Here is a 72,089-nt window from a genome sequence, read left to right on the forward strand (position 1 = left end):
TTAAGAGAGAGAGTTCTAAAGGAACTGCATGAAGGTCATCTTGGGGGAGTCAAGATGAAAAGCCTTGCTAGGGCTTCTGTGTGGTGGCCGGGTATCGACCAACAGATAGAGGATCTGACGAAAAGCTGCTCAGGGTGCCAAAAAGTTCAAAATGCACCTCCGATTGCACCGCTGCATCCATGGGAATGGCCTTCAACCCCATGGCAACGTGTACATATTGACTTTGCTGGTCCATTCATGGACTCCATGTTTTTAATTGCGGTGGACGCACATTCTAAATGGCCAGAAGTGATTAAGATGACTACCACTACCTCGGAAAAGACGATCGCGGTGCTAAGAACGATATTTGCAAGAAATGGATTGCCAGAACAAATATGTTCAGACAACGGACCGCAGTTCGTGTCAGAAGAATTCCAGAAATTCATGAAGAAGAATGGGGTGAAACATTATACCTCTGCCCCATATCATCCGGCTACAAACGGGTTGGCCGAGAGATTTGTACAAATGTTCAAAAAAGCAATAAAGGCCATGAGCGAAGATCAGATTCCACTACAACACAAGGTGGACAAATTCCTACTGGCATATCGAAACGCCACTCATGCAGTGACAAACCAAAGTCCTGCCATGATGTTCTATAACAGGAGGTTGCGGTCCAGGTTGGACTTGTTAAAACCAAATGTGCGGAGGGAAGTTGAAAACAAACAGTTCCAGCATATAAATAACAAGACCACTCGAAGTTTCGAAATAGGACAACCAGTGTTAGCCCGGGACGATAAAAACGAGAAATGGCAATCTGGAACAATTCGGGCCAGACAAGGACCCCTGATGTACACGGTAGATATTGGTGAAAATGTAATACGGCGTCATGCTGACCAACTGGTAGAATCGAGAACAAGGGTCGAACCCATGGTTACGGCAGAGACAACCGTGGAAGAAGTTAGTGAACCTGAAGCATCTACCTCAGAAGTGAATGTACCTGAGGATGATGTCCAATCCATAAGAGACCAACTAGATGAGTCACCCCAGCAACGAGAATCAGAGACCCCTGAAAGGCGTTATCCAACTCGAATCAGGAGGCCTCCTCAGAGACTGAATCTTTGAACTGTTTTGCATGAAGTTGTATATATATATATCTATATGTTATTATGTTATGTTAAATGGGGAGGATTGTGGTGTATGTAACCTGTTCCACCTTAAGAGAACTACCTTAAGAGATGTACTACTTTCTCTTGGCTGCTGTATACTGTAATACCGGTGGTGACCACACCGGTATATAAACGTTGTGTAGGGATTTGCTGGGCAGTTCAGCCCTGGCCTCCGAATAGTAAAGACCTGTTAAAGTTATTCTTGTGGTCTGTGTCCAGTGATTTATAATAAGCATAACTGGGACACACAGACTTAACACCACCCAGATGCTCCTGGATGGGAAGATCAAGGATGGGACAGTGAGCAGTGCCCGCATTGCTCACTGGACCCTGCTCCTCTCACAGATGGACCTAAAGGTGAAGGGTCTCTGCGAGCCAAAGCTCGCAGCCAACCTGGTATATTCTGGAACAGCCCACCAGTGTTCCATTGAAGGGGTTTGGGAAGTGGACATAGGTTTACGGGTCGGGATACACCCCACAGGCCGCGAGATCTATGTGGACGGCTCCAGCACGGTATCTGCTGGCGAGCGACTCACGCGGTGTGGAGTTTACGACCCCAGCGGCAAACATTGCCCTGGCAATTAAGCTCCCCAGCACCATGAGCGCCCAGCAGGCTGAACTGTCCGCGGTAGTGTCAGTCGTTACACACCCCGAAATCTTCCCCACCCCATACACGATTTGCTCGGACAGTATGTTTACGTGCAATTCGTGTATGGAGTACTTGGCCATCTGGTCCCGCCGCGGATACACCTCTGGCGACGGGAGACCCCTCACAGTGAAACCCCTGCTGGAAAAGATCCTAGCGGCAGTGGGGGAGGAAGGGAAGGTTTTCATCCACAAGGTGAAGGCCCATTCCTCCACAGAACCCCGCAGTCAAGGCAACCAGCAGGCTGACATGCTCGCCAAGGAGGGTGCTCGCATAGGCACTTTCTGGGGCCCATATGGGTCCAGACCCATGGCAGCAGTCAGAGGTAGGGGCGGGACACAAGGGAGTGCAGGGATAGCTTTAGCCCCGGACCTTAAGGTCCAAGCCCAAGACCCCGTCCTCAACGCAGTCCTCAGCGCAGTGACTGAGGGAAAAAGGGTAGAAGGTCCTTACGGCACAGCAACACTCTCCATGAAAGATGGCATGCTGTTCCGGGGGGAACAGTGGGTTGTGCCGCAGCAGCACCGGAGGGAATTCCTTCAACTGGCCCATGAGGGTCCAGGAGTGGGGCATCCCGGGCCTGAGACCACCTGGCAGCGGATGGAACAGGCGGGATGGTGGCCTGGACTCAGGGAAGATGTCCGCGAGTTCTGCGCCGGCTGTCTGTTGTGCGCTGCTAACAACCCTGATCCCCACAAAAGGAAGGTACCTATGGGACACATCAGGAGGGTAGAGGGACAATGGCAGTCAATACAGGTCGACTACATCGGACCCCTGCCCACCACCCAGGGAGGCTATAAGTACTGCCTAGTCCTAGTAGATGTGTTCACGAAATGGGTAGAAGCCTTCCCCTGCAGAATGGCCACAGCTCTGGGTACTGCCAGGATCCTGGTCCGGGAAGTGTTCTCGCGGTGGGGGCTACCACAGTATGTGGAGTCCGACCAAGGGAGTCATTTTACCGGGCAGGTAATGCAGAATACCCTTATGCTGCTAGGCATTGAGGGGAAGTGGCACGTGGCCCACAACCCACAGTCATCGGGGATTGTGGAGCAGACGAATAGGACCTTAAAGGAAAGGTTGAGGAAGGAGACGGTGGACTCGCCTCGAAAATGGGCCGAGGTCCTACCATTGGTTCTGATGGGGATCCGGGCCAGCCAGTCAAAAACCACGGGGTACTCCCCGTACAAGCTGATGACTGGCAGGGTTACGCGGACCCCCATTCATGTACTAGCCCCGGTGCTCATGGAGGGCCAGCTCAGAGAGGTAAACCGGGACAGGTTTGCCCGAAACCTCTTCGAGCACCTTAAACAGGTCCATGAGCAGGCAGCTGGGAGCATGGGAAAGCAGCATCGGAGTAACCGATTGCTGTTAGAACCCTGAAAACACCACGAGTGGGAGGTAGGGGATCAGGTCATGGTGAGGAACTATGCTCGGGTAGGGAGTCTGGAACCATTATACATAGGGCCCTACAGCATTGTAGACAAGGCCAGCCCCATGGTATACGCCGTTAAGATGCCTCGGCGCACCAAATGGTTCCATATTAATCAGTGTAAACTGTTTAAACCCGAAAAGAGAAAACAGCCAGTTGGGGTAGGGTCTGAGGATAGAAATCCTCAGCCTGCAGCGTGAAAGAGTTCACAGACTGCACATGCAGGCGCTGTAGCTTGCTTAAGGGGAGGGGCCATCCCGCCCACCGATTGGGACACTGCCCCACTCTTCTGGGCTCCAGATGAGGAGGGACCCGAGGGCGAAGACCTCGCCCCTAACCCAGGTTTAGAGGAGGAGGGACCTGAGCTCGAAGACCCCACCCCAGACCCAGTTTTGGGACCTGAGGGCAAGGGGCCCCAGCCAGCGGCAGTGGTGAGCCCACAGACCGCACCGGAGGGGGCAGCGGTTCGGGTTAAAGGCCCACCAGCCAAGAAAACCCCACCCGCCAAAGTCCTCAGAAGGTCACCACGGACGCCCCAGCCAAGGAAACCATGGTCACCAGCTCCCCATTTTAAAGGGACAGCCTCCCGAGTTAGGGGGAAGTCCAAGGACAGAGGTCCCCAGCCGGCAGCCGCAGGCTGTGAGGGACCAAAAGTACAGGACAGTGCGGCCACGCCGAAGGGAGCGGTGTGCCGCAGTCCAAACAGGAATTAGCCTGGCCGCCCGGAGACGGGTGGCGGATGTACATAGTTTTATGTAAGTTTATATTGTTAAGTTTGGGTGTTTAGTTTAAGTATTAAATAAGGTGATGGGTAGTTTTAATACAGTAGTAGTATTTTAAGGATGTTTGCATTTAAGTCGAGGTCGCGAGACTCGACTGTGCTTCACCCAAGCCAGAGAATCTCCTCGGGACCTGGCTATATGCTCTTGTGTCTCTTTGCAGGAAAGGATTTGAGGGTGAAGGGGGGCGTACTCCTACTCGGCCTGCTAGGGATGAGCATTGGAAAGCGAGATGACGTGGAGGACTCCCACATCTATGGGTGCTTGGGAGAGAAGGCTCCAGTGGTGACTGCTGGGAGCAGCGAACAAGGCGCGGAGGAGCCCGCCATCTACGCCCATGAGGGAAGATGGCCCGGGTGGTTGGGTTCCAACGCCACCCGGTACTCCAGCCAGACCAGGTTCATCTACGGGGAGGCCTCCCTTCCCTGCCTCAGCGTACAGGTTGTGGCCTCACGGATCGGGGTCACTGAGGGGAAACGCGTGTGCCTGACTTGTAAAGGACAGATTCCCCTGGGAAGGTGGCGGTGGCTCAGAAAGCTGAGCACAGACATGGGGGACCGTACAGCTGACTGGGAACGAATGGGGAACGACACCTACCGGACAGTCACCGGGACCCAAGAAGGGACTAGCGTATGTTGGGATAAGTGTTGGGGGTCGGAACAGGGAATCTATGTCTGTATGTGGGGGCCAAAAAGGGCCTGCCCCACAGGCATATCCATCATCTTCTCCACACCATGGCAGGATAAGGGGAGGAGGATGGAATGGGATTCCCACCTACACGCCTGCATAGTCCCACGCTACCCAGCCCCAGTCAAAGCCACGGGGAGACAAAGAAGAGGAGTATAGAATGATGTTTTTACAGCGTTTAACACAGGGTCCTCTGTCATCAACAGTCTGGATGACATAGAGTTGCAGACCCAGATAAACGGTTTAAAAACATAGTTAAGGATGATATTAATGGATGAGAACAAGGTAGTAGGCTCAGAGTTACATGAGGACCAGGCCATGACGGTCCATTTAAAAGAAATAATAGCGGAGCTGGAGAAGCATGCAAAGACTGTAAATGCCCTCATAAGAAATGCTTCTGACCAGGCTGCGCAGAATGAGGTGTGCGTGCTGTACGGGGCATGGTTGCTGGGCGAGGGCCGCAGTAATCTGGAGGATTTAAAACAGGGTTTAGACCCCTCCTCGATCAGCAACAAGCACCTCACAGCCCTCCACCCGTTTGAGAATGCATTAAGCCCATGTCAACTCCAGCTAGCTTCTGAGGCCTACCCAGTCCCAGTGGATTGTGGGCGCTCTAACCACACCATCATGGGTATAGTAGTGAGAATGCCGGTCATGGGTAGGACAGCCCGACCCGCGCCGGTATACAGGGTAGAGAACATTGGAGTCGTTCAAGGGGGTGCACACATTAGTTTCACAGCGGTCCCACCTTACGTCATAAAGTGGGAGCACGCTATGACAGATACTGACCTCTCGGGGTGCCGGAGCCGGGGAGCACACATAATACTGTGTCCCCAGCACTTGAATGCCTATTCAAAACCACAGTGTGGGTTTTAAGCTGTTGGCGCAAAACCTATAAATTGTACCATGGAGGCAATGACACAAGGCCATGTTCCCCCACAGGTAGCATATATAGGAGGTGGGACATATTGTGTCACCACAGGTGCACCCCACTACCAGCATGGACAGCATAGCTGGGATCCGGTAAGTGACACCAGTTTCTACTTTAAACCCGAGGCAGAATTTCAAGTGGCCCAGGAACGAATTGTCCCCATCCCTGAACCCCCCACTGTTCACCTCACTGTAAAGGAGAATTTCACCAACCTGCAAAAGTACATAGCGCATTTCAGCTACGAAATTCCCCCTCTCTCAGAATACCTTACCAAAATACTCAAAGCAGTTATAGTCTCGCAGAAACATTTCTACACATTAGAGCAGAAGACGGTAGAGATAGGGGCTAAGATATTGGACATTGTGATCCCACCCTGGTGGGACATTTTCAATAATATAGAGGTCCCTTCGTGGATTAGACTGGCTTCCCACATCCTCGTGGTTTGCCAGCTGGGGATACTATTGTACCTAGTATGCACTCAGTGCAAGGGAAAAGATCAAACACTAGAATTCCGAAACCAAAGGACCTGGAAGGAACATTATGTTAAGGTGGAGGGAGATACACCTGTTTGAATTTTTTTTGTATTTTTGATTAAAGATTGTTTTTTTTTGTGTTTGTTGTTCTTAATAAAGATTTTCAACGTGTTGTTTTAATAAAGATGTATGTGTACCAAGTGGTGCAGGGGTGTTTGACCCCTCCATGCTTGGATGTCTGTAAACGACTGTAATTATTCTATGTATGCTTATGTACACTACATTTTACAGAATGGGAAATGCATGTGTCGTGGGTATCCTAGATAGGTAATTACAGGGGAAGATTGACTATGGAGGGCCGGAAATTCTGCTCACCTTATCAGGATGATACTTAAAGCGAGTTTAGTATCAATGGGCGGAGTGTAGGGTTCTCAAAATTCCCACATTCCCCAAAAGGTTTTGGATAAAGGGACCCTGTATGGACAAGTTATTAAAAAGGGTACCCAAAATGGCTTCTGTAACCTCATGACCAAAAGTACAGGATTTTAAAAGCAAGGCCCTGCAAAAGGGCAGGCACTTTTCAAAACCTGAAACGAAACCTAAAATACATGAATCTGTGAAGAGACTTTGTGGAGCCAGACAGCTAAGCAAACACAGAATATGTATTCATTCGCCTTGGAACAGATCAGGTTAGAATGGGCCTAAATCGAGGCTATTAGGTTTCTGCATATTTAATCGGTAACAGCTCACAGTAGCCATCAAGCCAGGATGAGGACAATTAAGTTTCATAAATGACAAACAGCCAGGACATCAAGGCCATTAAGCACGGAGACAACCACTCCAGAAGCCGTTAAAGTAAATGGCTGTAATCATTTTAAACGAGCCCGCCAAAAGTTAGACAAAGGACTGACCTGATTTGGCGCACAGATAAGGAATGAAGAACGGGTATAATTGTAGGCCCATTAGTGTTGATCGCTCTCTTGCTCTTAGCTCTTGCTCCTGCCTCTCGTTCTCGTGCCCTGGCCTCGTGGCGTGCTCTCTTCTCACTCCCCACGCCGCTCAACACCAAGGACGCCCATTACACCGGGGCCAAATGCAGGAGGAGAACGGAACCCGATTCAAAAACACACAGGACACACAGGCCACAAATGGGCAGACGAGATGAGATGAGATGAAGAATACGGTAAACCAGTAAAGGCAGAGAAGGGCAGTGGAAAGACGCATTGGGGGACAAACGCCTAGTTATAAGCTGGCGTTTGATGAATAAGTTGGCATTACATGCATGGACAGTAAAACCCCAAATCATAGCCCAGTTTAAGAATAAGCTGGCGTTCGAAGGATGGGTAGCAAAATCAAGACAAACGGCCTAGTTATAAGCTGGCGTTTGTTACATGGACAATAATAGCCCAGTTTAAGAATAAGCTGGTGTTCGAAGCTTGGATAGGAAAATCATTAAACGGTAAAGACCACCAACCGACCCCCAACCACAGCAATACCGTCGACGACCGCCCGAGGAAGAAGAAGAAGACCCATCGCGGCTCAACAACGACGTTAGCTGAGGAAAAGGAGAGTGCTTCGCACAAACAACTTTAGCGCCGTGCCCTGTGACCACGTGGCGACAGGATACCCAATGGACAGAAAGAGTGGACCTCAAAACCCCACCAGTTAAAGCAACAGGTTTTGGATTGGTGAGCATGAACTCCTGGCCCATCATAGCTTAATCTAGTTAGGTATAGGGGGTGGGATAAGGATAAGGGGATTTTTAATGTATTTGTTTCCCTCGATGTGCCGTGTGTTCCCCATTCCCATAAGTGTAATTGTTTATGCCTGTATTCATATCAGTAATTCTCAATAAGATTATGTTTTATTCTGCTTTTAATAACATTTTGGTTTTCTGGCACCAAACCACTTGTCTACTCAATTTTCTGTATCGTCGCCTGTACCTAAGTCCGGTGTCTAGAACCCAGGGGTGTGGGAGCGATTCGAACCGCTCAGAGACAGTCAGAGGTGAAACTGATTGGGCACACGCCACCCCCTACAGAAGGCAGATGTTTCTTACTTTTATGTGCTTCTTTACGAAGTGTAAATTAGAACACTTTGTACAGGGTGAACCATTGTTTGATTCCAAAAGGTTCAGACTACTGGAGCCTTTAACCTTCTGTTTCAATAAAGTTATTGATTCAGTGTCAACAACTATCTTATCTCTATAGCCAGAATGCTTTCACAGCTTTTTCATAGTTAGGTTTCTAGATTTCCAGACCCAGTTTGTCATGTTTTAGTAAGGCCAGAATTATTTCATAGAATGGTGTATTTTTCTGAATAGGTTATATGGCTTATTCCTTCACAGGCAAAGTGTTGGAAATAAAGATATCAATGCTTGACAACACATTAACAGACACTTTACACGAACATTGGCTAAAGCACACAATTGCCTACCCTTGTGTGTTGTTAGTTTGAATGATTGGACAAGAATAAGGGTGAGTATGAGGGGTGGCTAGTGAGATGGGGAAGTGATAACGTAGATAGAGAGGGATGGGTGGAGGTGCAAGGTAAGTTGATGTGAGTAAAGATGTGCAGGTGTAGGGTAGGAAAGGTAGAATGATGGGGATGTGATGAATGGCACAGCAAGATGATGCTGAGTGTGTCTTTGCACTAATGTTTTGTGATCTAATGAGATCTTTGAAAGGTTTATGCCACTGCAGCCTGGTCCTCCTGATGACATTCCTGCTTGTGTCCTCCTGTGCAATGTGCAACCAGGCTGCATTGGTCTCCTGGGAGGTCTCTTCCGCCCATTGGAAGGGAAGAGAACCTCCCTGCGTGCAGTGACTCCCTCCACAAGCATATGGAGGGAGTCATGGAGGAGCCTGGGTGCAGCCGTGCACCTTTGTGCAGTGCTTGTCAATGTTTGCAGCTCCTCAATGCTGTAGAACGCTGACAACACAAATGTCAAGCTCAATGTGGACATGGCCCCTTTAAGGAAACCGGCTGATGACGTGTCATCAAATGACGTCATCAGACCCGCTTCCTATTAATTGGCCGGGAACCTTGCAGGGCGGGCTTAACAAGGCCCATCATCGGAATATGTTGTTGGCGGCCGGGATCGACACTGATGCGGGGTCCCTACAGACCACAGAGATCGACCGCCCCAGACCTGCCGAGGCTGGAAAAATCCAGCCCTACCTGTGTTGTTTCCATAGTGGCCTCCACTGGTTGCTTTATGTACTGCAGGTTAGGCTGCTCCACGTCCAGTACCAATGGGCAGAGCGTTGGTGGCACGTATTCTGCCCACTGGTACTTGAAAGTTGCGTCAGGGTTTTACAACTGGCATAGGTCCCCGATTTAAATATCAAAATAAGTATCTGACCAGTTTCAGGCAGGAACACTGGCCGTCCATTTTGAGGCCTTCTCAAAAATTGAGTCGGCTGGGCCTCGGGCGGACCAGTGAGTAGGATTTCTTTTTCCAATTTTCGCCTGCCTACTGCCCCATTTTGTGGCATGAGCAGGGCCGTAGGCAAAGGGAAATTGCCCCTAATACCTTGGATGAACTGTTTTGCTCTGTTAAGAAGACTGCAAACCCACTGAGTGAGGCGAAGAAACGATACAATAGTATCATAAAAATAGCATATGGGTGTTTCAGCACAGAAAGTAGCCCAGGCTTGTTCCAGAATTGATCGATGAGATTAAAATTTGACTGAAGCCTTTGTAATTGGTTTTGACTCTGCTGGCAGCAATTCTGAGCTGTTTGTGGCTATTGTGATGTAAATATATCGATAACTATCTGCATATTTTACTTACATAAGAACATAACATAAGAAGTAGGAGCAGGAGTAGGCCATACGGCCCCTCGGGCCTGCTCCGCCATTCAATAGGATCATGGCTGATCCAATAGGATTGCACAATTAATATCTATGCAAGTAACCATTGCACGAATCCAAATGTGATAAGCAACAGGTTAAAACTATTGTGGGAAGGATTTTAATTCTCCCCCCTCGGCGGGAACAGAACGAGCGAGCAGTTAAACTGGAGCATCACCATTTCCCATTGTGTTCCAACCAATTTCTGATTTTAATGCCAATGGTTTTGGCAGCGGATGAGCTGCCCACCGGACTCGGGGGGAGAGCCTTGTCCATCAATGCCAATCGGGGCCTTATGATGCCAATGGGTTCCTGATGGCATTTTAACCTCACTCGCCACAGCCAGAAGGCAGCGAAGGCCTACCAGAAATGTCCCTCCAGGCCTCACAATGAAAATCTGAGCCTCTGCTGTCCCGGGCTCCCTCCTCATCCATGAGACCATGCCAAAATCCCCACCCTCACCCCAGCCCCCTACCACCCCCCACCCCCGCTATCTGGATTTTCAAAAGGCCTTCGATAAGATACCCCATAATAGACTGATGAACAAGGTCAGAGAATGCGGAGTCAGGGGACAAGTAGCAGAATGGATTGCTGGCTGGCTTCAGGACAGAAAGCAGAGAGTAGGGGTAAAGGGTAGCTATTCACAGTGGCAGAAGGTGGGTAGTGGTGTTCCACAAGGATCAGTGCTGGGACCACTGCTGTTCACAATTTACATTAACGATTTAGACTTTGGAATCAAAAACACAATTTCTAAATTTGTGGACAACACCAATTTGGGGGGGATAGTCACTACTGAGGAGAACTGCAACAAATTACAGGAGGACATTAATAAACCTGCAGTATGGGCATATAATTGGCAAATTAAGTTCGACACAGATTAATGTGATGTATTACATTTTGGTAGGAAGAATAGGGAGGTCACTTATCACTTGGAGGATGCGAGTCTAGGTGGGGTAGAGGAGCAAAGGGATCTCGGAGTACAAATACACAAATCACTAAAAGTTGCGACACAGGTTAGCAAGGCCATAAAAAAAGCAAACCAAGCACTAGGGTTTCTTTCTAGAGGGATAGAATTTAAAAGTAGGGAAGTTATGCTAAACCTGTATTGAACCTTGGTTAGACCACACTTAGAGTGCTGTGTACAGTTCCGGTCGCCATATTATAAAAAGGATATAGAGGCACTGGAGAGGGTGCAGAGAAGATTTACAAGGATGATACCAGAAATGCAAGGGTATACCTATCAGGAAAGGATGAACAGGCTGGGTCACTTTTCTCTTGAAAAAAGAAGGGTGAGGGGTGACTTAATAGAGGTCTTTAAAATTATGAAAGATTTTGATAGAGTGGATACAGAGAGAATGTTTCCACTTGTGGGGAAGAGCATAACTAGAGGCCATCAATATAAGATAGTCACCTAGAAATCCAATAGGGAATTCGGAAGAAACTTCTTTACCCAATGTGAGAATGTGGAACTCGCTACCACAGGGAGTGGTTGAAGCGAATAGTATGGAAGCATTTAAGGTGAGGCTAGACAAGCATATGAGGAAGAAGGGAATAGAGGGTTATGTTGATAGATTTAGATGAGGAAAGACGGGAGGAGGCTCGAGTGCAGCATAAATGCCGGCATGGACTGGTTGGGCCGAATGGCCTGTTTCTGTGCCGTATACTCTATGTAATCCTATGTACTTGCTTGAATGCCAGCAAACCTTCCCGTAGTGCCGGCAGATGGCCTCTGGTAACAGCGGCCCCCTCCCCCGCCAGTCAGCTGCCGCTTCCCGCACATTTTAGGCAGGCATGACCGGTGGCACATAGATGAGGTCGCGAGTTAAAGTTCCCCCAGGCCTGAATGCTGCCAGAGTGTGTGTTTTGCACGCATCCCTCCTCCTGTCTAAAACCCACTCTAGGTTAAAATCCACACCAGTCTTTTTTTCCCCAACAAATGGCAGCTGTGTGATTGACTCCTCACAAGAACAACTGAAGTAACATAACATCCATCTAATAGATTCTAACGAAAACCAATCATTGCAACTTTCTTGGGTACAGTGGAGGGAATCATTAATAAAAACAGGAGAAGTACAACTCAGTTGGTGTGGTAGTGGAATATATCTGCAAAACAGCCTTGGGATATTCCAACAGAAATTCTTAAAGGAATAGATGTATTTTCGCCTGTTTGGAGCCACTGGAACTTGAGCCAAGTGGAGGAGTTCTGAAATATCGCAGAACTGATTTGTTTACTCTAATTAATTTGACTTACAATTTAACAGATGCCATATGCTTTTAACTTTGATGTTGTCTTGCTGGGCATTCAGACGGGGAAACAGTAGATCATTTGAATGTTGTTTACAAAAGGGTTCTGTTTTTGCAGTTAACTCAGTGCTGCCTGACGTCAAAGGAAATCAGTCAGGATGATGGATGGGCTGCTGGGATTCAGCCTACAGTACATCATCTTCAAACTGAAACAATAGCTTTCATCCAGGAAACAGTCACTGGCGTTGAATTGCAAATGATGTGCTTCAGACCACATCCTTTAAAGAGAAGGGGGGAGAAATTTGGTACCTTAGCCCCTCCCGTTAGTGCCTCCGGGGGGGGGGCGACAATGGGGCGCCAACGACTTACCACCCGGGGGCGGCGAAATAAACGACTCCCGCTAAATTCACCTGGAGCTTTGCGGCGGTGGTAACCCCTTAGCACCACGATCTCCTGCGCCCGGAGATCGTGACGTCATCGTGCTGCACATCGCCCCAGTAGCGCCCCGGACCTGAACATCGGTTCCTTCCCCCCTGCAGCATCACCAGCCGAAAACACCGACAGCTGCAGGAGGCATCTTTCGAGAAGCGGGGCGCTTCGGGAGCGCTGTTTAAAGGGGATGATGGCTGCGGGGGAAAAGAAATATTCGTGACGCTTAACGCTAATTTTTAATGATTTTCTGGGGCCGCGATCGATCAGCCCTGCACTCTGCTACAGTGCTTGGGGCTGATCGTGATGGCTCGTGCCTGCCGTCGGTGACAAGCTACCTCTTTTCAGTGCAGAGCCTGCAGCAATGGCCCTTCCCTTTAAGGGAGAGAAGGAGCCTCAGTTCTCAACAGTGCTGCCCTCGACATTAGGCAGCGCTGTACCGCTACCACTGGCTGTTAGTGATCCAAGGGAAGTGGTAGTGCTGATTTAGTGCTCCACTTCCTTCCTGGACTGCTAACACCCAATTCCATGGAACCTGAGTGTTGTGTATGTACCTTTAAGAGAAGAACTGATTCTATATTGCAGTACCGGCAGTGACCACCCCTGTATATAAAGCCATAGCAGGCTTCTGTACTTCAGTCTTGAATTACTCTCTGTTCAGTAAATACCTGTTTTTTGTTCTCCTGCTGTCTGAGTATTATTGATCCTCGGACATTACACTGGCGACAGGCAGGTTTGAACTCACCTGCAGTACTGCATCACCTCACGGGGATCTTTTCCCTGAAGAGAAGCTTCTTGGAGGTCGAAGTCAGAACGGCGGGCGTCGACCGCGGGCAACCGCCCAGGGATCGATTGGAGAGTTGCAGTGGAGGCTGTGGAGAGCTGGGCCTGGCTCCCCAGTCGAGGTGTTCCAGCAAGTCGTGCTGGTAGCAGGTAGTGCGCTGACCCTTCCGGACTGCGGCGGGCTCGGGCTCGATCGAGCGGCTCTGCAAAGGGGCCGTGCAGCGTCGTCAGGAGGAAGAGAGAGAGAGAGGGTGGAGCGCACAGGGCGCGGTCGGTGCTCAAGAACAGGGCAGCGTGGAGAGGATAGAACGCGGGGAAGGAAAAGTGAGACGCGCCAAAGCCGCGGGTCACCACCATTACCCTGTAGAATGCTAGGAGCAGCGTGGCAGCAAGGGGAAGAAGGAAAAGCGCGGGAGGCACCATTTTATTCCATTGGGGAAGAAGAAAAAGCGCGGGAGGTGCCATTTTAAATCACCCAAGATGCCAAAGAGTGCCAGTATCACTGCTTTCGACAACGAGGTAGAAGACTGGACCACGTATGTGGAAAGAATTGAAGTGCACTGCAATGCCAATGAGGTGGCCAATGGAAAGAAGGCGTCGGTATTATTAAATTTGATGGGCGCGAGAACGTACGGCCTATTGCGGAATTTAATTACCCCAGCTAAACCAATGGAGAAAAGGTTTGAAGAGACTGTTAATATCTTACAGGAACACCTAAACCCTACACCGCTGCTGATAGCAGAAAGATTCAAGTTCCATAAAAGAAACCAGCACAAAGATGAGAACAATGCTGACTATCTTACGGAACTACGCAAGTTATCGAAGCACTGCCAGTTCGGAGCAGGACTGGCAGACACCTTACGGGATAAGTTTGTCTGCCGGCTCCAGAGTGAAGGAACCCAGAAACGACTACTTTCGGAAAGGGACCTGACGCTAGAACAGGCTTTCAGCGTGGCAGTATCCTACGAAGCAGCAGCACGGGGAGCTGCGGAAATACAACAGAAACCACAAGAATACAGCGCTAACGAAATGGCGTATGGAGCAGAAAAGTGCTATCGCTGCGGCAGAACAACCCATGATCAGAAGGACTGCTGGTTTAAGGACAAAGTATGCAGGCAATGCGGGAAATTGGGACATATAGCAAGAGTCTGCAGGTCGGGAAAGAAAACCAACACTACAAGAACTACTAAGGAAAAGTACAAGACATTTTTAAAAATGACCAGTAGTTCGGTAGATCAGGAGAGTGATAATGACTCTGGGAGCAGGAGACTAAGTTGTCTAAAGTTACACAACGTGATCGCAAAGGAGGATCACCGAACCATTTGGGTCACTCTCATGATAGCAGGGTCCCAAGTAAAGATGGAATTGGATACAGGATCAGCCCTAACTGTCATGAATCGACGAGACTATGAGCGGCTATTCTCACACATATCCTTGAAGGACACGTCCATTGTATTGAAGACATACACGGGGCAAAAAGTCTACCCCAGAGGAAAAATAAGGGTGCCAGTTGAATACAACGGCAAGGAAGCACAGAAACTGTATCTATATATACTACCGGATGGAGGACCACCACTTTTGGGACGTGAATGGATCCGAAAAATACAATTGGATTGGCATTCCATTCAGGCGCTAATTGTGACTAATAAAAAGGATGATGACGTCATACCTGGACGACTGTCAAAAATTCTAATTGACACGAAAGAGGTGTTCCAACAAGGACTTGGGACTCTAAAAGGAGTAACGGCAATGATAAAAATCGAAGATAACGCAAACCCAGAATTTTTTAAGGCCAGACCGGTACCTTACGCGATCCGCCCAGCCGTTGAAGCAGAGCTGGAGAGTCTGGAGCGTTCGGGTGTGCTGTCCAAGGTGGACTGGAGCGAGTGGGCCACACCCATCGTTCCTGTAATGAAGAAATCATTGAGCAGCACGCCTGGGGAACCAAAGAAGGTTCGCATCTGTGGGGACTTCAAGGTAACTGTGAACCCAGTCCTGCACACAGTACAATATCCACTTCCACGGATAGAAGATATTTTCGCCTCACTATCTGGAGGGAAACGCTTTACAAAGATTGATCTGGCCCAAGCGTATCTATAAGTGGAGGTGGAAGAAGCATCTAGGAAATACCTCACGATAAACACTCACAAAGGCCTTTACCAGTACAATCGACTGGTATTCGGGGTAGCATCAGCCCCGGCTATTTGGCAGAGGGCGATGGAACAAGTCCTGCAAGGGATCACGGGGACCCAGTGTTATTTGGACGACATCCTGGTTACGGGCGAAAATGACAGTGGACAGCTTGCCAACCTGGAGCAGGTGCTCACGAGATTACAGAAATATGGGCTACGAGCCAATCGCCCCAAATGCGAGTTCTTCAGGAGACAAATCTCGTATTGTGGCCACATGATTGATGAGGAAGGGTTGCATAAGTCGCCGGACAAGATTGAGGCTGTAGTCAAGGCTCCAGCACCGGAAAATGTGTCGCAACTGAGGTCGTTCCTCGGGTTGGTGAACTACTACCATAAGTTCTTGCCGAATGTATCTACAATTCTGCACCCACTGAACGCCCTACTGCAAACTGGAGTAACATGGAAATGGAGTGATGAGTGTAAGCGTGCCTTTCAGAAATGTAAATGCCTAATCACTTCAAAAGAATATTGGCCCACTACAATCCAACACTACCGATTCGGTTAGCATGTGATGTGTGTCCCTACAGCATCGGAGCGGTGCTGTCACACAAATTCCTTGACGGTTCAGAGAGGCCAATAGCCTTTGCGTCGCGCTCGTTACCCTCAGCCGAGCGTAACTACGCCCAGATTGACAGGGAGGCCCTCAGCCTGGTGTGGGGGGTGAAGAAGTTCAATCACTATCTGCACGGGCAGAAATTAACCCTACTGACTGATCATCAGCCCCTGGTCTCCATTTTTAACCCAAAGAAGGGCGTTCCGGTGATAACGGCGCAACGGCTGCAAAGATGGTCAATTTGTCTAGGGGCACATCAGTACGACATAGAGTACAAGGGTACGAAACAGCATGGAAATGCTGATGGGCTGTCGCGCCTACCGTTGCGTACGGTAGAGGAAGCACCTGCAGTGAACCCTGTTGAGATATTCCATGCGACCATAGTCGAATGTCTACCTGTTACAAACTCAAGTATAGAGAAGGAAACCCGAAATGACCCGACACTCTCTCGGGTCTATGATTTGACGGTGAAGGGATGGCCAGCACATGGCGACTCACTGTTGCCAGCATTCTCGCCAAGGAGAGAACAGCTGCCAGTGTGCCGGGGGACCTTGATGTGTGGATCCCGAGTGGTAATTCCACCCAAGTTGAGAGATAGAGTGCTCAATGAGCTTCATGAGGGTCATCTGGGAGGGGTAAAAATGAAGAGCCTAGCCGGGGCCTTTGTGTGGTGGCCGGGAATCGATAAAGAAATCGAGGATATGACCAAGAGATGCACAGGATGCCAGAAGGTCCAAAACGCTCCACCACAGGCCCCGCTACATCCATGGGAGTGGCCCTCATCTCCATGGCAATGAGTACACATTGATTTTGCTGGTCCATTTATGGACTCAATGTTCCTAATCGCTGTGGACGCCCATTCAAAATGGCCAGAGGTCATCAAAATGTCCTCCACCACCACGGAGAAAACTATTGTAATCCTACGGACCATCTTCGCCAGGAATGGCTTGCCAGAACAGATTTGCTCCGACAATGGGCCACAGTTTGTGTCTGAGGAGTTCCGGAGGTTTCTGAGGAATAATGGGGTGAAACATTACACATCTGCCCCATATCATCCAGCCACAAATGGATTGGCTGAGAGGTTTGTTCAGACCTTTAAAAAGGCAATAAAGGCAATGCATAATGACGACATACCACTACAACAGAAGGTGGATAATTTCTTGTTTGCTTACCGGAATGCGACACATGCAGTCACCAACCAAACTCCAGCCATAATGTTCTTCCACCGAAGGCTAAGATGTCGCCTGGATTTGCTCAAACCAAACATAAGACGAGATGTTGAGGATAAGCAATTCCAGCACATAAATGAGAAGCCAACCAGGAGCTTCAAGATAGGGCAACCAGTCTTGGCCCGCGACTACCGAACAGAAAAATGGCAGCCAGGAACGATATGCACACAGCAGGGACCACTACTGTACACAGTGGACGTTGGCGAGAGCATCGTGAGACGCCATGCTGACCAGATTCTAGAGTCACAGGAACAAGCCAAACCCATACCACGAGCAGGTGCACCTGGTAATCAACCCGAAGTACAGATTGCGTCTACCTCAGAAGCAGTGGTATTGGAAGCTGACGAACCAACCAATGACAATGAGCCAGAATCAACTCCGCCGCAAGAACAGGATACTCGAGAAAGGCGTTATCCAGTCAGGATCAGGAAGCCTCCTCAAAGACTGAACTTATAAATGATTATTTCAGTTGATGTATATAGTACAGAGAAAATTGTAATTGTAATTAGTTATTATTTAGTTATTAAATGAATGTTATGTACTGTTTATCTAAAAGGGGAGGAATTGTTGTGTATTTACCTTTAAGAGAAGAACTGATTCTATACTGCAGTACCGGCAGTGACCACCCCTGTATAGAAAGCCATAGCAGGCTTCTGTACTTCAGTCTTGAATTACTCTCTGTTCAGTAAATACCTGTTTTATTGTTCTCCTGCAGTCTGAGTATTATTGATCCTCGGACACTACATTGAGAATGATTAGCACCTGGCGCTAATTTTTCAGCGTTTCAAAAGTTACCGCCCCAAATGGGCGATACTGAATTTCTCCCCCAAGGTATTTGGGAGTACAATGTACAGAGTGCTGATTTTCCCTTCTATGTACACCTGACACTGCCACAAAATAATGGTAACTTTCCATTGAAGTCAAATCGGATGGAGATATAATCCTGGCACCCGATCTGATCCCGCCAGTTTCCAGCCACTCCTAAATTTGTCAGAGCCTTTTTTCAGGCCGTCCTGATGGCCACCTGAATTTAAGTTAAAATTACCCACAATGTCGCCCCTTCACAGTAAGGACACCCTCCATCGTATTGTGTGGCACAGCCATTATGCTAAGTGGGACAGAGTAAGGACACATCTATCAGCCCAAATCTGGGCATCCATGACGTCATCAGTAGCAGTGGAACTGTATACAAACACAACATGTAACCTCCTGGCCCAGCTCATCCCTCACTCCACTATCATCATCAAGTTGGGAGATCAACCCTTGTTCAGTGGGGAGTGTAGAAGGGTGTACCAGGAGCAGCATCAGCCATATCTTAGAATGAAGTACCAGTCTAGTGAAGCTATAACACAGGGCTAGCTGTGTGCTAAACATTAAAAGCAGCAGGCTATATACAGAGCTGAGCAATCCCACCGCCAGTGAATCAGGCAAAGCTCTGTAGCCCTAACTGCAGCCAGTCGAGAGTGGTGGTGAACAATTAGGCAACTAACACGCTCCATGAGCATCTCAATCCTCAACCAAGCCAGAGCCCAGCATATAATACAAGAGACAAGGCAAAAGTCATCAGCTAAATGTGCCACATTACAACAGTGACTCCACTTCAAAAAGTACTTAATTGGCTGTAAAGCGCTTTGAGACGTCCGATGGTCGTGAAAGGCACTATATAAATGCAAGTCTTTCTTTCTTTCAAATGGATGATCCTACTTAGCTCCCCTCCTGAGAACATAAGCTATAGGAGCAGGAGTAGGCCATATGGCCCCTCGGGCCTGCTCCGCCATTCAATGAGATCATGGCTGATTTTCGGCCTCAATTTCACTTTCCCGCCCAAAGCCAATATCCCTTGATTTGTTTAGAGTACAAAAAATCTATCGATCTCAGCCCTGAATATACTCAATAACTAAGCATCCATAACCCACTGCCATAGATTGCAAAGTCCAGCCAATTCAGTTCACTCCATGTTAAGAAGTGGCTGAATACACTGGATACAGCAGAGGATAGTGGTAAAGACCTGCACAGCAGAACGAGCTAGTCCCCAAACCAAACTACTTCAGTTTAGCTGTGACACTGGCATTTACCTGACAGTGTGGAAAATTGTCCAGGTATATCCTATCCAAAAAAAGTAAGGCTAACCGAATCCAGCCAGTTACCTGCCTCCTCCAAATTATCAGTAGCGTGATGAAAGAAGTCCCCGATGGTGCCATCAACTGATACCTAATCACCAATAACTTCTTTGCCAATGCTCATTTCTGCTTCTGCTAAGGGGTATAATTTAGTGGGATGGTGAGACTGGTCATCTGAACCTCCCCTGAGAAAGACTGCGGGCATAGGCGGGACCAGATCGACCTTATAGGCATAGTTTCACTAGCACATAGACTCATAGGGGGAGAAATTGGGTGAGTAGCGCCACCTGTTAGTGCCTAAAGAGGCAGTCAGTGGCTGTAGCACCACTGGCTGCGTCTCCCGCGATATTCAGTAGGGGCGCTAATGGTGGCGTTAGGCTGTTGCGCTGCGCCGCCACCGATGACGTCATCGGTGTGTGCAGCGCCCCATTTGTGCCCCGTTCACGATATTTGGTAGCGAACGCCGCAGTTGCGCCGCTCGCTACCCGCGCCCGGTTCATGGGGCCTTACTGTGCCGGCAGCGGCGCAAGTTAAGGTGGAGGTGCGGGGCGGCCGCTTTTTCGGCAGCCGCCTGCCAGCACCTCCGTCCCCAGCCTCCTAACCCCCCCGCCCCCCCGCGGCATTGCCGGCTGTTTCCCGAGAGCCCGGCACTTCTCCTTGGTGCCGGGCTCATTTGCCGGCACTCGCGAGCGGGGATCACACTGTTGCAGGCACCTCCCCCTGCCTGCAGTACCGCAGCATGCCGTGCCGCAGCGTGTGGCGCTGCGGCACGTTGCGCTGCGATAATCAGTTTCAGCGCCCTAAGAGGGATGCGGAGCGCCTCGAGCCTTGCCCCGTGTCCCTCGAGCGGCACTGAAACTGAATTTCTGGCGATCGGTATTACTCCGATCGCTGCGCTAAATCCTGCGCTCAGGCGACTTTTGCGCCACTTTGGCGCCCCAACCCAATTTCTAGGCCATAGAATCATACAGGACAGAAGGAGGCCATTCGGTCCATTGTACTTGTGTTGGCATCTGAAAGAGCACCCAATTAGTCCCACTCCCCTGCTCTTTCCCCATAGCCCTGCAATTTTTTCCTTTTTAAGTATATGTCCAATTTCCTTTTGAAAGTGAAGATTGAATCTGCTTCCAGCACCCTTTCAGGCAGTACATCCCAGATCATAACAACTCTGCGTAAAAAAAAAATCTCCTCATCTCACCTCTGGTACTTTTGCCAATTATTTTAAATCCGTGTCCTCTGGCTACTGACCCTCCTGCCAGTGGAACTATTCTACTCTACACTATCAAAACCCTTCATCATTTTGAATGAAGTTCTTCATTCCTGTCGACTGCATGTGACGGTTGTTGGTGTTTCAGTGCCTCCCTTCATTGTTCCATTAGTTTGGGTGATTTGTGTCCTGTTTGAATGATTTATTTAGGCTCTCTGTGTCATTGATGAGATAGAGAACTGATGCGCCTCAATAACTTCAAGGCTCAAAGTTAACTGGATAAAACTAGGCTTTTATTAGCAAAGAAAGATGCCTGTGCCTTCACCTAGCATTCTGCTGTTCTGCTGCAAGACAAGCCTGGGCTTGTCTTAAGTAGGGCCAGGTATGGGTGGAGCCGACACACCCAATGGGGAGAAAGGGGGCGGTGCACTATATACAATACAAGGTAAAAACACAGGAGCAGGCAATACAATATATGTAGTTAAATACAGAGTCTGATGAATGACATATTTCATCACATTCACCCCTTCTACAGATTTAGTCTGTCCGGGGGTGTGATAGTCCTCTGTGACCGACGTAACGGTTGCGGTGCCGCGGGTGCCGGCTGGGTGTCCCAGGTGACCTCCTGGGTCTCTGCCGGGGGCGCCACCGGGGTTGTTGAAGGAGTAGGTCGTGGGGGTACCATTGGCTGGTGTTCTTCCGGGGGTGATGAAAGGATAGTGGGTGGAGTGGGTGGGTAATAGTTGTTGTGGTTGTTGTCATTGTTGCTGTTGTTGTTGTAGTCGTTGTCGTTGTTGCTGTTGTTACCGGCTGGGGCGAGGTCTTTTATGGACACAGTGTCCTCCCGTCCGTCGGCGTGCCGGACATACGCATACTGTGGGTTGGCGTGGAGCAGGTGCACTGGCTCCACGAGAGGGTCCGTCTTGTGGCCCCTCACATGCTTCCGCAAAAGTACCGGACCTGGGGTGGAGAGCCATGATGGTATGGATACGCCTGAGGTGGATTTCCGGGGAAACACAAACATTAGCTCATGAGGCGTGGCATTAGTGGCGGTACACAATAGTGACCGTATTGAGTGGAGCACATCTGGGAGGACTTCCTGCCAGCAGGAGATAGGGAGGCCCTTGGTCCTTAGAGTTAGAGTGACTGCCCTCCATACTGTCCCGTTCTCTCGCTCCACCTGACCGTTACCCCGGGGGTTGTAGCTGGTGCTACGGCTCGTGGCAATCCCCTTGGACAGCATGTACTGGCGTAGCTCTTCACTCATGAAGGACGCCCCCCTATCCGTGTGGATATAGCTTGGCATACCAAACAGGCAGAACAGCAGAATGCTAGGTGAAGACACAGGCATCTTTCTTTGCTAATAAAATTGATGCGCCTCAATAACTTCAAGGCTCAAAGTTAACTGGATAAAACTAGGCTTTTATTAGCAAAGAAAGATGCCTGTGTCTTCACCTAGCATTCTGCTGTTCTGCTGCAAGACAAACCTGGGCTTGTCTTAAGTAGGGCCAGGTATGGGCGGAGCCGACACACCCAATGGGGAGAAAGGGGGCGGTGCACTATATACAATACAAGGTAAAAACACAGGAGCAGGCAATACAATATATGTAGTTAAATACAGAGTCTGATGAATGACATATTTCATCACAAGAACAATGGAAGTAAGATATGTGCCTGTTGGAGAGCCTTGTGTTGCAGAAGACAAGTTCTACTGTGGTTCAAGTTTTATCTCCCTTCTGTGCTCTTCACACTCCTATCCATGCTCTCATTCATGGATTGAAAGTGTTAGCAGATGCTAGACACCAGAGCCATGATAGCAGCAGACTGAGCTCCCAACGAAGCTGTCAGAGCTGTCACCAGAGACTCTATCATTCTGGGCCCCAATGCAGTGATTATAGAACTGACCACTCACTCCATGCTTAATTGCATAGTTTCAATGCCTTGCTGGATGACCCCACACAAGCTACAGCTTGGGCTCCTCTATGCTCCTGGTGTATAGAAATCAGTCCTTTATTGTAGGCTGTGCCCTCAAGGTCTTCATCTATGCCCTCTGCAGCAGAGCTAGGACGCGAGTGCTCCCTCCGACAAGCTACTTCCTGAGCCGTCCCATCTCCCTGTCCATTCTCCTGTGCACCAGTGCTCGGTGAGTCTCCCAGTGCAGACCCCTCTCGTCTTTCCTACAATGCACGCATAGTGCCAGCAGCAGCTGATGCTTGCTAAGGTAAGGTCGAGTGACACTATATTATCATGAGTGCAAGTGTGAGATTGATGTATTAACCCTTTGTCTCATAGTTAATGTTGCTTCAAAGGGAAGATGAGTAAATTCTGTTTAGGTGGGCTGCTTAATGTGTGTTAAGGGTCAAATGCACATAGTTAAGAGAAATATTTAATATTAATTACCTGTTTTCAAGTATACACAGCTCATCATCTGAGATTGATGCATTATCGGAGGTGGGTGGGGTGTGGAGTGGTGTCCATCCTCACTCTGTATGAGAGTTGCTTTTTCTCACAAGCATAAACGTTATACTAGGAAATCCTGCCAGGCTGGCTGACGCCTTTGAACCTTATTTCGACGGGTAGTTTTCCCCATTAGGAAAGTGTGTCTTTTGATCTTACTTTGTCCCAGTTTGTATTTCGAAGCATCTTACAGTGGATATAACTGCTACCCTGTATCTGGAGTGGATTTCTGCTTTGCATGGCAGTTGAAAGAAAGAAAGAACTTGTATTCATGTAAAACTATTCACATCCTTAGGAAATCCCACAGCCAATGAAGTGCTTTTGAAGAGTAGCCACCATCGTTTTCAGGCAAACGCAGCAGCAAATTTGTGCACAGCAAGGTCCCACAAGCAGTAATGAGATAAATGATCAATTAAATTGTTTTTGGAAAAGTTAATTAAAGGATAAATGTTGTTCCAGACACTGGGAAAACTCCCCTGCTCTTCTTCAAATTGTGCCATGAGATCTTTTACACCCACCCGAACAGCAGATAGGGCTTCGGTTTAAGTTCTGATCCAAAAGATGGCACCTCTGGTAATCCAACACTCCCTCAGTACTGCACTGAAGTGTCAGCCTAGATTATGTGCTGAAGCCCCTGGGGTGGAGGTTTCTTGGTTGTTTTTTAAAAGTTCTATTTTAGGATTTGAAAATCAGGAATAAAGTAGGCCCCAAAAGGCCCAGATAAATTTGGAGCAAAGTAGTGAAAATTAGTTTTTATTCAGAATGTTACTTGAAATTAAGAAAACAAATCAGGGACTAAAGAAAGGCACAGTTAAACTAAACGACAAGCCCCAATTATGTACACAGTTCACGGACAATCTCTCGGGGACCACAAAGGTTCTGGTAAATGTATGACCTGTGCGTCAACCAAATTAAAACTTTGGGCTCTGTTTAATGAAACAGTGTTTATTTGAACAAAATAGTAATTCTCCTCCAAGAATATTTCCGGGCACTGTTTGCTTTCAAGATTTGTTATGTGACCTGGTGTCAGAATACTCGCTGTTGTCAGCCAGACATTGTGACTCCTCAACTGAAATACATTTTAAACACATTAATTAATGCTCCATCTGATCAGTATCATCATCTTATTCATTCATCACTGAAAGACTCCAGGAGAACATTCGCTACTTAAATTCAGAACTCACCTTAATTCTTCTTTGAATTGGGCACTGAACTCAGGTCCTGAGATCCGTGCCTCACATTAGTCACATTATCATGCATATTAAGAGATGTATGGGCTGTGATAATGTGATTAATGCAATGTGCGTACATCCTGCAATTTAATTTTCATTGCAAAGATCAAGAAGAATTAATAGCAAATGGAATTCCCTCCCTAAACCTCTCTGCCTCTCTACTTCTCTTTCCTCCTTTAAGACGCTCCTTAAAACCTACCTCTTTGACCAAGCTTTTGGTCATCTGCCCTAATATCTCTTTATGTGTCTCGGTGTCAAATTTTGTTTGATAACGCTCCTGTGAAGCACCTTGAGACGTTTACTACTTTTAAGGTGCTATATGAATGCAAGTTGTTGCTGTAACCAAAACCCAAAGACCCGAGGAAAGGTCATCGACCTGAAACGTTAACTCCCATTCCCTCTCTACAGATGCTGCCTGACCTGCTGAGTATTTCCAGCATTTTCTGTTTTTATTTTGAATTTTCTCCCTTTATGGCCTTGAAAGGCCTCAACAGAACACACTCCAGTTGAGAGCTGGTGTGACTCCATTTGAGGCCTGCCTCAAACCTTTATTAGAGTAAGGTAATTTATCGCAGAGGGGATTAATTTTCTACTTCAATTGGAGTAACTCCAGTGGAAGCCAAAGAGCTTAAAGAAAAATTCTTTGTCCCAATTGGGCCTCAGGAGGACTCGGTTCTACCATAAAAGAGTGGATCAGCTCAGCTCAGGGCCTTAATGTGCCCTTGGTGACCTGCCCCAGCTGTGCAAATGACTCAGTCCCTAGGATTTGGAATGGGATTTTTATCCATGGGCGAGGGCGGGCAGAGCATCTGCCCCACCACACTTACGTGGGCAGGTTGGGATTCAGGGAATTTACAGGCCTCTTGGTGGAACTTTCCAAGGCTCCGCACCACAGGCCTGCGATTTTCCATCCATTGACATACAGGTGATGTTCTGATAAGCTGACCCCTGCTTGCACAGCTCCACCGATGGTGCCAGGCCTTGGATTGTCCCGCCCTGTTTCCCTGTCACTTTTTATTTGTGCTGCAAATTTGGGGGGGAAAAAATGAACTGAAAAAATATTATAATTATTCAATGTAGCCTTCAAGTGGCAGGTGAACTATTATTCCTTGGGTGGAGTTATAGAAAAGCAACCTCAAGAATACAATTATACCCTAAGTCTTCAGTTTAGTTCTCATCTGAAATCCTCAAGCTAATAAATTACCACCACAGCCCTCAAATGCTGTCAATATTTATGTATGTAAGTGATTTTCTTAAGAGTATTAAGGCAGATTTTGCTTTATGCTGTAATCGTGCCCTGTTCTGAAACTAGGTAATTGTTAGAGGTTACCAAATGAAAAAGGAAGCAGCGGAGGTCCTGTAGGAACTAGTCGCAATCACGAGTGGCATATTTTGCCCCATGATGCCAGTTTGTTAAATTTAGTGCTAATTAGTCCTGATTGTTCCCATGTTAATTAGCCTGTTTTCCATACTGGGCTGAGCCCTTGTACCTTATCCCTTCTTGCTGTTGAAGGTGACTTTTTATAGCTCCTGTGATAAAGATATCAAGCAGGTGTGAGTACCAGTTACCTCTAAATAACTTAAAGCTGACTTGTAGATGCATTACATGGGAGGATGACTTTATGTTGAATGCATGGAACTGCAAGTGGAGGAGCAGCACAAGGAGAAGGCTGGCGGAATCTTGCAGCATAATAGGCTTTCATGCCAACATTGGAAATACTTTTAAGACAGTGTGAGGAGGGAGGTAATTGTAAATGCATTTGTACTATTTAGTAAAATCAATATCATGCAGTGTTTTACAGCTGAATATCATTAAATACAGGTTTCAAATTTAACACTTAGAATTTCAATAATCTGTCATTTCTACACCTTTCTAATAAGATGATCAATGCAGAAGTCCTGTTGTGAGATATTACTTTCACCTCATTATTTGTGGTTAACAGCCACTGGGGTACAAACTGACAGCCCTCCGATTATGTACTTAATACAGCAGGACAGATTTACCACCTGATACTTTGAAGGTTCATGCCTGCCTTAGGAAATTACATTGCAACCTTCCTACCACCAACTCCTCAGCACTGAGTTTCTGTGTTAGTTGGATACATGATTATTCTGTTAAAAAACCAATTGAAGCTGCAATCCATAGAGAAGAAATCACAATATCTATGCTTAATTATAACCTCATATGTATATCTTCATGGGCTGTCATCTATCTATATATCAGTATATGTCTTTTCATATCCCTTGGATTATCTTATTTAGGAAATACTAGTGCCTCCTAAATGCAAAGTCAATAAATTCAGTGATTCTACCCTTATGTACCGTTGCCACTCACCCCAATCCTTATGCCATGTGAAACATCTGTCTCATAATCAGCCTCACCGAATGCACTGCATGTAATGATATCAGCAAATAGTGATGTTATTTGCCTGTTTGATTATGATGCCTTATCAGCATGTTTGCATGTATTGATTACTTATGCCTGACCAGCAGAGGTCATGTGACCGAGACAAGCAAGGCAGTTCAGTTTAGTTTCAGTTTTGTTCTAGATGCATCACCAGCATCGTGTCTCCTGTAAATGCTGTTAACAAGAGTTGAACAGACTTTAGATTAAAAGACATTCTCTTTCATAAATGTCTCGTCATTGAACCCACAAAGAAATCAATACATGGTGTCAGAAGTGATTGAAAGAGATGAAGAGGAAAAATCTGAAGTTAAATCAGCTCTCCACAGGTTAGCAAGCCAAAAGAGAACATCGTTACTTACCATTAGAGAATAGCTAACGAAGTGAAAAATGGAAGGTTTACTCCCACCGGCGACGCTTCAGTTGACAGGTAATGTGGCTGAAAATTGGAGAAGGTTCAAACAACGTGTGGGGTTGTATTTATCAGCAATCGGAGCTGACGAGAAAAGTAATAAAAGGAAATCGTCACTGTTCTTACATGTCGTGGGTGATGAAGCGCTGGAGGTGTATAATAACTTCACATTCGCTGCTAATGGAGACAAAATGAAGCTAGATAAAATAATGGAACAGTTTGAGGCCTACTGCATATCTAAACGTAACGTGATGTTTGAGAGGCACAGATTTTTCTCATGTGTACAGAAAACGGGTGAGCCTATTGATCAGTATATGACTGAACTGAGAAACAGAAGCAAATCATGTGAATTTGGGGGACTGACAGACTCGCTGATAAAAGACAGACTGGTGTGTGGTATTCCGAATAATGGTCTAAGGGAAAGACTGCTAAGAGAGCAAGATCTAGACCTGGGAAAAGCCATAGCACTATGTAGGGCTACAGAGACTGTGAAGTCGCAAGCAAAAGAGCTGTTCAGTGACAGTAGCTGCAACGTGGATGCAGTGAGTAAGAACGGACACAAACCGTTTAACAAAAAGAGCGCCAATGTGAAAAAAGAGGCGTGGCCAGCGAACGAAAATGAAAGAGACAATCGAAAGTCATGTCGTCGATGCGGTACACAGCACCCACCAAGAAAGTGTCCAGCATATGGTAAAACATGCAATATTTCCAACAAGAACAACCATTATGCCCGTTGCTGCAAGAACCAAGCGCAACAAAGCAAGGTCCATACAGTAGATGAAAGCGAGATAGAGGAGTTCTATGTAGATGTTGTGTCTGAAAACAAAAAAGAAGAAAGAGACTGGATGTTGACATTAAAAGTGAATGACATACACATTCCATTTAAATTGGATACTGGAGCACAAGTTAATGTGATATCAGAGACTGATTTTAAGAAAATTAGACCCAGACCAAAGATACATGGAATCAAAGTGAAAGTGACAGGATACTCAGGTATTGATATACCAGTGAAAGGAAGATGCATTGTCAAAGTAACACACAAGGACAGAGAGCACACGCTAGCATTAATCGTGGTGCCAAAGGATGTGCAAGCCATACTAGGTTTAAAAGCCTGTGAGAGACTGAACCTGGTAAAGAGAGTCCTCATTGTGGAAAGCGAAGGAGAGACAGTCTATGATGAACTCATGAAAGAGTACAAAGACCTATTTAAGGGTCTAGGCTGCATTCCAGGAGAACACACAATCAGAGTAGATAAAAGTATGACACCGGTCATACATCCATGCAGAAAAGTTCTGTTTGCTCTTCAAAAGAAACTGAAGGCAGAGTTGGACAGGATGGAAAGCCTGAACGTGATACAGAAGATAGATGAGTCAACTGAGTGGGTGAGTTCCCTCGTCGTTGTGGACAAAAAGAATGGAAAGCTCAGAATTTGCCTGGATCCAAGAGATCTAAACAGAGCAATAAAGAGAGAGCACTTCAAGCTTCCTACACGTGAGGAAATCATGGCACAGTTTTACAATGCAAGTTTCTGACACTTTGCCAAAGAGTGGGACTTTGTCCACACAACATCAAGTCCTCACTATCCACAGTCCAATGAACTAGTGGAAAAATCGGTCCAGACAGTGAAAAGACTGATGTACAAGGCAAAAGACAGTGGAACTGACTTCTACCAAAGCATACTTGTATACCGCACAATGCCACTCGAGTGTGGTAAGTCACCAGCCCAACTCCTGATGGGACGTCGGCTAAGGTCAAACCTACCCATCCTGGAGAACCTCCTGAAAACAAAAGAGGGGGAGCAAGTGAGGAAGTTCAAAGAACAACAGAAAGAAAAGCAAAAGTACTACTATGACAGAGGAACACAAAACCTACCTGAACTCCACACTGGTGACCAAGTAAGGTTCAAAGACAAAACAAACACATGGACTCAGAAGGGAACTGTCCTGAGTGAAGTTCAACCAAGATCATACACCATTCAGACAGATGAGGGTGCTGTTCTGAGAAGAAATCATCGAGATCTTCTCATGGGACCAGCCACAGCAGGTCAAGAGACTGATACTGTTGAACAACCTGATCACACAGCTGAGAAACCATCATCTGAGGCAACAACTCAGATTCAAGGACAATCAATCCGAAAATCCTCAAGAGACGTGAAGCCTCCTGAGAGGCTCATTGAGCAAATTTAAGGACTATTGTTATAGAAGGAAGTAATGTTATCTTATTCTTTCTTCAAGTTCTAGTGTATTGACATATTTCATGTGAACACACAAAGCAAGGTTAAAAAACCTTGATCATGATAATGATAATGTAAGTTCATTAAGTGTTACAGTTAAAATGCAGATTAATACAAAGAAAACATGTTGTTAGTTAAAAGTAAAATACTTTTGTTTTAAGAAAAGGAGATGTAATGATATCAGCAAATAGTGATGTTATTTGCCTGTTTGATTATGATGCCTTATCAGCATGTTTGCATGTATTGATTACTTATGCCTGACCAGCAGAGGTCATGTGACCGAGACAAGCAATGCAGTTCAGTTTAGTTTCAGTTTCGTTCTAGATGCATCACTAGCATCGTGTCTCCTGTAAATGCTGTTAACAAGAGTTGAACAGACTTTAGATTAAAAGACATTCTCTTTCATAAATGTCTCGTCATTGAAACCACAAAGAAATCAATACACTGCATCCATCGGGTGAATACCTGACCTTCGCTCACTCACAGGTCTGGTTTCTTTCTAGTGTAAATAACAGGCTTTGGCAGATCTCAGATTGCTCCAAGAGCCCACAAAATTCATACTCAATATATGAAATAGAAGAATACAAATAACCAAAATGTTGAAATGGCCCTGATATTAATCTGCTTCCGAGCCGATGTGGGGGGGTGGGGGAGGAATTGCTTGGGGAAACCCGGAAGTCAGTTCGACGGGTCGGAATCTGCGATCTCAGCTCAATTGTACCAATTCATTTCAACTTCAGGGTTTCACATCTCCGAGCTGCAGAGCACGCGTGATGCGTACCTGCATGATGCAATCTCAGCTGTATTTAAATGAACAGTATGCAAATGGAAATTAGAGGTGTTCAGGGTGGATGGTGGACATAGAGCTATGGCAGCACCCAGATTCATTAACGCCTCTCTAGAACTACTGCTGGGTGCAGTCAAGATGAATAGGAGGGATATACTTTGCCCCAGTAATGGGAGGAAGAAACCTGCTGCTCTTACCAGGAAGGCATGGTTGGTGGTAGCTGAGAAGGTGAGCAGCAGGAGCGTTGTGCCCAGGTCTTGGATGCAATGTTGGAAGAGATTTAATGACCTAACCAGGTCAGGAAAAGTGAGTACATTTGCTGATTCACCTCCATCCTGTGCTTTAACCCCACCCCCTTTCACTCTGTCTTGCCAAGCGCACTTCATCACATCACACCTCACACCCACTCAACTTTCAGCAGCACTCAGCCTTCACTTTCTATGCACTTTATCACATCCCCATTTATCCATCCACCCTTGCTGTAATGTATGTACCTTTAAGGGGGAGAACTACTTTTTACAGCTCCTGTATCCTGTAGTACCAGCAGTGACCATACCTGTATATAAACCCTGAGTAGTGATCTGTACAGTCAGTTGCAATTTGAACCACGTTGAGTAAACACCTGTTGCACCGTTCTCTGCAGTACTTTTCTTATTATTACACGGACATAACAGTGGCGATGAGCAGATTCGAACCTACCTGCAACTCTGCATCACCTCCCAGGGATTCGTTCCTGGAGAACAGTGGAAGAAGGTCGAGTCCAGAAGCACGGGCGTCGACCACGGACAACCGCCCAGTCATCCAGCGGAGATTTGAGCATCGCAGGGGAGGCTGTTCAGAGCCAGGTTTGGCTTTCCAGTCACGATGGTCCAGCGAAACGGGCTGGCAACAGGTACTGCACAGACCCTTCCTGGACAGCGACGGGCTAGAGCCCGACCGAGCAGCACAGAAAAAGGCCGAGCAGCGTCGACGGGGGAGAGAGAGAGGGCAGAGCGCACAGGGCGCAGCCAGTGTTCAGGACCGAGCGGCGTCAACGGGGGAGAGAGATGAGAGAGAGCAGAGCGCAGCCGGTGGTCAAGGGCCGAGCAGTGTCAACGGGGAAGAGAGGTGCACAGGAAAACGCGAGGCGCTGCCATTGCCATGAGGACCACAGAGAACGGCATTGGCAGCAGCGCAGGAGCAGCGCACAAAACCCACAGGGCATCACTATTTGCCACGAGGACCGCCGAGAGCGGCGTTGGCAGCAGCGTGGGAGACGCCATTTTAAGCCGCAGCGGGGAAGAAAGGAAAGCACGGGAGATGCCATTTTAAGCCAGTCTAACCATACCCAAAAATGCCGAAGAGTGGCAGTATCACAGCGTTCGACAATGAAGTCGAAGATTGGACGACATATGTCGAACGCATAGAAGTATACTGCAAGGCGAATGAAGTGCCAGATGACAAGAAAGCGCTGGTATTGTTGAATTCAATGGGTGCAAAAACATAAGGCTTACTACGAAACCTAGTAACCCCAGAGAAGCCAGTAGAAGAGGATTTTGAAAACATAGTGTCAATCCTACAGGACCACTTAAACCCCACACCGCTGCTGATAGCAGAAAGATTTAAGTTTCACAAAAGGAACCAGCATAAAGACGAAAGTAATGCTGAGTATTTAACGGAACTGCGCAAGCTATCGAAACACTGCCAGTTTGGAACGGGACTAGCAGATACTTTAAAGGATAAGTTTGTGTGTGGGCTTCAAAGTGAAGGAACCCAGAAACGGCTTCTATCAGAAAAGGATCTTACGCTGGACAAGGCATTCAGCATGGCAGTATCACACGAAGCAGCAGCACGGGGCGCTGCAGAGATACAACGGAGACCGCAAGAATATGGCACAAATGAAATGTCATACGGAACAGTGAAGTGCTATCGCTGCGGCAGAACAACACATGACCATAATGATTGCTGGTTCAAGGACAAAGTGTGCAGACAGTGTGGAAAAGTAGGACACATAGCAAGAGTCTGCAGGTCGGGAAAGAAAACCAGCAGCAAGAAATCTCCACAGGAGAAGTACAAGAAGGTACATAAGGTGACGGAGAGTAGTTCAGACGAACAGAAGAGTGATACAGACTCCGGAAGCAAGGAGCTGGGTTGTCTGAAACTACATAATGTGATCAAAACGGAGGATCACCAAACTATCTGGGTCACACTCAAGATAGCCGGAGTCCAAGTGAAAATGGAATTGGACACAGGATCAGCCCTAACAGTCATAAACCGAAGGGACTACAAGCGGCTATTCTCACATATACCCTTGAGAGATACAAAGATTGTCTTGACGACGTGCACGGGGCAAAAAGTCTACCCCAAAGGAAAAATAAGGGTGAACGTTATATATAACGGCAAGGAAACACCAAAAATGGACCTATATGTATTGCCAGATGGAGGACCACCACTACTAGGATGTGAATGGATCCGGAAGATACAGCTAGATTGACATTCCATACAAGCACTGACTGTAGATGCCAAGAAGGATGATGACGTCACACCTGGACGACTGTCAAAAATGCTAACTGACGCACAAGAAGTGTTCCAGCAGGGACTCGGAACACTAAAAGGCATAACAGCGACGATCAAAATAGAGGAAAATGCAAGCCCAAAGCTTTTTAAGGCTAGTCCGGTACCTTATGCAATCCGCCCAGCCGTCGAAGCAGAGCTGGAAGGTTTGGAACGTTCAGGAGTACTGTCCAAAGTGGACTGGAGTGAGTGGGCTACACCCATCGTTCCTGCAATGAAGAGGTCATTGAGTAATACGCCTGGGGAACCAAAGAAGGTTCGCATCTGTGGGGACTTTAAGGTGACAGTGAACCCAGTCCTTCACACGGTACAATATCCGCTTCTGCGGATTGAAGATATTTTCACCTCGCTATCTGGAGGGAAACACTTCATTAAGATTGATTTGGCCCAGGCGTACCTGCAAATGGAGGTAGAAGAAGCCTTGAAACAGTACCTCACGATCAACACTCATAAAGGTCTCTACCAATACAACCGGCTGGTGTTCGGGGTAGCATCAGCTCCGGCTATTTGGCAAAGGGCAATGTAACAAGTCTTGCATTTGGACGACATCCTGGTCACGGGCGAAAATGACAGTGATCACCTCGCCAACCTGGAGCAGGTGCTCACTAGATTGAAGGAATATGGGCTCCGAGCTAATCGCCACAAATGCGAGTTTTTCAGAAGCAGGTCTCGTATTGTGGCCACGTTATTGATAAAGAGGGGTTACATAAGTCCCCTGAAAAGATTGAGGCAGTAGTCAAGGCTCCAGCACCGGAAAATGTGTCACAACTGAGGTCGTTCCTCGGGCTGGTGAACTACTACCATAAGTTCTTGCCGAATTTGTCTACCGTACTACACCCACTGAACACCCTGCTACAAACGGGGGTACCATGGAAGTGGAGTGACGAATGTAAACGAGCTTTCCAGAAGAGCAAATCATTGATCACATCAAAAGAGGTGTTGGCTCATTTCAACCCAGCACTACCAATTCGGTTGGTGTGTGATGCATCAACCTATGGTATTGGAGCGGTGCTGTCGCACAAATTCCCGGACGGCTCGGAGAGGCCAGTAGCCTTTGCGTCTCGGTCACTAACCTCAGCCGAGCGTAACTACGCCCAGATTGACAGGGAGGCCCTCAGCCTAGTGTGGGGAGTGAAAAAGTTCAATCACTATCTGCACGGGCAGAAGTTCACCTTGTTGACTGACCACCAACCACTTGTCTCCATCTTTAATCCAAAGAAGGGCGTTCCGGTGATGACTGCGCAACGGCTACAAAGATGGTCCCTTTTTCTGGGGGCGCACCAATATGAAATCGAGTATAAGGGCACGAAACAGCATGGAAACGCTGATGGGCTATCACACCTGCCACTGCCTACTGCGGAGGAAGCACCAGCAGTGGATCCTGTCAAAATATTTAATTCGGCTATAATTGAATGCTTGCCAGTAACTAACGCTGGTATAGAGAAGGAGACCCGAAATGACCCGACACTGTCTCGGGTATATGATTTGACGGTGAAGGGATGGCCAGCACATGGCGACTCACTGTTGCCAGCATTCTCATCCAGAAGAGAACAGCTGTCAGTATGCCAGGGGACCTTGATATGTGGATCCCGAGTGGTAATTCCACCCAAGCTAAGGGAGAGAGTGCTCAATGAGCTTCACGAAAATGAAAAGCCTTGCTAGGGCTTATGTGTGGTGGCCAGGGATCGATCAGCAAATCGAGGACCTGACAAAGAGCTGCTCAGGATGCCAGAAGGTCCAAAATGCACCACCACATGCCCTTCTACACCCATGGGAGTGGCCCTCCTCTCCATGGCAACGGGTGCATATTGATTTTGCTGGTCCATTCATGGACTCAATGTTCTTAATAGCCGTGGATGCGCACTCGAAATGGCTTGAGGTGATCAAAATGTCCTCCACCACCACGGAGAAAACTATTGCAGTCCTACGGACCATATTTGCCAGGAACGGCTTGCCAGAGCAGATTTGCTCTGATAACGGACCACAGTTTGTGTCCGAAGAGTTTCGAAGATTTATGAAAAGGAATGGGGTAAGGCATTACACATCCGCCCCATATCATCCAGCCACAAATGGATTGGCTGAGAGGTTCGTACAAACCATTAAAAAAGCAGTAAAGGGCATGTGCGATGACGACATTCCACTGCAGCATAAGGTGGACAATTTCCTTTTAGCCTACAGAAATGCGACACATGCAGTCACCAACCAGGCCCCGGCCATGATGTTCTTTAACTGAAGGTTGAGATCTCATCTGGATTTGCTCAGACCAAATGTACGAAGAGATGTTGAGAGTAAGCAATTCCAGCACATCAATGAGAAGCCGACAAGGAGCTTCAATGTAGGGCAACCAGCCTTGGCCCGCGACTACCGAACAGCGAAATGGCAACCAGGAACGATATGCACACGGCAGGGGCCACTAATGTACACAGTGGATGTTGGAGAGAACATTGTGAGATGCCATGCTGACCAGATCCTAGAGTCACAGGAACGAGTCAACCCCATGTCTCGGCCATACGTACCTGGTGAGGAGCCTGACGTACAGGTCGCATCTACCTCAGAAACAATAGCATTGGAAGCTGATGAATCAACTGACGACAGGGTATTAGAATTGCCTCCGCACCAAGAGCGAGACACTCGGGAAAGGCGTTATCCAGAAAGAATCAGGAAGCCTCCCCAAAGACTGAATTTATAAATAGACTATTTCCAGTTAATGTTGCATGTTAAAAGTGTTAATTCTAATTTGTTTGATATTTAATTGTTAAATGAGTGTTATGGTACTGTTAATCTAAAAGGGGAGGAATTGTAATGTATGTACCTTTAAGTGGTAGAACTACTTTTTACAGCTCCTGTATCCTGTAGTACCGGCAGTGACCACACCTGTATATAAACCCTAAGTAGTGATCTGTACAGTCAGTTGCAGTTTGAACCACGTTGAGTAAACACCTGTTGTACCGTTCTCTGCAGTCCTTTTCTTATTATTACACGGACGTAACACTTGCCATTCACCCCAATCCTTATGCAATGTGAAACATCTGTCTCATAATCAACCTCACCGAATGCACTGCATCCATCGGGTGAATACCTGACCTTCGCTCACTCACAGGTCTGGTTTTTCGCTCCTTGTAGTAGAAGAGAGCTCCAAACGTGAGAGAGAGGGACAGAACTGGGGGTGGGCCGCCACAAATAGTCCAGCTCACAGATGCAGCGGAGGAGGCCCTGGAGGTAAATGGTACATCTGCATTCCTCTCAGTTGCAGATGGAGAGACAGGAAGCTCGCAGAGAGCTGGTGACAGAATTACAAATATCTCTGGCACACATATGCTGACTTTATTTCATTAATGACTGAACTATGAGAAAATGTTTGATGATTGTAAAGATTGTGACTTTTCCACAACTAAATCATATCCCTTTCTTTTGTCTTCTGGGGTCTTCACACATACACCCAGTGTTGCAGGACATTCATGAGGACAATTTCTCAGAGGACCTCATTCCTTCTGAGGGTGCACCGTCACAGGATGTACAGCCATGCACCAGTGCAGGTACTCCCACTTCGGTGGATCCACTCAGACGGTTAGTTGGGTTTTCACCTGGCGATTCACAACTCACGAGTGAGCACAAGCAGACACTGGTGGCAGGGACAGCTGTGGAAAGTTTGTGTCGGGGGGGCGCAATCCTCTCTTAACCCTGCTCAGCTGGGCACAGATGCTGATCCCTGGGGCCATCGTTGAGAAGGAGAATTCTAGAGGTGCATCAGCAACTTAGCCAGGTACTAAAAGACATGCCACACACACGCTCCACAATAAAGGAGAGGATGGAGGAATCTAACTCCAATGGTAGTGGATTGGTGACACAGGGAATTGCAAGAATGTCTGCCATGAAGAGAGTGGCCACCTCCATGGAGCTTGTAGCAAGGTTCTCAAATGAGTCCATGCAGGTCATGACCTCAGCCATGCAGACTTTGGATGCCAACATGTCTGCTGCTTTAAAGAGGACGACAGATACCTTATCCGTGGCCTTACAACGCATTACGGATTGTCACCAAGCTGGTGTGCAGCAGAATGGCAGGAGTGATGTGGCGCTGGCCCAGGAGAGGAATGATGGTGAAAGGGTGCATGGAAGGAGAAACTCCACTCAAAGTGCTCCCACTTCTCACCTGCCCCCCAGCCCCCGTCAGCCAGTACCCGACATACTGCCTCGTCTCCCAGTGGCCGAGTCTGCCCCTGCACAGGTGCAGGTGGAGCAGTCTTTGGCGGGGCCCTCAGGGGTTCCAAAACCCAGAGCAAAAAGCATCTGAGCAGCCTGCCTCTACCTCTGCTGAAACACACAGGATGAAGTGGTAGGAAGCGTTAGTTCAAGAAATTGTAATTCACCAAGTGTATGCACATGGCTGTTTGACAAAAAGTTATGTTGCTAAATTTCCTTTTTTTATTACAGCACATAAAATTTATTGCTAGGCACAACTTACACGTCTTGCCCATTATTGCGTCCCAAGTGTTAACCCACCCTTTCACATTTAAAAAAAAATATTCATTCATAGGATGTGGGTGTTGCTGGCAAGGCCAGTATTTATTGCCCATTCCTAGTTGCCCTTGAGAAGGTGGTGGTGAGCCACCTTCTTGAACCGCTGCAGTCCGTGTGGTGAAGGTGCTCCCACAGTGCAGTTAGGGAGGGAGTTCCAGGATTTTGACCCAGTGACAATGAAGGAACAGTGATATACTTCTAAGTCAGGATGGTGTGTGACTTCGAGGAGAACCTGGAGGTGGTGGTGTTCCCCTGCACCTGCTGCCCTTGACCTTCTAAGTGTTAGAAGTTGCGGGTTTGGGAGCAGCTATTCTAGAAGCCTTGGTGAGTTGCTACAGTGCATCTCGTAGATGGTACACACTGCAGGCATGCTGCACACTGGTGGAGGGAGTGACTGTTTAAAGGTGTTTCATAATGAGTGTCAATACATGAGGGGATCCATTGGGTGGATGTGCAATGGGTGGATGAGTGGTTGAGGACTGTTTAGTGCAGTGGAAGGGCCACAGGAGGTCCTGGTGGTGGGAATAGACCACAGGATTTCATTTCTTATGTTTTAGACAAGGTGAATCTTCGCAATATTAGGGCACCTCTGGCACCCCAGGCAGCAAAGTAAGTGGCTGGGCTGGCGAGGGGTGTCCCATCGTTATCATGCTCCAGTTCCTCCTCTATGTTGTCCTCATCCGAAGATGAGTGATGAGCCCCTTCGTGCTCTGTTTTTTTAAATTCATTCGTGGAATGTGGGCATCGCTGGCAAGGCCAGCATTTATTGCCCATCCCTAGTTGCCCTTAAGAAGGCGGTGGTGAGCCGCCTTCCTGAACCGCTGCAGTCCGTGTGGTGAAGGTACTCCCACAGTGCTGTTAGGGAGGGAGTTCCAGGATTTTGACCCAGCGACGATGAAGTAATGGCGATATATTTACAAGTCAGGATGGTGTTTGACTTGGACGGGGACTTGGAAGTGGTTGTGTTCCCATGCGCCTTCTGCCCTTGTCCTTCTAGGTAATAGAGGCCACGGATCTGGTAGGTGCTATCAAAGAAGCCTTGGCGAGTTGCTGCAGTGCAACTTGTAGATGGTACACACTGCAGCCATAGTGCGCCGATGGTGGAGGGAGTGAATGTATAAGGTAGTGGATGGAGTGCCAATCAAGCGAGCTGCTTTGTCCTGGATGGTGTCGCACTTCTTGAGTGTTGTTGGAGCTGCACTCATCCAGGCAAGTGGAGAGTATTCCATCACACTCCTTACTTGTGCATTGTAGATGGTGGAAAGGCTTTGGAGAGTCAGGAGGTGAGACACTCGCCACAGAATACCCAGCCTCTGATCTGCTGTTGATGCCACAGTATTTATGTGGCTGGTCCAGTTAAGTTTCTGGTCAATGGTGACTCCCAGGATGCTGATGGTGGAGGATTTGGCGATGGTAATCCCATTGAATGTCATGGGGAGGTGGTTAGACTCTCGCTTGTTGGAGATAGTCATTGCCTGGCACTTGTGTGGCGTGAATGTTACTTGCCAATTGTCAGCCCAAGCCTGAATGTTGTCCAGGTCTTGCTGCATGCGGGCATGGACTGCTTCATTATCTGAGAAGTTGCGAATGGAACTGAACACTGCACAATCATCAGCGAACATCCCCACTTCTGACCTTATGATGGAGGGAAGGTCATTGATGAATCAGCTGAAGACTGCCCTGAGGAGCTGCTGCAGCGATGTCCTGGGGCTGTGATGATTGGCCTCCAACAACCACAACCATCTTCCTTTGTGCTAGGTATGATTCCAGCCAGTGGAGAACATTCCCCCAATTCCCATTGACTTCAATTTTACTAGGGTTCCTTGATGCCACACTCGGTCAAATGCTGCCTTGATGTCAAGGGCAGTCACTCTCACCTCACCTCTAGAATTTAGCTCTTTTGTCCATGTTTGGACCAAGGCTGTAATGAGGTCTGGAGCCGAATTGTCCTGCTGGAACCCAAACTGAGCATCAGTGAGCAGGTTATTGATGAATAAATGCCGCTTAATAGCACTGTCGACAACACCTTCCATCACTTTGCTGATGATTGAGAGTAGGCTGATGGGGCAGTAATTTGCTGGATTGGATTTGTTCTGCTTTTTGTGGACAGGACATACCTGGGCAATTTTTCACTTTGTCAGGTTGATGCCAGTGTTGTAGGTGTACTGGAAGATGTTGGCTAGAGGTGCAGTTAGTTCTGCGGCACAAGTCTTCAGCACGACAGCCGGGATGTTGTCAGGGCCCACAGCCTTTGCTGTATCGAGTGCAGTCAGCCATTTCTTGATATCACGTGGAGTGAATTGAATTGGCTGAAGACTGGCTTCTGTGATGGTGGGGACCTCAGGAGGAGGCCGATATGGATCACCTACTTGGCACTTCTGATTGAAGACGGTGGCAAATGCTTCAGCCTTGTCTTTTGCACTCATGCTGGGCTCTGCCATCATTGAGGATGGGGATATTCCTGGACCGTCCTCCCATTGCTTTCTTAATTGTCCACCACCATTCACGGCTGGATGTGGCAGGACTGCAGAGCTTTGATCTGACCCGTTGATTGTGCGATCGCTTAGCTCTGTCTATAGCATGCTGCTTCCGTTGTTTAGCATGCATGTAGTCCTATGTTGTAGCTTCCCCAGGTTGACACCTAATTTTTAGGTAAGCCTGGTGCTGCTTCTACACTCCTCATTGAACCAGGGTTGGCCCCCTGGCTTGATGGTAATGGTAGAGTGAGGGATATGCCGGGCCATGAGTTTACAGATTGTGGTGGAATACAATTCTGCTGCTGCTGATGGCCCACAGTGCCTCATGGATGCTCAGTTTTGAGCTGCCAGATCTGTTCTGAATCTATCCCATTTAGCACGGTGGTAGTGGCACACAACACAGTGGAGGGTGTTCTCAGTGTGAAGATGGGACTTTGTCTCAATAACAATAGTGCGGTGGTCACTCCTACCAATGCTGTCATGGACAGATGCATCTGCGACAGGTAGATTGGTGAGGACGAGGTCAAGTAGCTTTTTCCCTGTTGTTGGTTCTCTCACCATCTGCCACAGGCCACATCTGGCAGCTATGTCCTCCAGGGCTCAGCCTGCTCGGTCAGCAGTGGTGCTATGGAACCACTCTTGGTGATGGACCTTGAAGTCCCCCACCCAGAGCACATTCTGTGTCCTTGCACTCAGTGCTTCTTCCAAGTGGTGTTCAACACTGGAGGAGTACTGATTCATCAACTGAGGGAGGGCAGTAGGAAGTAATCAGCAAGAGGTTTCCTTGCCCATGTTTGACCTGATGCCATAAGACTTCGTTTGGTCCGGAGTCAATGTTGAGGACCCCCAGGGCAACCCCTTCCTGACTGTATACCATTGTGCCGCCACCCTTGGTGGGTCTGTCCTACCAGGACAAGACATACTCAGGAATAGTGATGGAGGATTCTGGGACGTTGGCTGAAAGTTATGTTTCTGTGATTGTGACTATGTCAGGCTATTGCTTGACTAGTCTGTGGGACAGCACTCCCAATTTTGGCACAAGTCCCCAGATGTTACTGAGGAGGACTTTGCAGGGTTGACTGGGCTCGCTGTGCCTTTGCCATGTCCGAATCCAGTGCCTAGGTTGATGCCGGGTGGTCTGTCCAGTTTTATTCTTATTATCTTTCCTAGCGGTTTGATACAACTGAGCCAACCACATTGCTGTGGGTCTGGAGTCAAATATAGGCCAGACTGGGTAAGAGTGACAGATTTCCTTCACTGAAGGACATTAGTGAACCAGATGTGCTTTTACAACAATCCAGTAGTTTCGTGGTCACCATTTCTGATACTAGCTTTTTATTCCAGATTTATTTAATTAGCAGAATTTAAATTCCGCAGCGGCCGTGGTGGGATTTGAACTCATGTCTCCGGATCATTAGTCCAGGCCTCAGGATTACTAGTCACAATGCTACCGTTCCCGTCACCTGCAATCGTCCCTGCGGCACAATGTTGTGCAGGATGCGGCACACCACTCGTATTATGGACACCCTCACTGGCGAGTACTGAAGGGTGCCTCCAGATCAATCTGGGCAACTGAAGCGCATCTTCAACATTCTGATGGCTTGCTCTTTGACAGACCTGGTGGTCATGTGGCTGTCGTTGTAGCGCTCCTGTGCTTCATTGATGGGGTTCCTCACAGGTGTCATGAGCCAAGTTTGAAGGGGTTATCCCTTGACTCCGAAGAGCCAACCCTTAGTCTGCTTCCTGGAACGAAAAGGTCTGGAATGTTGAACTGCCACAGTTTGAAGGCATCATGACAGTTCACAGGTAAACTGGCACACACCTGCATGAACCTCTTCTTGTAGTTGCACACCAGCTGTGCATCGATGGATGAATATCCCTTGCTGTTTATAGAAACTCCTGGTTACTGTGGTGGTGCTCGATTGACAGATGTGTGCAATCGATGGCACCTGTACCTGTGGGAATCCAGCCAGACAGGCGAAGCTGAGTGCCCGCTCATTCTGGCTATTGTCATCACAGGGGAAGTTTACATATCTGCCAGCCCTGGCAAACCACTCATTACCTGCCTTATGCATTTATGTGCAGCTGAGTGCAAGACCCTTGAGTTCTCCCCAGTAGCGACCTGGAAAGATCCGGAGGCGAAAATATCGAGGGTGGCGTTCATTTTCACAGTCACCGGTAATGTGTGGCCACCAGGTCCAGCAGGGAGCAGGTCTTCTTCGAGGAGGCTGTAGATGTCTGCCACAACCTAACGTGACAACCTCAGCCTATGGAATCACTGTTCTTCCGAGAGGTCAAGGAAGCTCAACCTCTGTTTGTAAACCCAATGATGTGGGCAGTGCGTCCTGCAAACTCGCCTCCTCTGCTGCTCCCCTCCTTCCTGTGTCCCTCTCTGCTGTGCACCTTCCTCCTGTGCACCGCTCTCCTCTGTCCCTCTCCACTTTGCACCTCTCTGCTGTGCACCTTCCTCCTGTGCACCTCCCTCCTGTGCACCTCCCTCCTGTGCACATCATTCCTGTGCACTTCTCTGCTGTGCACCTTCCTCCTGTGCACCTCCCTCCTGTGCACCTCCCTCCTGTGCACCGCTCTCCTGTGCACATCCCTCCTGTGCACCTCCCTCCTGTGCACCTCCCTCCTGTGCACCTCCCTCCTGTGCCCCTCTCCTGTGCGACTTCCTCGTGTGCACCTCACTCCTGCGCACCTCCCTCCTGTGCACCTCTCTCCTGTGCAGCTCCCTCCTGTGCACCTCCCTCCTGTGAACCTCCCTCCTGTGCACCTCCCTCCTGTGCACCTCTCTCCTGTGCACCTCTCTCCTGTGCACCTCCCTCCTGTGCACCTCTCTCCTGTGCAGCTCCCTCCTGTGCACCTCCCTCCTGTGAACCTCCCTCCTGTGCACCTTCCTCCTGTGCACCTCCCTCCTGTGCACCTCTCTCCTGTGCAGCTCCCTCCTGTGCACCTCTCTCCTGTGCACCTCTCTCGTGTGCACCTCACTCCTGTGCACCTCCCTCCTGTGCACCTCTCTCCTGTGCAGCTCCCTTCTGTGCACCTCCCTCCTGTGAACCTCCCTCCTGTGCACCTCCCTCCTGTGCACCTCCCTCCTGTGCCCCTCTCTCCTGTGCAACTCCCTCCTGTGCACAACCCTCCTGTGCACCTCTCTCCTGTGCACCTCCCTCCTGTGCCCCTCTCTCCTGTGCACCTCCCTCCTGTGAACCTCCCTCCTGTGCATCTCTCTCCTGTGCACCTCTCTCCTGTGCACCTCTCTCCTCTGCACCTCCCTCCTGTGCACCGCTCTCCTGTGCAGCTCCCTCCTGTGCCCCTCTCTGCTGTGCACCGCTCTCCTGTGCACTTCCCTCCTGTGCACCTCTCTCCTGTGCAGCTCCCTCCTGTGCCCCTCTCTGCTGTGCACCGCTCTCCTGTGCACCTCCCGCCTGTGCCCCTCTCTGCTGTGCACCGCTCTCCTGTGCACCTCCCTCCTGTGCTCCTCCCTCCTGTGCACCTCCATCCTGTGCAACACCCTCCTGTGCACCTCCCTCCTGTGCACCTCCCTCCTGTGCCCCATTCTCCTGTGCACCTCCCTCCTGTGCACCGCTCGCCTGTGCACCTCCCTCCTGTGCACCTCCCTCCTGTGCACCTCCCTCCTGTGCCCCTCTCCTGTGCGACTTCCTCCTGTTCACCTCCCTCCTGTGCAGCTCCCTCCTGTGCACCTCTCTCCTGTGCACCTCCCTCCTGTGCCCCTCTCCTGTGCGACTGCCTCGTGTGCACCTCACTCCTGTGCACCTCTCTCCTGTGAACCTCTCTCCTGTGCACCTCGCTCCTGTGCACCTCCCTCCTGTGCACCTCTCTCCTCTGCACCTCCCTCCTGTGCACCTCTCTCCTGTGCGACTGCCTCGTGTGCACCTCCCTCCTGTGCACCGCTCTCCTGTGCACCTCACTCCTGTGCACCTCTCTCCTGTGAACCTCTCTCCTGTGCACCTCCCTCCTGTGCACCTCTCTCCTGTGCACCTCCCTCCTGTGCAGCTCCCTCCTGTGCCCCTCTCTGCTGTGCACCGCTCTCCTGTGCACCTCCCTCCTGTGCACCTCTCTCCTGTGCAGCTCCCTCCTGTGCCCCTCTCTCCTGTGCACCGCTCTCCTGTGCACCTCCCTCCTGTGCCCCTCTCTGCTGTGCACCGCTCTCCTGTGCACCTCCCTCCTGTGCACATCACTCCTTTGCACCTCCCTCCTGTGCACCTCTCTCCTGTGCACCTCCCTCCTGTGCACCTCTCTCCTGTGCACCTCCCTCCTGTGCACATCACTCCTGTACACCTCTCAGAGCTTTGAGTGATGATGCCCCTGCCCCATTTCACGTTATAAGCAAGGTTGTCTTTTGGAGGGAGATAAGTGAATGTTCAACGCATGTGAGTGGCATGGCCACTTGCCCCATCTGAATGCATGCAGCCCGTGATGATAAGAAGAGCAGGTTAATCACTTTAAGTGAAGTGTCCTTCAAGAGTAGCAGGAGCTCTTCTGGATGGCTATGTGAATTGACAGATTGGTTGTGAATTCAGCTGGTGCTTAAGTGTTTTGAGAGAGTGTCCTTTTGCCTTAATCAGTTCCCTTGACACTTAGAGAGAGAAAGCGTATGAGGTAAGGAGGGGAGTGATGGCAGTAGGAGTGTTAGAGGATGTGTACTGGCACCAGTGCCTAGACTTACCATAGCCACCCTTGTGAGGCCATTTAACCTCTTCCTGCACTGTGAGGCAGTTCTTAGAGTGGTGGAGGTAGCACCAACTGCCTCTGCCACATTCTTCCACACAGCCTGAACCACCCTCTCATGGGGCTTCCTGCTCTCAGCCCCCAACAGTCTTGCTCTTCCAGCCTTCAATTCTGCTACAAAGGATAAGAACTTAAGAAATAGGAGTGGGAGTAGGCCATACGGTCCTTCGAGCCTGCTCCGCCATTCAATAAGATCATGGCTGAACTTCTACATCAGCTCCACTTTCCAGCACTATCCCCATATCCCTTGATTTCCTTAGTGCCCAAAAATCTATCGATCTCCGACTTGAATATACTCAATTGGCTGGATTTTCATTGAGGAGGCGGGTAGGAGGCGGGACTACAACTTTTGGGGTTGTAGTCCCGCCTCCATCGAGTTCTAGCCAACCCATGCAATTTTGACTTGATTGACCTTGTTGAACCCGCCCAGTGGGCTCAGCAGGCCAATTAAGGGCTACCCGGCAACAGGTGATGCCACAGATTGAAATTTCATCTGTCAAGACCTTTTGACAGATGAAATATCAGCATTTCACAGCTGTTTGAAGCTGTCAAACACTGACAATCTGTACTCCAGGTTAATTCCTTCCTCTCAGGATGATTTAGAGATCTCCCCGGAACAGGAAGCAGAGATTGCAGATTTTGACAGCTGGCAGCCGGTGAGATGAGGGACTCCCGAGACCTGAAGGAAGGAAGGCTGTAAAGGTAAGTCTTATGTTCATTAATAAATAAACATTCTTATTATGAACACAGCTAGCTTTTGCTAGTTACTTTATTGAGCACATGTGGACTGGGTACTGTATCTGTAGAGGCATCCATCTTGACTGCTGCCTTGTGGGTAGCCTATTGCCTCATGGGTAATGTAGTCTTAATATACATACAGCTGGGTAGTGTAGTCTCATATACATACAGCTATATACAGCTCTACACAGCTCTACGGCTCCACCTAGTGTCCACTATAGAATGACATGTTATTGATCATTACATCCCCCTTTCTTTGAAGTTTAACAAAATCAATATCAATCAACTTTCAAGAAAACAATAAAGATAATATCAGTAACACTTTTGTTAGTGCTCTATAAACATAAACATTTTCAAAACAGTCAACACATTTTCAAAGCTTTACATTGTACTCAAAGATTAAGTCTATTAGGCTTTTTTACTTCACGTGTGGATCTTCTGTCCAGTTCATTCTTGAGCTGGTCACGCAGGGGTGCTGGAACTCTTCGTGGAGCATGTACCACTGGCTGAGCGTCCTCCTTTAGCTGGATCTTGTAAGTGAATGGTAGAACTCCAAATCCTTTGAACACATCCTGGAAATTATTCACTACAGAATCCACCGAGTCATCTGGTCTGCTTATGGCACAGTTTATACGGTAGACTCTCTTGACCAGTTCTAAGTCCTCACAAGCTTTGTCACCCAGTAGTGAATCAAGTCTTTCAGCCACAACAGAAAACATGAGATGATGCAATTTGTCTTTGACTGTCACTTTAAGTCTGCATACACCTAAGCTATCTATTTTCTGTCCATTATAGCTCTTCAGTAGTACTGACTTTTTCTGTATTTTGGGCTTTTCTTTCATATTGTTAATGTCACTCATACTGATTAAGTTTGCTTTTGCCCCAGTGTCTAGTTTCAAGGTAACTAATTCTCCATTTACCTGCAGTGGGATCATCCATTTGTCCACTTTTACTGCATTAACTTTATGTTCAGCATTGTCCATTTCTGAGGGCTGCACATTTTCTGTATCCTTTTTGATATCGTCACATGACACCATTCGTACAAAAATTGTCTCACTTAAATCAGTGTCCTCAATTACATTAACTCGTTGCCCTTTCTTAGTTTTTACTTTTGAAAAGCATTGTTTGGCAAAGTGATTCTTTCCATTACACTTTGTGCACATTTTTCCAAATGCTGGGCATTGTCTTAACTGGTGTTTGTAACCACAGCGTTTACAATTAAAAATGTCATCCTCCAATTGCTTTTCATTTCTGTTCTGCCCACGTTTCTTCCCCTTGTAGGATACAGCACCGACAGCAGCATTATCACTCATTACAATCGCATCATTATTGATTTCACTGAAAGTCTTCACGTGCTTTCGAGCTAGCTCACTGGCTTGGCATATTTTCACCGCATTTTCCAAATTTAGTTCGGTTTCTCTCAACAGACGTTCCCTGACTTTTTTATCATGAATACCAAACACAATCTGGTCACGAATCATGGATGCTTTGACCTCAGAGAAATTACATGTCTGTGCTTTCAGTTTCAGATCAGTTATAAAGCTATCAAAAGTCTCATTTTGCTGCTGTGTCCGAGAACAGAAGATGTATCTTTCATAGGTCTCATTCTTTTTGGGAGAGCAATGTGCATCAAATTTTTTTAGCACATCTTCTAATTTTTCTCTGTTCTCCTCTGGATTAAATACAAATGTATTAAATACCTCTATCACCTGTGGGCCTGCAACCATAAGCAGCAACGCTATCTTCCTTGCGTCTGGCTTCGTACCGAATCCGATGGCTGCAATGTAGAGTTCGAATTGTTGTTTAAGAGTCTGCCAATTGTAGTCGAGATTTCCTGTGAGCTTCAAACGCTCTGGTGGCTTCAAATTCTCCATGTCGCTTTTCACAATTTTTAGCAGATCTTCACCATCCTGGTACCATCTTATGTTCATTAATAAATGAACGTTCTTATTATGAACACAGCTAGCTTTTGCTAGTTACTTTATTGAACACACGTGGACTGGGTACTGTATCTGTAGAGGCATCCATCTTGACTGCTGCCTTGTGGGTAGCCTATTGCCTCATGGGTAATGTAGTCTTAATATACATACAGCTGGGTAGTGTAGTCTCATGTACATACAGCTATATATAGCTCTACACAGCTCTACGGCTCCACCTAGTGTCCACTATAGAATGACATGTTATTGATCATTACAGTAAGTAAAGGTTAGTAGACCTTCTTTAAACACTTTACACAGACCAAACACACTTACCTCTGCACTCATGCACCCATCACTCACCTGAACACCGGACATCTCGACCCTTCCAAGCCCTTCATCCCGACGGCTCGCCTCGCTAATTTGACGTGGTTTGGAGCCGTTAGGAATCCCACATTTCAACAATGAAATTAGGCATGCCTGTTAACTACCCGCCTCCTTTGAAACTGGCATGGAGGCGGGTTGGGGGCGGGACCCTCGATTTTGGGATTTTAAACTCCCACACGCCTCCAATCCCGACTCCATGGCCCAATGAAAATCTAGCCCAATGACTGAGCATCCACAGTCTCTGGGGTAGAGAATTCAAAAGGATGTCTAACAGCCTGTTGACACACCCAAGGCTGCTGCACTGTCAGACATTTGGGCCACTGTTGTCTGCAGAAACACCTGTGCCCCTTCAAATAGCTACAGCCCTACATTTCCCTCCCTTCCAGCAGCAGTAAAGCTATGTGGAGTGATATTACTGCACTAAACCCACCCTGCCTATCACATGAGGGCCCTGGGAAGAAGGTTCAGTAAGGTAGCAGTGCGTCACCTGAGTGGTGTTACTCCTGCTCTGCTGGCAACCTGCTAACAGGAGGAGAATCCATCCCTGGGAGCCAACTGTGCTCCTTGGTGCTGCATCCTCTCAAGGCCCAAAGTATGCCCATGATGTGAGGAGCTCATTAATAAAATAATCACATCTCGCCTGCCATCCTGAATCCACCATGATCCCAGCCCAGATTCCTGGGTCATGGGTTATTACGTATTCATGGAGGCCTATCGACAGGATCCATTTCAGGAAGTGAGGGCCCACCATTGGCTCTGAGGAAGATTCAAGTGGTTCTGCAGCGGGATCGCTGAGTCCAAGGTCTTCAGCAGCTGAGGGACCAGGCCAAAATGGAGGGAAAGGAGGCTGCTACAAGGCCCTCTTCCTCCATCAGAAAACTTCAGGGCTTTGCTACCACCAGGCTTCATCTGATAGTCCTGGGGATTGGCGGTAAAAAAGGGCAAACAGGAGGGAAATTGGCCAGGAACCCAGGGAACACAGGGAAGGGCCAGCCAGCAGGCGAAGGGGAAAGAAATTAAGGTTGGGACAGGGATGCTGCAGTAGGCCTTGCCATCTGATTTTCCCTTATTTTTTGCCATCCCACATTTTAGTTCGATGACCTTTTGCCAGAATTGGTTGAAGTTACAAATTTAACAGTTTATAAGCAAGTACAGTAAGGGGTTTCCTCCGATACTGGTCCCTCGTTACACACAGTTCTTGGTCGTCAGGATTTATAAGAACAAAATACACACGGCACAGGGTTTTGGCTCAACCTTTGATTCGTTCATTTATTGAACACACACACACAATTACTTCCCCAGTATAAATCCCTATGATTTATATCTGGCTAACAACCCCAAAATACAAACCCCTACACAAGGATCATTTGCATCGACACAATATGACACAGTTAAACCCGTCTGCGATTTGACTGTTACATATAAAGTTACCCAGACTCAATCACAAAACCCTTATTGTGATCTGACTGAAACTCACAAACTTACTCAGACCCAGCCATAAAAGCCCCCTCTATGATTTGGCTGAAACATACAATCACCGCTCCCGATCGGCTGTCTCTTGGAGTTGATTGTAGGCCCGAATCTTTCTGTTCGCTGTTCTGCCGTCGGCTTCCCCACTGTCGGTGCGGCAGAGCAACTACAAAAGGCCCCAGAGGCTCAGGTAGGCCTCAGTGCGGCATCGGCAGCGGCAGGAGGAATCTCGGAGCGGCAGAGCGACTACAAAAGGCCCCAGAGGCATCGGTAGTGGGGAAAATGCTAGAGTCCATTATAAAGGATGTAATAGCTGAGCACTTGGAAAACAGTGACAGGATCGGACAAAGTCAACATGGATTTACAAAAGGTAAATCGTGTTTGACTAATCCACTGGAATTTTTTGAGGATGTAACTGGGAAAATAGATAAGGGAGAACCAGTAGATGTGGATTATTTGGACTTTCAAAAGGCTTTCGATAAGGTCCCACATAAGAGATTAGCGTGTAAAGTTAAGGCACATGGGATTGGGGGCAAGGTATTGACTTGGATAGAGAACTGGTTGGCGGACAGAAAGCAGAGAGTAGGAATTAACGGGTCTTTTTCCGAGTGGCAGGCAGTGACTAGTGGGGTACCGCAGGGATCGGTCCTTGGACCCCAGCTATTCACAATATACATTAATGATCTAGATAAGGGAACTAGATGTAATATCTCCAAGTTTGCAGACGACACAAAGCTGGGTGGGCGTGTGTGCTGCGAGGAGGATACCGAGAAACTCCAGGATGATTTGGACAGGTTGGGTGATTGGGCAGAAGCGTGGCAGATGCAATATAACGTGGATAAATGCGAGGTTATCCACTTTGGTGTCAAAAACAGAAAGGCAGACTATTATCTGAATGGCAATAGATTGGGAGAAGGGGAAGTACAACGAGACCTGGGTGTCCTTGTGCACCAGTCGCTGAAGGTAAGCATGCAGGTGCAGCAGGCGGTGAAGAAGGCAAATGGTATGTTGGCCTTCATAGCAAAAAGGTTTGAGTACAGGAGCAAGGATGTCCTGCTGCAGTTGTACAGGGCCTTGGTGAGACCACACCTTGAGTACGGTGTGCAGTTTTGGTCACCTTATCTGAGGAATGATGTTCTTGCCATGGAAGGAGTTCAGCGAAGATTCACAAGGCTGATCCCTGGGATGGCAGGAATGACGTATGAGGAGAGATTGTGTCGATTGGGCTTATACTCGCTGGAGTTTAGAAGAATGAGAGGGGATCACATCAAAACTTATAAAATTCTGACAGGTCTGGACAAACTAGATGCAGGTAGAATGTTCCCGATGGTCGGAGAGCCCAGAACCAGGGGTCATAGTCTAAGGATAAGGGGTAAGCCATTTAGAACAGAGATGAGGAAGAATTTCTTCACCCAAAGAGTGGTGAACCTGTGGAATTCTCTACCACAGAAGGCGGTTGAGGCCAAGTCTTTAAATATATTCAAGAAGGAGCTAGATATATTTCTTAGAGCTAAAGGTATCAAGGGATATGGGGAGAAGGCAGGTACGGGGTACTGAGTTTGGATGATCAGCCATGATCTCATCAAATGGCGGAGCAATCTCGAAGGGCCGAATGGCCTACTCCTGCTCCTATCTTCATCTTCTTCTATGTCTTCGAAGTGATCTTACTTTAAACCAAAACCAACCTTCACTATTTCCTGGCCCCCTCTGAGCATGCAATGGCCATATCAAAATGTGTGAATTCTTCCCGGTATGGTCCATTGATTTGAGATATCTTTTTGACAATGCAACCCTCCCAAAGTGACTGCATGTGCGAAGTTGTTGGTTTCTGTTAGCATTCATGTTCGAAAGGTTCGAGGCCCGGCCCATTGTCTAGGCCTGCACTGAAACTCTTTATTCGGGGGCCATGGTCTAAGGTGGACAATGTAACCCCTTAAGGTACATGAATATGCAGATGTTCTTGTTCAGACTTTAGATTCGTATGTTAGATTGTCTGTGATCCAGTCTCTTGAAGGTTCGTAGTTTCGGCTGCAATGTTTGAATTAACCCTTTATTGCCCAGCCCTTTTTGCGGGCTGTGCACTTCTGGGTTTTTATATTTCATAGTCCAATATTTTTACCTTTTGGAGGGAGGAATCGATCCTACAGTACAGAGCCTGGGAAAAGCAGGGAGAGGGGAGAGGAAAAAACAAAAGGGAAGGTCTGTGATAGGATGGAAGGCAGGAGAGATTAAATGACAAAAGGGATGATGGTGCAAGGCAAAAAGGGGTGATAATTGAACAAGTAAAGAAACAAAAGATGGGTCTAGAGGAGCTGCAAATGGCAACAGCAGAACCATTACCAGCTCCACTGCCCAAAAATGTGTTTTGCTTTGAAGTGCGATATTCAATCGTGTAGTCATATTGTGAGAACAACACTGCCCAACATTGCATTCTTGATGCGGCCATTGCAGGGATGGCAGATTTGGGCCCCAATATTGCTAGGAGAGTTTGTGATCGGTTATCAGGGTAAACTTTCTGCCGATCAGGAACTGTTGGAATTTCTTGATTCCAAACACTATAGCGAGTGCTTTCTTTTCAATTTGCGTGTAGTTTCTTTCGCTCATTGTGAGGTTTTTGCAAACGTGATTGGTTTCCCTTGCCCATCATCCATTCTTCTTCTTAGGCAGTCCCTCGGAACCGAGGATGACTTGCTTCCACACTAAAAATGAGTTCTCAGGTGACTGATGAGTCTCTGTCACAGGTGGGGCAGACGGTGGTTGAAGGTGGGTGGGTGGGGTGCTTGGGTTGACGTGCACTCCTTCCGCTGTTTGCGCTTGGCTTCCGCTTGCTCCTGGTGAAGAGACTCGAGGTGTTCGGCATCTTCGCGGATGCTTCTCCTCCACTTTCTGCGGTCTTGGGCCAGGGATTCCCAGGTGTCAGTGGGGATGTTACACTTTTTCAAGGAGGCTTTGAAGGTGTCCTTGAAGTGTTTCCTCTGCCCACCTGGGGCTCTCTTGCTGTGTCGGAGCTCTGAGTAGAGCGCTTGTTTTGGGAGTCTCGTATCAGGCATGCTGACAATGCCCATCATCCATTACGTGGCTTATGACACGCTAACTTAAGCTCATGCTCTGTGTCATAGTGCACAAGTAGAGCATCGCTAGAGAGACTTCTCTTACAAGCGTCATAAGCTTCCTGTTGCGCTTTCGTCCACTTCCACTGGACATCCTTCTTAAGGAGCTCCTGCAATGAAACTAATATGGTCATTAACTCAGGTAAGAAACATGCGTAGTACTGGATCATTACAAGGAAAGATCTTAACTCAGAAACATTCTGCCACTTTGGAGCATTGATGACAGCATCAACCTTTTCCTTCATTGGTTGCAAGCCATTTTCATCAACTTTCAGACCAAGGTACACAACCTCGGGCTGCACAAAAGCACATTTGCTCCTTTTCAATTTTACATTGTGGGAATTCAACCTTTGAAGTATTATATCTAACTCTTCTAGATTTTTTTCCTCGCTGCTTGTTGTGATCAGCACATCATCTTGATTGCATAAGCAATTTGGAATTCCTTGCAAAATCTTATCCATCGTAGCCTGGAAGATTTTGGGGAGGACTTTACACCATATGGCAGCTTGGTGTATTAGTACAGTCCCTTGTGTGTGTTGATAGTGAGATACTGTTGACTCTCTTTGCCAACATTCAGCTGAGCGTAAGCATGCGACAGGTCAAGCTTGGAGAAAGCCTTTGACCCAGAGAGTGCTGCATACAAACCTTGCGATGTAGGTAGCGGGTACTGCTCATCAACTTTGTAATCACCGCACAAGCGTAGTTTTGTCTGCTTTGGGCACGACCACAATCAGGGTAGCCCATTTACTTTTGTCAGTTTTTACTAGCACTCCGTTCTCTCTGAGCTTCGCTAGCTCATCCTCCACCTGACTTTTCAACGCATAGGGGACCGGCCTTGCCTTATAATAGACAGGCTTCACATTGGACTTGATGCGGATATGCGCGCCATACCCAGTGATGCCCTCATAACTGCCTGTGAAGATGCTTTTATACTTGTTCAGCATTGAGTCAAGTCGCTTCTTTGAAACATCTACACTGAAGATGTTTTTCCCATCTATTTTCAACTTTCTCAACCAGTCTTTGCCCATGAGAGTTGGCCTGTTGTTGTAGCTCACTACAATAATAGGCAGCTTTACTGATTGGCCATTGTGTTCAACTGTACATTCCATTTGTCCACGTGTCTCTAGGATTTCTCCAGAGTAAGTTTTGTACGGTACTCTTTGTAAGTGGTATTTGATTAAATTTATTCTCATATGTGTCCTTACTCATGATAGAGCAGTCCGCCGACGTGTCGATACACATATCAATATATTGCTTGTTGATCAAAAGTTTTGGACGGAAGTCTTTCTCACGACTGCTAGCGTTGCCGCTAGTGGCATAGATACTGTAGATGCCTAGTTCTTCAACATCAGGTGTGTTCACTTCAATATTGTGATCTCCTCCCTTTTGTTGTCGCTGCTTTGCATTGCCACTAGAATGGTTCTTACTTTCTGCTTTAGATCTAGCTCTGCAAGCTATTGAAATATGGCCTTGCTTCTGGCAGTGAAAACACCTTACACTTCTGGACTGTGATGAGTGATTTCCATTGCAGCGATAACAATTCACTGAACTGCTTTCACCGACGTGCTTTTTACTTGGTCTCGCAACTTTAGGTTTGGCGGTGGCTTTGTGGCTTTGTGACTGTAGACCTCAGCTGTACTTGTCACTTAAGTTGGATGGAGCTCCCTAGCATTCTTAGACGCCATCTCCATAGATAGGGCAATTTTGCATGCTCTGTCAAACGTTAGGTTCAGAGTGTTCAGTAACTTGGACTGTGCGCGCTCATCCACCAGTCCACACACAAACTTATCTCACAACGCATGATCCAAAAATGTGCTGAGGTTACAGTGCAAAGACAGGAAATTAAGAGCCACACTTTATTTTTGGTTTCTGGTCCCAAACTTATAGCTCTCTGCTATTTCTAATCGGTTTGAGTCGAAATAGTGCTCGAGTTTCTCGACAATGTCTTCAAACGACGCATCCTCCGCTTTCCCTGGCGCAAGTAAGTTTGTCAACATTCCGTAGACATTTAGATGTCTTCCTACTGCCTGATGTTTTCAATTAAATATCATTATATTAAATTTAATTTTGCATTCTGCACTAGATTTGAACTGCGTTTTAAACAATAATTTTGTTCTGTTTGGTGATTAAACATTTGAGCATTATTTCTTTTGCTCATTTTCCTTCATGTTGTCCACTGATGTGTAAACTTTTTTAAGTATTGCAGATGGCCATGAGAATAAACTGAGCCTTTTAAATAACATTTCTTTAAAGAATTTGCTTCAGAAAACTGAAATGTCTACCCTTTCATATTTTGAAATGATATAAAGATGTTATCATAACCTTCCTTATCACAATCCTTCTCAATAGAGGCAATTCTTTCTATGTACTTTGCTTGGGCTTCTAAGGCTGCCTCAACATACTGCCATGCACTGCAGCTTTCTGTCTGCTGGAGATTAGCGCAGTGTGCTTTTGAAGAAACTTCTGTGGAAAAGAACAGCGATTTACTTCAGAAGCTGCCGCAGTCTTTACGTCTGTATGTCTGTCGAGAGTTAGAGTTTTCACGTGCAGCAACTGGAAAATCATGGCCGCACTACCCGTGATTTTCTTTCCATTAATGTCAAGGGACAGAAAATTGTGGACTACGGGAAATACTCTGGAGAACAGGCTCTCCTCACTGGCATTGCTTTAGGCTGCCTGTGCATACATGGGTGGGCACATTCTGTGGCACCATGCCCGCGTACCAGGACATAAGGGGAGGTGGGGATGCATCGAAATACAGCCCTGAGCAATTTTTCCACCCATTCCCTCCCTAGATCTGGTGAAAAAATTCAGGGGGAGCAAACAGCAGCAAATCTAGGCCATCCTCTTTAGCATTGCTGTGAAGCACCTTTAACTTACTCCCAATACTTGTCACTCATGCTTAATGCAAAACATCAGTTTCCACAAGTAAACCCACATTTCCTATGGACCAAAACTTGATCTTTTGTTTGAAGTATCTGAGATAGCGTGACACAGCATGACCTATGAGCCCTACTATCATTAAGGTATGCATTGAAAATAGCACGGCCTACTCACTGAAGCTGACTTTGATCTTCCTACTCCCTCAATTACACCTGTAAATGGGAGGGCTCAAGACAAAAAAATCAGGGAAAACTCCTGTTCCGATTTTCCGGCAGACCTCGATTTAGGCAACCAGCACTCGCACATGAAACGGGCAGGAGCCCAATTAAAATATTCAAATAGGGGTCAATTGACATTGTCAGGATCCTCAAGACAATTTTCACATCAATCAGCCCTGCCACCACTACTTCCTCAAAGCAACCACAAAATGTGGATGGCACAGGAATGGAGGCAGCTATTTGCGATGTTACTTAAAGTGTTAATTAGATGCAGTCAGGAAAAGCTGGAAATAGGTCTGGCATTCATTCATTCTTTTGGAGTTCTGAGCCTCAATGACTTCCTTAAGTTCACATCCTTGTTGCTGGGCGTGCTCACTGAATTTCCCTGACACTGAGATTTGCTGCTCTATTTACGCACCTGCCCCCCGCCTCCCCCGCCCCAATGTTTCCAGCCCTCCCCTTTAAGGTACTGCTGAAAGCCTGTGATCACGGCCTACCTTGCTAGATTTCCCACTCTTCCAAATGGCAAGCTGCCTATAGGCTACGCGATTAGTGCTGCCAGCTCACTTCCTCCATGCAAATGAGACCCTGCCTGCCATCAAAATCAATTGGGCCTCCCGCCAACATTCCCTGCCGAGCGGAGCAGTCATCCTGCCCACTGCCTGTCCGATGTTGGCGCAACATGAAAATCAACCTCACTGTGACCTCCAGTTCTCTTCTAATCAGTGGTGACCACCACACTAACAGAGCATATAGCTCAGACTAAAAGCTGCTAATTGTGTTTATTATAAATTATAGGGGAACAAAAATAAGCCAGCAAATTGGATAATCATGCAGTACCTCCCTTAACGTTACACCATCTGTTACCAAACAATAAAAACTCCAAAGGCTTATTAGTTTCCTTCAGTAACCTTTGAACATATGTTTGTGATATAAAAAACTTCACATAAGAAATGAACCTGACAGAGCCAGTGGCACAACAAAATAGCAAACATGGGCTGCAGCCCTTCATATCCAAGCTAGTATAACGGAAGGTAAAAAGTTATCCTTTACAATGAATTCATAACTGCCCCACTTTGAATTACCTTTTTTCAATGACAGGCTAGGGACAAAAGGAATTTCAGATGTATTGCAGATATAAACAAGCCCAGCCTAGTCAAGCAGGGTTTGACTTAATTAGATTTAGGTACCTGGCAGATGCTTGTATATTCTCCCTTTATGACTCAAAATCCAATCACTTTTTTAAACAATGAAGTTAACAGGGCCAATTTGAATTTGTCCTTATTATACAATGCTTGCAGACTGAGATGTACATTTTGCTTGTCTGGCAGCTCTATAGTTAGGACCAAAGGGCGCAGATTTTACAGTGTGTGGTATTTTATATACTAGCGGTAAACATTTTAAATGGGTTGCTGCCAGAATGAATACAGTGCTGATCAGAAGATTTAGGCTAGGGACTCTCAACACTTACAGTAGCCTTGGCTTAAAAAAAAATTGTGTGTGTTTTTTGTTTGCTTTGAATACTTTTGGTCATTAGTTATAAATAAATATTGGAGATGGGAAAATAGGCTTTGACTGTCAGTCAGGAATCATCCAATCAGGTAACAAAGAGTCAGCTCGCTCTCCAATTGGTGTGGGAAGGCGGGATGGCGTGAGGATGGGCGGGATGGTGTGAGGATGGGCGGGTCGGGCGACCAATGGCGGGAGCGAAGAAGAAGAAGGGGTGAAACAGTTTGAGGTGGCAGGTCATGTGATGGAACCTCCCTGAATACATCCAACCAGAGATGGCAGCCTGTAGGTGGTTTGCTTTGGTGGTTCGAATCACCCCTCCTACTTAGTCCTATACGACAGGAATTATGGTGAACAAGATTGGGACTCAGATAAGATTAACACACACACCCACCTCCAGTACATAAAATGCCTGGTGGCGTAAAACAAACAGTACAACAATACAACTTGGCCCGTCGAACAGGCCCCTGTCTCGTATTAAGACGCCTAAAATCACACTGTGTTGCAATACAGAGTACAACATGGACTTGTCCCACAAACCCCGGAACATACACTATATAATACATACAGAACCTCCCCACTAAACCCCTCTGGCTTGGTTGAGACACACAACACCCCCCTCACACAGTACCGGTGGTCTTAAGGATGCGTGGGCTTGGACAATGCTCACCCCGATTGTCCGTTTTCTTGCTCGCTGCTCCCCTGTGTAGAACGTGTCTCCTGGTTCCATATCGCTGCTGCAGTATCCAAGTCCCAGTTTCGAGCTTCGTTCCTACAGTCGAAGAGCAAGGCGAGGCTCTTGGCACTCGTGGTGGTTTCGAGCAAGCGAGAGAGAGAGAGAGAAAATGGACAAAGCTGCCTACTTTATATCCTTCCAGCCCTGTGTAGTTGCAGTGATGTCTTTTTAATCACCTTTCTTTGTCTTCTTTGTCTGGTTTCCTGCCTTTTTGGGCTATCCCATCTAGGTGCTCGTCTTAATGGCAGATGATGGGCCGCACTTCTCACCTGATCCTGGGCTAAGCGGCTTCCCATTAATTTACAATGACCCTCTTTTGTCCGGTTCCTGCCTTCGGGACTATCTCATCTAGGTGCTCGTCACTGTATGAGTCACCTAGCCCGGGCCCATTGTCTTCCCAGAGAATTCGGTCTGCCCAGAAATTCTCCCACAATTAGTTTGTAGGCCTGGCTGGAATCTCCTGTCCATGAACACCTGGGCTCCTCCCATCTTCTTCAAACAGGCTGTTGGTAACAATCATTCAAAAAGTCTGAAATGAACTTGGGGCCTGTGTTCGATTCTTACAAGCCCTACCCGGGTGTAGTGTAGAGAGGATGTAAGTGGTTTGCTCGGGCACACCTCTTACTACAAGTTCTGGACGATAGGGATTATATTGAACAGATCAGACTCGGACACCCATTTGAGCTCAACCATATTGTGTTTAATAGGATTAACAATAACACTCGTAACAGTACAAAACAACACAACCCTGGCTTGTCCAACAAGCCATACAGTGCTAAATTACCACGGTCTAATAAAAGAACCCTCCCGTGAAATAAACTAACACAGGACCCCAGCACTAAACCCCTCTAAGGTTTGGTTGGGACTTACAATCACCCCCTCACACAGCTAAGTGTTCTTGTGGATGTGTAGGCGCAGGCAATATGCTCACCCCGATTGCCCGTTGTCTTGCTTGCAGCTTCTTCCTGTACGTCTCGCTCCTGGTTCTGTACCGCCGACGCAATATCCAAGTTCCAGTTTGAGTCGAGGTCCGTTGATGAGGGATGAAGAGCAGCGCTCAGCTTCTGGCGGTGTTCCGTCAAACCGAGCCTCACTCGGGAGACTCGCTGTAGACTGATGCCGAGGAGCAGAAGAGAGAGAGAGAGCAGCCCTCGAATGGCTCCTGATATACCCAAAACTCATCACCTTTTCCTCCTGCCAATACTGATCGATGTATTGACTCAAGTGATCTGTCTGGAGCACCAACCTCCCCCCTCCACCCCCGCCGTGCCCTGGAGTGACTCATGACCTTTGAAATCTTTGTGAAAAATGATACCTGAGTTTCCTGAGTTGATGAACCCCATTAGCAGGTAATGGGTTTCAATCTCAAACCGAACTTAGTTAACTGGCTTAGCTCCTGGAAGACAATGGCCTGGCCATCTCCTGTCTTTCACCAGTTTTGGTGGGGGCTGCGCTTTAATGATGTCTTCTTAGGCAGTCCCTCAGAACCAAGGATGACTTGCTTCCACATTAAAAATGAGTTCACAGGTGACTGCAGTGTGGGGACTACAGACTCTGTCACAGGTGGGGCAGATGGTGGTTGAAGGGGCGGGTGGGTGGGGTGCTTGGGTTGACGTGCGCTCCTTGCGCTGCCTGCGCTTGGCTTCTGCTTGCTCCCGGCGAAGAGACTCGAGGTGTTCGGCGCCGTCCCGGATGCTTCTCCTCCACTTTGTGCGGTCTTGGGCCAGGGATTTCCAGGTGCCAGTTTGGCATAAAAATAAAACAAAAAAGGTGACTCAACCGTGGCTAACAAGGGAAATTAGGGATAGCATAAGATCCAAGGAGAGGACATATAAATTGGCCAGAAAAAGCAGTAAACCTGAGGATTGGGAGCAGTTTAGGATTCAACAAAGGGATTAATTAAGAAGGGGAAAATAGAATATGAGAGGGAACATAAAAACTGACTGTAAAAGCTTTTATAGATATGTGAAGAGAAAAAGATTGGTGAAGTCAAGCATAGGTCCCTTGCAGTCAGAATCAGGGGAATTTATAATGGGGAACAAAGAAATGGCGGACCAATTAATTGCATATTTTGAAATAACAACAGAAAATGCTGGAAAAACTCAGCAGGTCAGGCAACATTCGTGGACAGAAATTTGAGTTGACGTTTCGGGTCGAACCCTTCTTCAAAACTGGAAAGAAAAGATAGATCGGAGGCAGGGCTGCGATCGGACAAAAGAATAAAAGAAACAAAAGAAGTAAAAAAGAGACAATAAAAGGTGTTAGAAGCTAGACGAGATGGTAATAGGCTGAGATTGGATGTAAAGTGTACTGGCAGGGCAAGGGATAGCTGCCAGGTGTGAGAGCAAAACAAAAGGAAAGGGGGGGGGAAAGGAGTGGAAAAATTCCAAGAAAAAATGAAATAGGGGCCGAGGTTATGATCTGAAATTGTTGAACTCGATATTGAGTCCGGAAGGCTGCAGAGTGCCTAATCGGAAGATGAGGTGCTGTTCCTCGAGTTTACGTTGAGCTTCCGTGGAACATAGAAACATAGAAACATAGAAGATAGGAGCAGGAGTAGGCCATTCGGCCCTTCGAGCCTGCTCCGCCATTCAATGAGATCATGGCTGATCATCCAAACCCTAGCACCCGGTCCCTACACCGACAGCCATCCCACCCAAGCCCTATCCCCGTAACCCCGTAACCCCACGTATTTAATCCCCCCTAACACTAAGGGCCAATTTTTATCATGGCCAATCAACCTAACCCGCACATCTTTGGACTGTGGGAGGAAACCGGAGCACCCGGAGGAAACCCACGCAAACACAGGGAGAATGAGCAAACTCCACACAGACAGTCACCCGTGGCCGGATTTGAACCCGGGTCCCTGGCACTGTGAGGCAACAGTGCTAACCACTATGCCACCGTGCTGCCCAGTACAAGAGGCCAAGGACGGTGAGGTCCGAGTGGGAATGGAGCGTTGAATTAAAATGACAGGCGACCGGAAGCTCGGGGTCACCCTTACGGACTGAACGGAGGTGTTCCGCAAAGCGGTCACCCAATCTGCGTTTGGTCTCCCCAATGTAGAGGAGACCGCATCGTGAGCAGCGAATACAGTACACTAGATTGCGAGAAGTACAAGTAAATCGCTGTTTCACCTGGAAGGGGTGTTTGGGGCCCTGGACAGTGGGAAGGGGGGAGGTATAGGGGCAGGTGTTACATCTCCTCCGCTTGCACGGGAAGGTGCCAGGCGAAGGGGAAGCGCTGTTTGGGGTGATAGAGGAGTGGACTAGGGTGTCTCGGAGGGAGCGGTCCCTGCGGAATGCTGAAAGGGGAGGGGAGGGGAAGATACGTTTGGTGGTGGGATCACTTTGGAGGTAGCGGAAATGCCGGAGGATGATCCGTTGAATGTGGAGGCTGGTGGGGTGAAAGGTGAGGACAAGGGGAACCCTATCGTGGTTCCGGGAGGGAGGGGCAGGGGTGAGGGCAGAAGTGCGGGAGATAGAACTGACACGGTCGAGGGCAGTGTCAATCACGGTGGAGGGGAATTCTCGGTTGCGGAAAAGGGAAGACATGTCTGAAGCACTGGTGTGGAAGGTGGCATTGTCGGAGCAGATACGGCGGAGACGGAGAAACTGGGAGAATGAAATCGAGTGCTTACAGGAAGCAGGGTGGGAGGAAGTGTAGTCCAGGTAGCTGTGGGAGTCAGTGGGCTTGTAGTGAATATTGGTCGATAACCTATCCCCAGAGATGGAGACGGAGAAGTCGAGGAAGGGAAGGGAAGAGTCAGAGATGGACCATGTGAAGGTGAGGCAAAGTGAATGAAATTGTCAAGTTCAGGACGAGAGCAGGAAACGGCACCGATGCAGTCATCAATGTATCGGAAAAAGAGGTGAGGGAGGGGACCCGAGTAGGACTGGAACAAAGATTGTTCCACATAGCCCACGAAAAGGCAGGCATAGCTAGGACCTATGCGGGTACCCATGGCAACACCTTTGATTTGGAGGAAATGAGTGGAGTTAAAGGAGAAGTTGTTCAATGTGAGAACAGGTTCAGCCAGGCGGAGGAGGGTGGTGGTGGATGGGGACTGGTCGGGCCTCTGTTCAAGGAAGATGCGGAGCGCCCTCAGGCCATCCGGGTGGGGGATGGAGGTGTAGAGGGATTGTACGTCCATGGTGAAAAGGAAGCAGTTGGGGCCAGGAAACTGGAAACTGTTAAAGTGGCGGAGGGTGTCCGAAGAGTCGCGGATGTAGGTGGGAAGAGACTGGACAAGGGGAGAAAAGATAGAGTCAAGATAGGAAGAGATAAGTTCCGTGGGGCAAGAACAGGCTGAAACGATGGGTCTACCAGGGCAGTCCTGTTTGTGGATCTTGGGAACATATTTTGGTTCTGCCTTCACAAAGGAGGACACAAATAACCTCCCAGAGATGTCGGGGAACATAGGGTCTGATGAAAGGGAGGAACTGAAAGAAATCAGTATTTGTAGGGAAATGATGTTAGGGAAATTGATGGGATTGAAGGCCGATAAATCCCCAGGGCCTGATAATTTACATCCTAGGGTACTTAAGGAAGTGGCACTGGAAAAGTAGATGCATTGCTGATCATCTTCCAACATTTAGTGGAATCTGGAACAGTACCCATGGATTGGAGGGTAGCTAATGTTACCCCACTATTCAAAAAAGGTGGTAGAGAGAAAACGGGGAATTATAGACCGGTAAGCCTGACATCGGTAGTGGGGAAAATGCTAGAGTCCATTATAAAAGATGTAATAGCAGAGCACTTGGAAAACAGTGACAGGATCGGACAAAGTCAACATGGATTTACGAAAGGTAAATCGTGCTTGACTAATCTGCTGGAATTTTTTGAGGATGTAACTGGTAAAATAGATAAGGGAGAACCAGTGGATGTGGTGTATTTGGACTTTCAGGAGGCTTTCGATAAGGTCCCACATAAGAGATTAGCATGTAAAGTTAAGGCACATGGGATTGGGGGCAAGGTATTGACTTAGATAAAGAACTGGTTGGCAGACAGAAAGCAAAGAATTGGAAAAAATGGGTCTTTTTCCGAGTGGCAGGCAGTGACTAGTGGGGTACCGCAGGGATCGTTTCTTGGACCCCAGCTATTCACAGTATATATTAATGATCTAGACAAGGGAACTAGATGTAATATCTCCAAATTTGCAGATGACACAAAGCTGGGTGGGCATGTGTGCTGTGAGGAGGATGCCGAGAAACTGCAGGATGATTTGGACAGGTTGGGTGATTGGGCAGAAGCATGGCAGATGCAATATAACGTGGATAAATGTGAGGTTATCCACTTTGGTGGCAAAACAGTAAGGCAGATTATTATCTGAATGGCAATAGATTGGGAGAAGGGGAAATGCAACGAGACCTGGGTGTCCTTGTGCACCAGTCACTGAAGGTAATTGATGGGCCTTCAATAACCACAAAACTAGAAGTTATAGACTTAAACAAGTTGGCTTTTAATCACTAAGATCAGAGCTAACATCTCAACACGCCGACTGGTTCACAGGAATGAGTCATACAGATCCTGGGATCTTTATGTAAGAGAAGTCAGGGGCGGAGCCAAGAGCCAAGACCCGGAACCTCCCAGGTTAGTCGGGAAAGAGGAAGTGAAACTATACACAGTGGGGGAGGGTAATATACATGAGTGCAAAACGAATACAGGATCAAGACAAACAGATTTCATTACATTCACCCCTTCTATAGATTTAGTCCATCGGGGTGATGTTTCTTAAAAGTTGGTATAAGTGAGTCTGTCAGGAGGTTTTGCAGTTCTCAGTGATCGGCGCAAAGCCGGTTGGGGTGCCTCTAGGGGAGTGGATTCTGGTTCCTCCGCTGTCCGGGCCTCCGCAGTGTCTTCCAGGTAATCTGCAGTGTCCTCCAGGTTAAAGTTGGGTATTGATAACTCTGGGCGTCCTGTCTCTTTGTAGTGTAGGTCTTCATCGGGTAGTCTCCCATCATTCTCTCCGCTCCCCGAGGGAGCGAGGTCTTTTATGGAAAAAGTGTCCTCTCACCCGTCAGAGTATTCGATATAGGCGTACAGAGGGTTTGCATGGAGGAGCTGTACCTTTTCCACAAGGGGGTCCGTTTTATGGCCTCTCACGTGCTTCCGCAATAGTACTGTCCCCGGAGACGTCAGCCACGCGGGTAGAGATATGCCCGAGGTGGATTTCCGGGGGAAAACGAACATCATTTCGTGAGGGGTAGCGTTAGTGGCAGTACATAACAGAGACCTTATGGAGTAGAGCACGTCTGGGAGGACTTCCTGCCAGCGGGAGGTCGGAAGGCCTTTTGACTTTAAGGCTAACGTGACAGCCTTCCAAACAGTAGCATTCTCCCTTTCCACTTACCCATTACCCCGGGGGTTGTAGCTAGTGGTTCTGCTAGTGGCTATCCCCTTTGAGAGCAAGAACTGGCGCAGCTCGTCACTCATGAATGACGTCCCCCTATCGCTGTGTATGTAGTTCGGCATGCCAAACATGCAGAATAGATTACAGAGACACTTGATGACCGTGGCACTGGTCATGTCTGGGCAGGGAATGGCGAAGGGGAAGCGGGAATATTGATCAATGATATTGAGGAAGTATACGTTACGGTCGGCAGAGGGAAGGGGTCCCTTGAAGTCCAGACTTAGGCGCTCCAATGGCCGTGTGGCTTTGATAAGGTGTGCACGGTCAGGCCTGTAGAAACGAGGCTTGCATTCCGCACAGATGCGGCAGGTTCTGGTCATTGCCCTGACCTCCTCGATGGAGTGGGGCAGATTGCGGGACTTTATAAAATGGTATAGTCAGGTGACCCCTGGGTGACAGAGGTCGTTGTGGAGACCCTGTAATTTGTCCGTATGAATGCTGGCACACATTCCCCGCGATAGGGCGTCTGGGGATTCATTAAGGGCTCCCGGCCTGTACATAATATCATAGTCGAACGTGGATAGTTCGATCCACCACCTGAGTATTTTGTCATTCTTGATTTTCCCCCTTTGTTTGTTATTAAACATGAAAGCCACCGACCGCTGGTCGGTGAGCAGGGTGAAACATTTGCCGGCTAGGTAGTGTCTCCAGTGCCGCACTGCCTCCACTATAGCCTGTGCCTCCTTCTCGACAGAAGAGTGCCTGATTTTAGGTCCCTGAAGGGTTCGGGAGAAGAAGGCCACAGGTCTCCCAGCCTGATTGAGGGTCGCAGCTATGGCAAAGTCTGACGCATCGCTTTCGACTTGAAAGGGAATGCATTCGTCCACTGCACACACTGCAGCCCTTTCAATGTCCTGTTTGATACTGGTGAAAGCCTCCCGAGCTTCAGCTGATAGTGGGAAGGATGTCGATTTAATGAGGGGTCGGGCCTTATCAGAGTAATTGGGCACCCATTGGGCATAATACGAAAAAAATCCCAGGCACCTTTTTAAAGCTTTGGGATTGTGTGGCAGGGGCAGTTCCTTTAGGGGGCGTAATCGGTCAGGGTCCGGTCCAATTACCCCATCTTCCACCACACAGCCGAGGATACAGAGACGGGTTGTGTTGAAGACACATTTGTCTTCGTTGTAGGTTAGATTCAGCTTTAGGGCAGTTTTTAAAAATCTCGCAAGATTTAGATCGTGGTCTTGCTGGTTGTGCCCGCAGATAGTGACATTGTCCAGATAGGGGTAGGTAGCTTGTAGTTTATTCTCGTCAACCATGCGGTCCATCTCACGTTGGAAGACCGAGACCCTATTTGTTACTCCGAAGGGCACTCTGAGAAAATGTTAGAGGCGCCCGTTCGCCTCGAAGGTGGTGTATGGGCGGTCCTCCATTCTAATGGGGAGCTGGTGATACACGGATTTGAGGTCGATAGTCGAGAAGACTCGGTATTGCGCAATCTGGTTGACCATTTCTGATATGCGGGGTAAAGGGTAGGCGTCCAGCTGGGTATAAATATTAACAGTCTGGCTGTAGTCAATTACCATCCGTTTCTTTTCGCTATTTTTAACTATGATTACTTGGGCACGCCACGGGCTGGTACTGCATTCAGTAATGCCTTCCCGCAGGAGTCTGTCCACTTCCGCCTTGATAAAGTGTCTGTCTTCCAGACTGTACCGTCTACTTTTCACAGAATCACAGAAACCCCACAGTGCAGATAGAGGCCATTTCGGCCCATCGAGCCTGCACCGACACATATCCCACCCGATCCCCGTAACCCCTACACCAACACATATCCCACCCTATCCCCGTAACCCCACGTATTTAATCCCCCTACCACTAAGGGTCAATTTATCATAGCCAATCATCCTAACCTGCACATCTTTGGACTGTGGGAGGAAACCGGAGCACCCGGAGGAAACCCACGCAAACACGGGGAGATTAGCGAATAAAGAGGGCGGGCTGATTTTTAAGGTTGATAGGCCACAGACTGTGAGTGGCGGCTGGGACCCGCCATATGCTAGCGTGACACTTTCGTGGTGGCACTGGAAGTCCAGGCCCAAGATTACATTAACACAGAGTTCTGGCATCACGAGGAGTTTAAAATCCTTGTAGTCCGTGCCTTTTACAGTCAGTGTTACCACACAGTAGCGCAAAATGTCCGAAGTGTGGGGCTTAGCAGCCATAGCAATTCTGCTTCGTGTAGGGGTTACTATTAATGAGTGCCGCCGTACCAGGCTAGGGTGGATAAAACTCTCGGTACTCCCACAGTCAATTAAACATTTAGTTAAATTCCCGTTTACCTGTATGTCCATCATGGATTTTGTCAATGGGTGTGGCCTGGATTGATCCACCGTGATTGAAGCCACTGTTGGGCCCTGGGCGGCCGTTGAGTCGGGAAAAGATGGCGGATCCCAAGATGGCGGCCCGCACGGCACGCACGAGGCAGTGACGGAGTTGGAAATCGGATTCCCCCTGCAGACTTTGCTAAAATGCCCCTTTTTCTTACATTTGAAGCATGTAGCGTCCTTCGCTGGGCATCGTTGTCTGGGATGCTTGGCCTGGCCGCAGAAGTAGCATTTCGGTCCTCGAGACATTGCCGCTGTAGTAGGACTCCTGGGTGAACTTCTGTGTGGGGACTCCGGCGGCGTAGAGCTGGTCTGAGACCTGGATGGGGAAGATGGCTGATTCCAAGATGGCGGCCCCCTTGGCGCGCACGAGGCGGTGAGGGCCGCATGGCCGGAAGAATAAGAGTCAGAGTTTTTCTGGGCCACGTCCAGCGATCGCGCAGTGGCCACTGCCTTTTATAAGTCCAGGACCTCCTTCTCCAGCAGTCTCTGCCAGATATAATTCGATTTGAGGCCCGTGATGAAGGAATCGCGGACCAATTCGTCAGAGTACGCGTTGGCCGTCATGGCCTTGCAGTTACAGTCCCGGACCAGGTCCTTTAGGCCCTGTAAGAAATCGTCCATTGATTCCTCTGGTCGCTGCCTGCGTGTAGCCAGCAGATGTCTGGCGTACAATTCGTTTACCGGCCTCTGGTATTGGGCCTTCAGGATAGTGATGGCCTCCGTGTAAGAGGTGGCGTCCCGGATGAACGAATAAATCCGATGACTTACGCGAGTAGTCAGCAGACTCAGTTTATCTACCTTGCTAGCGGATGAGACCTCCACGAAGAGTTCGAAGCATTTGAGCCAGTGTCCAAATTGATTTGATGCTTCAGCAGAATGTGGATCCAAGTCCAGACGCTCTGGTTTTAGGAGTCGATCCATCCTAGTATTCTTTAGTGATTAAAATTGATGGGCCTTCAATAACCACAAAACTAGAAGTTATAGACTTAAACAAGTTGGCTTTTAATCACTAAGATCAGAGCTAACATCTCAACACGCCGACTGGTTCACAGGAATGAGTCATACAGATCCTGGGATCTTTATGTAAGAGAAGTCAGGGGCGGAGCCAAGAGCCAAGACCTGGAACCTCCCAGGTTAGTCGGGAAAGAGGAAGTGAAACTATACACAGTGGGGGAGGGTAATATACATGAGTGCAAAACGAATACAGGATCAAGACAAACAGATTTCATTACAGTAAGCATGCAGGTGCAGCAGATGGTTAAGAAGGCAAATGGTATGTTTGCCTTCATAGCGAGATGGTTTGAGTACAGGAACAAGGATGGCTTGCTGCAGTTGTACAGGGCCTTGGTGAGACCACATCTTGAGTATTGTGCGCAGTTTTGGTCGCCTTATCTGAGGAAGGATGTTCTTGCCATGGAAGGAGTTCAGCGAAGATTCACCAGGCTGATACCTGGGATGGCAGGTATGATGTATGAGGAGAGATTGGGTCGATTGGGCTTGTACTCGCTGGAGTTTAGAAGAATGAGAGGGGATCTCATTGAAACTTATAAAATTCTGACAGGACTGGAGAGACTAGATGCAGGAAGGATGTTCCTGGTGGTCGGGGAGTCCAGAACCAGGGGTCACAGTCTAAGGATAAGGGGTAGGCTATTTAAGACAGAAATGAAGAGGAATTTCTTCACCCAGAGAGTGGTGAACCTGTGGAATTCTCTAACACAGAAGGCAGTAGATGCCAATTCATTAAATATATTCAAGAAGGAGTTGGATATATTTCTTAAGGCTAAAGGGATCAAGGGGTATGGGGAGAAAGCAGGGACCGGGTACTGAATTTGGATGATCAGCCTTGATCGCATTGAATGGTGGAGCAGGCTCGAGGGGCCGAATGGCCTACTCCTGCTCCTATCTTCTATGTGTCGATGGGGATGTTACACTTTTTCCAGGAGGCTTTGAGGGTGTCCTTGAAGCATTTCCTTTGCCCACCTGGAGCTCTCTTGCCGTGCTGGAGCTACGAGTAGAGCGCTTGTTTTGGGAGCCTCGTATCGGGCATGCGGACAATGTGACCCATCCATCGGAGCTGATTGAGCGTGGTCAAAGCTTCGATGCTGGTGATGTTGGCCTGAGCAAGAACACTGACGTTGGTGCACCTATCCTGCCAATGGATTTGCAGGATCTTGCGGAGGCTGCGTTGGTGGTACCTCTCCAATGCTTTGAGGTGCCTGCTGTACATGGTCCATGTCTCTGAGGCATACAGCAGGGCGGGTATCACTGCTGCTCTGTAGACCATGAGCTTAGTGCCGGGTTTGAGGTCCTGGTCTTCAAACACTCTCTTCCTCAGGCGACTGAAGGCTGCACTGGCACTTGGACTTCATCGTCGACGTCTGCCCTTGTTGATAGTAGGCTCCCGAGTTATGGAAAGTGGTTCACGTTGTCCAAGGTCTTGTCGTGGATTTTGATAATCGGGGGGCAGTACTGTGTGGCGGGGGAAGGTTGATAGAGGACCTTTGTCTTACGGATGTTTAGTGTAAGGCCCATGTAAGATTCGCAAAATTCCCACATTCCCCCAAGGTTATTAATAAAAGGGACCCTGCATGGACATTTTTAAAAGGGTACCCAAAAGATGGCGGCCGGAACTCATGACCAAAAAAAGCCTCTAAGATTTTAAAAGCTTGGACTCTGCAGCACAGAACAGGCAGTTTTGGGAAATTGAAACTTAAAATGTATTTCTGTGTAAAGGACTTTGTGTTTGAAAAGCCAGACAGCTCGGCAAACACTGAATATGCATTGTGTCAGATTGGAACAGATCAACCCAGTTAGGCCTAAGCATGAGGCCATTAGTTTGTCCGCATAAATAATCGGAAACAGCTTAAGGAAGCCACCAAGGCTGGACAGGCTGACTAAAATGCATTAATGACAATACAACTCGGACATCGGGCCATCAGGTGCGATAAACGGCCATCTAAAGCCAGTTAGTTTAGATTGGTATAATCATTTAAAACAGCCCGCCAAAAGTTAAACAATGGACTGACCTGATTTGGCAGATTAGGGCCATCGGAAGGAGCATAATTGTAGGCCCTCAGTAGCAATCGCCCTCTCTTGCTCTGCTCTCTCGACTCTGACCTCTTCGGCTGCTGCCGCCCGTACTCATGCCCTGGCCTCGTGGCGGGTTCTTTTCTCGCTCCCCGCATTGGGATGATACAGCCAAGGACATCCATACCAATCGTGGAGAGGGGAACAAGACCCAAGTGCAAAGTCACCCAGGACACACGGGCCACGAAACGAAACGAGATGAAGAACAAGGTAGAGACCCGACAAGAGCAGAGAAGGGCAGCAAAAGACGCATTGATAAAAGCCAAACGCCTTGTAATAAGCTGGCATTTGGGGAAGAATTTAGATGAATATACCGGCGTTCCAAGAATGGGTAGAAAAATCTAAGCAGTGAAGACTGCCAACCGTCCCACAAACGCGACGTTACCGCCGACGACTGCCCGAGGGAGAAGAAGAAGAGAACCCATCGCGACGAGACGACGACGGTAGCTGAGGAGAGGAAAGGTGTGTCGCAGCAACAGCTCCAGCACCGCGCCCTGAGACCACGTGGCGACAGAGTACCCCAAAGGACAGAAGACCAAACCTCAAAACTCGCAACTGTTAAAGCAACAGGTCTTGGATTGGTGAGCATGAATTCCTGGCCCCTCATAGCTTAATCTAGTTAGGTATAGGGGGTGGGATAAGGATAAGGGGATTCTTAATGTAGTTGTTTTTCCCTCAATGTGCCGTGTGTTCCCCATTCCCTGTATAAGTATAGTTATTTGTTTATGCCTGTAATTGTTTACCAGTAATTTCTCATCAGACTGTGTTTTATTTCTGTTTTAATAAAATCTTGGTTTTCTTGTACCAAACCACTTGTCTACTCGATTTTTCTGTATCGCCGCCTGCACCTAAGTCCGGTGTCTAGAACCCAGGGGCGTGGGAATGATTCAAACCGCTCACAGGCAGTCAGGGGCATAACTGACTGGGCGCACGCGCCACCCGCTACAGAAAATGGTGACCGCGTCAGGACACCGGCAGCAGGGTTGCGATACAGTAGACAATGGTTCGGATGAGCAAACCATGATGGAGGAAAGGATTTCTGATTATGTGTTTAGCAAGGTGAATATCACAAAGAAGTGGATCACCACTCTGTTAAGGGCTGGGTGTCCGGTAGATGCAGCAGCTAAGTGGACAGAGGGAAAGGAACACAAGAAGTCCTTAGAGAAAGCAGTCTGGCTGATGTGTTTCAAAAAGCAGGTCCAGCTTTTGGACAGGCTCGTCGCAGCACAGGCAGCCGAGTTAAAGGAGTCAGCCCTGGAGATCCAGGATGAGGCTCTAGCAGGGGAAAAGTTATTGGTAGCATTGCACGCCCTGAATCAGGAGAGAGTGTATTTAATGGGAGAACACAAGGCCCAGTTGGCATACCTACAGTGCCAAGTCACCGAAGCCAAGGGAAATGAGTTCAGGTTGCGGGAACAGAACGCTCCCTTGGCAACGCAAGTTAGGGAACAGGAAGAGAAAGTACAGGAGGTAAAGGCAGCTTACAAGCTAGCGAGCGAACGGGGGTTTGAGGAGGCAGACCATGGGCCCTGCAAAGAGCGGATAGAAAATCTGAGCCTGGCCCTCAGGAAGGCAAAAGACATGGTGTGCCTCATAAGCCCAAAAGCAGGTCAGGAGGATTTTATGGGGAACGAGGGGAGGACAGTTCCAACGTCACCGGTAGTGCCCAGGGACGACCCGGTTGAGGGACAGGAGGTCTCACGACCACCACCCGTAGCGTCAAGCTTCAGCGAGGTCAGGCAGCAAGGGGGGGTGGAGCCAGAGGTAGGAGCGGAGGTGGAGCAACCCCCGCCAGAGAGGTCGGAGCCGGGACCGATGTGCCCGGCACGGCATTGGAGGTTCGGCCCACCCGTCAATGCCGACGATGAGGAACCCCTCCAAAACCAGTTCGTATTACCCGATAGCACCCAACAGCTTAGGGCTATGGTCAGCCATATCCCAAAGCTGTCCGAAAAGGGAGACCCCTCGATCCACTTCAGGGACACAGAGCAGGCAGCCAGCGTCAACGACTGTGATGGTGCTGAGCAGGCCAAAATGCTGCTATTCTCCCTGGAGAGTAGTCTCCTCCAATCCCTCTCTGACAAGTGTAAGAACGGGCAGAGCGGGTACGAGGAGCTTAGAGATGCGGTCCTGGAGGCCATGGGGATGAATGAGGGAAGTCCTTTCTCCCACGTGGAGAAGACGGTCCAGCTCGCAGGGGAAACCCCACAGGCTTTCGCGGACCGGTTATGGCTGGTGTACCGGAAGGCCTGTCCGGGGGCGCCGAACCGGGTGTTCCTGAACAGGGATCCCCTGGTCCATTGGCATGGTTGCCTGGTGGCGAAAAGCTTGCCACAGGTCCGGGCCAAGGCAGAAGTCTGGTTTGACCCCAAGAACCGCCAGACCACCGAACTTACGGTGATCAGACAGTTGACACTGGCCTATAAAAACGGTAGGGGTGCCGATGCACACCCACCCAAGGGGAAGGTGCATGAGGTAAAACCCGTACCGGGTAGCAAAGAGTGGTACCAGGAAGGGAATAACCCCCCCAACACAAAGACGAATTGTTACGGGTGCGGGAAGGATGGTCACTGGCGGAAGGAGTGCAAGAACCCTTGGAAAGATAACAAGGGAAAGAATTCCACAGCCCCAGCCCAAAAGACGGAGGCAGGAATCCCTCCCGGCGCGGTCGAGTCACTTTTGGACACCATGAGGTCCTTATTGACTGGCCAGGGGAGAGTAGCAGCCGCTACCGGTGCTCTGACCCCATCAGCCCCATCCAACC

Source organism: Somniosus microcephalus, chromosome 11, assembly GCF_052327205.1.
Source record: "Somniosus microcephalus isolate GS21.2 chromosome 11, FLI_Smic_1.0, whole genome shotgun sequence".
Lineage (NCBI taxonomy): Eukaryota > Metazoa > Chordata > Chondrichthyes > Squaliformes > Somniosidae > Somniosus > Somniosus microcephalus.